Source organism: Cetorhinus maximus, chromosome 4 (genome assembly GCF_964194155.1).
Source record: "Cetorhinus maximus chromosome 4, sCetMax3.hap1.1, whole genome shotgun sequence".
In the NCBI taxonomy this organism is placed as follows: domain Eukaryota; kingdom Metazoa; phylum Chordata; class Chondrichthyes; order Lamniformes; family Cetorhinidae; genus Cetorhinus; species Cetorhinus maximus.
Genome location: NC_135882.1, coordinates 120,628,164 through 120,700,252, shown reverse-complemented (window position 1 = coordinate 120,700,252; position 72,089 = coordinate 120,628,164). Strand labels below are relative to the sequence as shown.

General features: G+C 46.5%; 1 long non-coding RNA gene across 1 annotated transcript; it reads left to right on the top strand.

Moving 5' to 3' along the window:
* Nucleotides 1–22,715: 22,715 nt before the first annotated feature.
* On the top strand, nt 22,716–66,476 carry LOC144679355 (uncharacterized). The gene is made up of 2 exons (XR_013576328.1): nt 22,716–22,879; nt 66,253–66,476. It is a non-coding gene; the product is annotated as an uncharacterized LOC144679355 (long non-coding RNA).
* Nucleotides 66,477–72,089: the final 5,613 nt, after the last annotated feature.

The following is a 72,089-nucleotide window of genomic DNA, read 5'->3' as shown; positions in this document are numbered from 1 at the left end:
ATTGGAAGCTCGGTAGTGGACAACAAACTCATTAAAGTCAGGAACATGGAGGCCTTTCCAATCTTAATGGCAAGGTCTCATTTGAGTCACTGTTTGCAGAGTCCTGCCCGATATCCAGCTTCATTGACTACCTGGATTTTCGATCCCAAGGCGAGTGTGCAGGGTTGGGAAATTTTCCAGCTCACTGCAGCCGCCTTGGGAAAAAAATCTCCGGAATAATGGGGTTGGGGGGAGGCACCCAATGGGGGTGGGGGGAGGCACCCCTCCCCCCCACCCCCCATGCTCGATCCATGTCAACATGCCAACCCATGCTGCCACCCACCCCCAATGGCACTTCATACCCTCCATGTCAACCTATGCCCTCCCACTTATCCCCATGGCCCCTTATAGCCCCATGCCAACTTAGTGCCAACTCATGCTAACACATGGTCACCTTCTAGTCCTCATGGCCCCTTATGGCCCCTAGAAGAACACAAGAATTGGGAGCAGAAGTAAGCAACTCATCCCTTCGAGCCTGCTCTACCATTAAATAAGCTAATTGCTGATCTGATTGTGGCCTCCACTTTCCTGTCTGCCCACATAATCCTTGACTCCCTTGCTGATCAAAAATCTATCTACAAGGTATCCCCTGTGTCAGCTTAGTTCCAACTCATGCCAACACATGGCCCCCACCAACCATCCTTTGCCCTTGTACCTCCATGCCTGCTCACCCAGTGTCCACCATGGGCAGACCTCAGGAGCCAAGCAGGGATGAAATAAAATAAAGTTCCACTTATCTATTACAGACTTCACTACATAAAAAAACAATCTCATTGATAAAAGCCCGTTCAATACATTTAAATTCCTTCAAGTACTTAATCCTTGATAAAACAAACATTTCCTTTGAGTACATATTCCCTTATAAAAACAATTATTTGTATTCATAGCCCCATATCAAAGACAGCTAATCCCTTTATGACCACTTGGATCTGTCAATCAAATTGTGAACTTGCAGGCTCATCACATTGATAATGATAGGCTGTGGGAGCAGTCACGCAGCACTAATCCTATGATGATAACACTCGGGCTAATGTCAAGAAACATCTATTGAAATTGCAAACATCAATTTGTTTTCAACTTCGAGCCACTGTTTTTTATTTCAAAATGTAAAGGACAAGGAATTTAAATGATTTGACAGCTTAACAGTTCCACAGGGCTTATCTACCATTTGCGCACATTAATGCCTACCCATCCCAAAGGGGTGCCTGGAGCTCCCCAAAAAGGCATCTGAGCTCCAAAGAATTTTGGTAGGTTTATACATTTCCTTCAGTGTCTAAAGCCCACAAGTCCAGTTTCAGAAACCTGGGTGACGAAAATTGCTCCTGAGTCCATGCTGCTGCACTTTTAAATATGCTTCTGGCTCCGTGAACTGTGGATGCTTGAAATACGCCCAACCCCCATTCCCCTCCCCCCACCCTGGTGAAAATGGTGGGTGCCAGGTTCAGAATTAGGGCTCCAATGCCATTTTGGCTAAGGCGCGGAGCCCTTCCAATATGGCAAAAATTCAGGCCATTGGGTCAGATTATTATCCAGTAACAAATATGAGGCAAAGTTTTTCAGATTGTGGGGTTTCCCAGCCTGCCACCTGAAGAGGTTGCGGGGACGCATCCCCGCTGAATACAGAAGCTATGCAGCTATTCTGGAGACAGTACTTCTGCCCCTCGTTTTGGAGGAAGGCCCACCTCAGAAAGTTGCTGGAAGCTCTGTATTCCCAGCAGTGCCAGTGGCAGCATTGGCCAGGGCTGGGTCGGACTAGAAAGTCCCCAGATTCTATGTACTGAAATCCAGAACCAGGTAAGTCCAGGTTGTCTCATGGCAGGGACAGGAGGTTAAGCCCAGGTTGGGTGCAGAGAGGAGTTGGGGTCTTGATGGAGAGTGATTGAGTCTGGGAAGAGTGTCCTGCAGTCAGCATCACTGTGAAGCAGCCTGGGAAGAGAGTCCTGCTGTCAGCATCACTGTGAAGCAGCCTGGGAAGAGAGTCCTGCAGTCAGCATCACTGTGAAGCAGCCTGGGAAGAGAGTCCTGCAGTCAGCATCACTGTGAAGCAGCCTGGGAAGAGTGGTCTGCAGTCAGTTCTTGTTGAAGGTAACAAGAGTAACTTCACAAGACAGCGTGAGAGAGCGGCGGAGAGATCAGAACCAGCGCGAGTGCTGGGAAGCTTCAAAAAGTGACATCAGCACAAAGAGAGAGCTGATTGGTGAGTAGTGGGTAAATGTTTTCCTCCAGTTTTTTTCTCCAGTTTAAAATAGATTAAGCTAAGGAAAGGTAAGGGTTCTAGTTTTTATTTAAAGTACATAATTAATTTAACTTTTTTTACTGTATTTAACTTAATGTAAGGGGTTTCTTTTCAACCAGAGGCATGGCTGGGCAGCTCAGTCCCATGTTATTTACTACCTGCAACATGTGGGAAGTCCAAGACGCTCCTTGCGCTCTGGCTGACCACATGTGCAGGAAGTGCCATCAGCTGCAGTTACTTGAGCTCTGAGTTTCAGAGCTTGAGCAGCAACTGGAGGCATTGAGGTGCATCCACGAGACTGAGAGTTTTGTGGATACCACATTTTTAGACGTGGTCACCCCACAGCTTATAGAAGTACAGAGAGAGAGGGAATGGGTGGCCATCAGTCAGAAGAAAGGTGTCAGGCAGGTAGTCAAGAAATCCCTAGGGTGCCTCTCGCTCGAGAACCGTTTTTCTGTGTTGGAAAATGGTGAGAGTGACGGTTCCTCTGGGGAGTGCAGCTACACTCATGGCACTGTGAGTGGCTCAGCTGCACAGTGGGGGAGGAAAAAGAGGGGAAGAGCAATGGTGGTGGGAGACTCAATAATAAGGGGAACAGACAGACATTTCTGCAGCCGTAGATGTGACTCCAGGATGGTATGTTGCCTCCCTGGTGCCAGGTTCAAGATGTCACTGAATGCCTGCAGGGCATTCTAAAGGGGGAGGGAAAACAGACTGAGATCATGGTACATATTGGCTCCAGCGACATAGGTAGATAGACGGATGGGGTCCGGCAAGCAGAATTTAGGGAGCTAGGAAACAGACGAAAAAACAAGACCTCAAAGGTAGTAATCTCCGGATTACTTCCAGTGCCATGCGCTAGTGAGTATAAAAATAGGAGGTTAGCCCAGATGAATGCGTGACTGGAGAGATGGTGCAGGAGGGAGGGCTTTAGATTTCTGGGACATTGGGACTGTTTATGGGGGTGGTGGGACCTGTACAAGGTGGACGGGTTGCACCTGAACCAGAATGGGACCAACATCCTTGCGGGGAGGTTTGCTAGTGGAGAGGGTTTAAACTAACTCGGCAGGGGAATGGGATCCTGAGAGGAGGTTCAGCAGGGGGACATGCACAGCCAAAATTCAAAGAGAGAGCATGTGAGTCTGGAAGGCATAGAAATTATAGGCCACTTAAGGCACAGGGGAGTTTGGCAAGGTTGGATGGTATTTATTTTAATGCAAGGAGTCTGACGAATAAGGCAGATAAGTTGAGGGCACAATTTAACACATGGAAGTATGATGTCCCTGCTGTCACAGAGACATGGTTGAGAGAGGGACAGGATTGGCAGCTCAATATTCCAGGATATAGGGTCTTCAGGCAAGACAGGGAAGGAGGTAAAAGAGGAGGGCGTATCGCAATATTGATCAAGGAATAATAATTACAGCAGTAAGGAAGGATGACATCTTAGAAGGCTCTTCGAATGAAGCCATACGGGTAGAGCTGAAAAACAAAAAAGGAGCAATCACATTGTTGGGAGTGTACTATAGATCCCCAAACAGTCAGAGAGAAATAGAAGAGCAGGTATGTAGGCAAATTTCAGAGAAGTGTAAAAATAATAGGGTAGTAATAGTGGGGGATTTCAACTTCCCCAACATTAACTGGGTTAGTCATAGTGTGATAGGTTTAGAGGGAGCAGAATTCTTAAAATGCATCCAGGAGAGCTTTTTAAGCCAGTGTGTAGAAGGTCCTACAAGTGGTCCTGGACTTAATTTTAGGGAATGAAGCCAGGCAAGTGGGAGAGGTAACAGTGGGAAAGCATTTTGCAGATAGTGATCATAAATCCATTAGACTCAAGGTTGTTATGGAAAAGGACAAGAATGGGCCAGAAATTAGAGTTCTAAATTGGGGGAAGGCCAGATTTAATAAGATCAGATATGATTTGACCAGAGCGGACTGGGAGCAGCTACTTTTAGGTAAGTCTGCATCAGAGCAGTGGGACTCATTCAAGAAGGAAATAGGGAGAGTACAGGGCCAACATATTCCAGTAAAGACAAAGGGTGGGACCAACAAATCCAGGGAACCCTGAATGTTGAGGGATATACAGGATTGGATAAAGAGAAAAAGGGAGGCTTATGGCAGACACCGAGGACTCAAAACGGTGGAAGCCCTGGAAGAGTATAGAATGTTTAGGGGGGAACTTAAAATGGAAATTAGGAGAGCAAAAAGGGAGCATGAAAAAACATTAGCAGGTAAAATAAAGGAAAATCCAAAGTTATTTTACGAGTACATTAAGAATAAGAGGATAACTAGGGAAAGAGTAGGGCCCATTAAGGACCATAGTGGTAATTTGTGTCTGGAGCTGGAAGACGTAGGTAGGATTCTAAATGAATACTTTGTGTCGGTGTTCACAAGTGTGGGGGATGACATGGGTGTGGAAATCAGGCAGAAGGACTGTGATATAATTAAAGAAATTAGCATAGAAAGGGAGGAGGTTCTAAGTGGTCTGGCAGGCTTAAAAGTAGATAAATCTCCAGGCTCGGATGAAATGTATCCCAGGATGTTGAGTGAGGCAAGGGAGGAGATAGCGGGGGCGCTGGCAATCATTTTCAATAGCTCTCTGGCCACAGGAGAGGTACCAGAGGGCTGGAGGACAGCCAATGTGGTACCTTTATTCAAGAAGAGAGGAAGTGATAAACCAGGGAACTACAGGCCAGTCAGTCTAACCTCAGTGGTGGAGATACTATTGGAAGCAATTCTGAGGGACAGAACTAATCTACACTCGGAGAGGCAGGGATTAATCAAGGACAGTCAGCATGGTTTTGTTAACGGGAGGTCATGTCTGACCAAGTTGATTGCATTTTTCAAAGAGGTGGCCAGGTGTGTAGATGAGGGCAATGCATTTGACGTAGTCTGCTTGGACTTCAGCAAAGCTTTTGATAATATCCCGCATGGGCGACTGATAACAAAGGTAAGAGCCCATGGGATCCAAGATAATTTAGTAAAATGGATCCAGAATTGGCTGAGTGGCAGGAAGCAGAGGGTGATGGTTGATGGGTGTTTTTGTGACTGGATGCCTGTGTCCAGTGGGGTTCCACAGGGATCGGTGTTGGGTCCCTTGCTGTTTGTGGTATATATAAATGATTTAGACTTGAATGTAGGAGGGGTGATGAGCAAGTTCATGGATGAGACGAAAATTGGTGGGGTGGTTAATAGTGAGGAGGACAGCCTTAGATTGCAGGAGGGTATAGACGGGCTGGTCAGATGGGCTGATCAGTGGCAAATGGAATTTAATCCTGATAAATGTGAGGTGATGCACTTGGGCAGGACAAACAAGGCACAGGAATACACGATAAATGGTAGGACCTGGGAAATATTGAGGATCAGAGGTACCTTGGTGTCCACCGGTCCCTTAAGGTAGTGGGACAGGTAGATAAGGTGGTTAGGAAGGCATATGGCATACTTGCCTTTATTAGCCGAGTCATAGAAAATAAGAGCAGGGAGGTTATGCTGGAACTGTATAAAATGCTGTTTAGGCCACAGCTAGAGTATTGCGTGCAGCTCTGGAATCCACATTATAGGAAGAATGTGATTGCACTAGAGAGAGTGCAGAGGAGATTTACCAGGATGTTGCCTGGGCTGGAGAGTTTTAGTTATGAGGAGAGATTGGATAGACTGAGGTTATTTTCCCTGGGGCAGAGGAGATTGAGGGGGGACATGATTAAGGTGTATAAAGTTATGAGGGGCACAGATAGGGTAGACAGGAAGGAATATTTCCCCTTGGTGGAGTGATCAATAATGAGGGGGCATAAACTTAAGGTAAGGGGCACGAGGTTTAGAGGGGATGTGAGGAAGAATTTTTTCACCCAGAGGGTGGTGGGAATCTGCAACTCACTGCTTGAAAGGGTGGTAGAGGCAGAAACCCTCATACCATTTAAGAAATACTTGGATGAGCACTTGCGATGCCATGGCATACAAGGCTTTGGGCCTAATGCTGGAAAATGGGGTTAGAATAGTTAGGTGCTTGTTTGACCGGCACAGACTTAATGGGCCGAAGGGCCTTTCTCTGTGCTGTAGACCGCTATGATTCTATGACTCTATGGCAGGGGAAGAGGGAGCACCCGTAGGGAGCAGACCTTGGGTGGGGGGGGCCACCAATGTGGAAAGAGGTTCCCGGAGGAAGACGCCCCCTAGGGGCCAAAGCATGGTGACCTGCCAGACTTCGTCTCATCCCTTAAACTCCTCCATTCAGCCTCAAAATTGAGGCTGGGTGGGAAGCGGCTATTTTCGGCCAATAATTGGCTATTTAAGGTCTTCAGTTGGTTCTTGACCTCACGTAAAATTGTGGACAGGTCGGGGGCAGATTGGAGGGCAGTGAGAAGGCCACCTGGAGAATTTTACAGACCCCGTGCCTGCAATTCCATCAGCAGGGATGGTAAAATTCTGTCTCATGATAGCAATTTTGAGCTATATAAAATTTAAAGATTAATAGCAATCTGTATATCCATGATACTTCAGGACATACTTGTACCTTGGAGTGAACTAGTTTAAATCTCCTGTCAGTTATTCCCAGTCTTCAATATTTGTTAAGCGTTTCCAGACTGCCACTAAACTTTGCATAGCGCTCAAATGTATTTTCCCTTATCAAGCATAGCATGTAAGAACAAAGTAATCAATGTGGTTTCCATTTCTCTTTTCAATAGTTATTGTATATTACAGATTTTGGATAATTGTTCAGTGGCCCTATTTGCAGACACGTTAATAATGCAAAAAATAACTACTACTTGGTAGCTAGGGAAATATACATGAAGCATGGCAGCACAATTGAGAACATCTGAAACTATATCAAGCGACTACATTATTTGTAATTCACCTTTGGGGACAAATTATCTCAATTTGAATTGTATTTACTACTTTGGTCTTGGGCTCACTTGTATATTTTCCTCAATAATGAAAACATCTGAAGATTTTTTTTGATTAACCTGGAAACCTAAGTGTTTCAAAATGAAAGTCCTCGGGTATCTTTGTGTATTGGACAAGTGATTTAGAGAACACAAGGTCAATAAAATCCCATGATGACAGTTTGAGATTATTATTTCTTAAAACTGGAAACGTGAGTACAAAGTGGTCATGAAGCTGTTGGATTGCTATAAAAAATCCAATTGATTCATTAGTGATTTTTAGGGAAGAAAACCTGATATTGTTACCTGGCCTGCCATATATATGATTTCAGTCCTATATGGTTAACTCTTACTCCCTCTAAAGTGGCCTAGTAAGATATTCAGTTGTATCAAACTGTTTGTGATTATGAAGCAAGCCCATCACCACCATCTCAGGGCAATTAGGAATTTGCAATCAATGCTGGCCTTACCCATGACATCCACAAATTGAAAAAGAATACTAGAATATTCACTATGCAGAAACTTTGCACATCTGTTAAGCAGCATTGACCAGCACTCTCCGCAACATGTGTATGTGCTTTGCAGACAGAAAAGAACATTAACGCACATGGGCCTGTTTCAGTTAAACAAAATAAGTGACAGCCATTCGCTGACTCATTCCTCAGGGCAATGCCTTGACCAATCAGTGTCAAGCTGCCTGGTTTAAATTTAAAACGATGCTTGGCAGTCACCAACATTGATGCATTCTCCATGACGACGCCTCTACCAAAGTCCACTTGCCAACCGATCAGCACTCTCTTCACATACAGTATAAATTGTTGTTTTCCCCTTATAATGGTATTCTTGTGAAGTGTCCTGATGAGTGCAAGAAGAAAAGCTTCAACATGTAGCTTTTTTCAGCAACACCTCATCACTCTCAACTCACCCACTCAGAAGCCCATCACACATTCACTGGCATCTCACTCACTGCCAGCTCACGGGACATCACTACTCTCTCACACACACCCTCACAACCCCATCTGGCCTCGCCTCCTCTGGAGATCGCCTCTTCATCCTGTCCATGGTCCACTCAACATACATGCACTCCTGGCATCCTTCTCATTTGGTCTGGCATGTGCCTTGCTCACAGTCTCCCCATCTGTCTTTATGCAGGATAAGATCGCGCACAATCACCAGGAGAGGCCCCAGGCTGGGTTCAGACTGCCGGACATCAAGGTCCTTACTCCACTGGAGAACCACGTGTTGGAGCTGGCCGGAGAGGATGTGAAACACTCCTTCAGTGACAGCGAGGTTGGCGGCAAGCATCTACGTGAGGATCCTACAGCAGATCATCCTTCTGTCAACGCTACCCTGAGTCCACTGTTCTGTGTTCAATACGGCTGCCAAGCACTAATAATCTCCAATTTTTCTCCTAGGCACATCTGCCACATCGCCCTCAGGCAACTTTGACCCCGACTCCAGCACCGAGAGCACCTTGGACGAGGACCCTGAGGGCAGCACAGTTGAAGACTCATGGCGCTCACCCACATCATCCACCAGTGACTACACTTCAAAAATACTTCATTGGCTGTAAAATGCTTTGCAATTCATCGGAGATGCTAGATAAACGAGTCATTTGTTTTTATGCAAACATCTCACAACAGCACTGGTTTAATCAGAAATAAAGTTTTCCTTTTTCCTTATCTGGAGATCTCTCTACAAACTATTTTAACCCAGTGCAGACCAACTATTCATAAAGGCATTGATAGTTTAATTGAAAGTTCTTCCTTCACCTTGTAGGTTCAACCCTCAGGCTAGGGCATGATCTATTGATGTTCCTTCGCTTAGGAAGTTCAAAACTTAGCTGTTGGCAGTTGAATGGATGGCCCCATATATGTCCCAGTTATTTATTAGACAGCTTTTCCAGTATGCCACTCTTATCTGTTGTTCTTCAGAGCAGATAATTATGTGCTCATTTTCACCGTTCCAACAATGGCACTCAGTTTAACTTGGACATTGTTATCAGTCTTTCTCAAGATTCCTTTTTAATTGAATTCCATGTTAATTAGTTTCTCCTTCAACATTATTTCTAAAAAGCTTTTGTTCATTAGGGTTGCCCATGTCATGCATTATTGCAGTTCACAACTAGTTTTACAACTAGGTAAGAAAATAATATTAATCCAATACAAAACACAACAATATGAAATGATAAAGAAGCATGATACCGAATACACATATAAATCACAATAATACCCTGGACTCTAAAAACAAATTACTCAAAATACTCAGCAAGTCAGCCAGAATCTGTGGAGTGAGGAATAGAGTGCAAAATTCAATCGCACCGTTTTTCAGGTACGGCGGCCACGATTCGTGGCATTCCTCTGCCCATTGGAAATGGGGTTGGTAGGGCAGAAAATCAGTCTACCCACCTCACTTCCATGATTGTGGCAAGGAAAGGTGAGGTCCCCAAGCAACCACAGTGTCCCCTATGCACATTGAGTAACCTTCATTAGAAAGCATATGCTCTACGCAGCCTCCCCTTATTTAAAGGAGCTGTCCCTGTACAAAGAAAATTGCAGGCTGCTAGGTAGTTGGTTTTGGACACTCAAAGAGAAGCCGCATCACTGCATGTTAAGGTGAGGGCTTCTAGAATCAACAATGCCAACCGCCTTGGATGCTTTCTGTTGGAAAGTTGAAGACAGGAGCGAGGGCATAATTTGGTTGTTATTGAATTCTGTTAGGGCTTCCGAAAACAGCTGTGTTGGAGCTGCTGCAGGCTTTTGGTCAGTGGATGGGCCACCTCCACTGCCAATAAATTCAGCCCCAGTGAGTCACCGGCCATTAGTGGGATACAGGCAAGACAGGGTGATAGGTCAGTTCATGTATAAACTGCCTGGTGGGCAAGGCTCTACACCAGTTGTGCTGCAGGGGACTCAAGTGAGGATTTCATTGGGGTGGACTATAGGAAACATTGATGAACATGCACACCAAGATAGTTGGTGCCTTGGCAGAGGGCTGCCTGATAGACTCCAGTCACTGGCCGAGAACATGGAGGAGTCAAGCTTCACCACAACATCAGGTAGAGCTTGGAACCCAGCCTTTCCACTGTGGAAGTGCAGGGAACCTCCATGGCAGCACTGCCAGACCAACTGATGATGGAACTTCTGATGACCATTGTCTCAGCTTCCACTGTTGCACAGGCAAAGTCCTGTCGATGTATCAGTGCTTCAGCAGGAGCTCAGACAGAGGTCCTGAGATTACTGACTGCTGGCATACAGGCTCAGACTGCCACTATGCAGACACAGACAGCTGCCGGCATGGATGTGGGTCTCAGTGCTTACCAGGGATTTCAGCCTGTCACTGCAGTCCAACATTCTGTCAATCCAACAAATAATGAGGAATGCTGGGGTGCCTTTTTTTATTTATTCATGGGATGTGGGCGTCACTGTCTAGGCCAGCATTTATTTACCCATCCCTAATTGCCCTTGAGAAGGTGGTGGTGAGCTGCCTTCTTGAACCGCTGCAGTCCCTGTGGTGTAGGTACACCCACAGTGCTGCTGGGAAGGGAGTTCTCAGTGGGAGTGGCAATGGTACCACACACTACCAACATCTTCAGGATGACAGCATTGGTGCTTGTGGTAACTATGGTTTTATCTAATGTGTAGTATACCTTTAAGAATTATGTTATAATGGAAGATCATGTGACCTTATGTAACCAATAGAGGAGTAGCATGAGCTAACTCTAGTTAGTTAGTAGCTAGTTGGAAGTCAGTCGTCTGCAAGTGAGCAGCATAAATATGTAGATAAAGTTTGGTGTAGAAACACACATGTGTAGGTGCTGAGTAAACAGAATGTGTTCCACCTAAGAAGTGTCTGCAGAACTAATCTATCTAAAGTACCAACTCGGTCACCACACAACAAGCATGCAAGTGTGATTCACAAGTCACCATAAACTGGCGTTGGAGTCACAACAGTTCTCCAACCACTGCCACTCTGCCAGCCAGCCCAGACCTTTACTAACCCATGGCAAGGTGGTGCAGTCCAAAGCCAGACCCTCAAGGCCCAGAGCTAATCAAAAGGGTCCTCCAAGGCTATCTGCAGTCTCCACCAGGGTAAGTCAGCAGCCTTCCACCAGCCATGCTGCAACCACTGATGTAACACTGCGAAGGAGTGCTAAACCAGGTCAGGGCACCCATGAGACACCTACTATGACAGGAGTTCCAAAATTGTGTCATGATTCCCAGTGGGGTAACAGGAAAAATTCTCCATGGGAGGGGTCTGAGGCAGTGTGGGAGGAGCCCACAGCAGCATTCAGGGGCCACTTCAGGGAGCACCTTCATACTTATTAGATTCTCAATGTGGAGATGAAGGCTCAGCTGATGGAATTCATGAACACTTTATTGAGAAGTTAGAGCTGGAACCACTAACAAATGGTGTGCTTTGACCTGAGACTGCAATAGTCATTGAGGTCACATTAAAGGTAGTCAGTCTGAGCATTTAAATGTGAGGGGAATGTGTGAAGGGAAACTCTTTCGAGTTATCAACAGTCACAGATTGCAACTCTTTCGAGTACAATCACAGTTCTTGGTTTCCAGGAGTGGGACATGAACCCACAACCCTCTGATTCAAAGGCGAGGGTGCTATGAACTGAGCCACAGCTACACCAGATGCAGCCAACCATTAAGGCAGCGCAGCTGCTGGCTATCTGCAGATGTCCAATGATACTCTGTAAAGTGTCCAATTTTGTCAGCAATTGTGAAGTTTATATAATGATGAGCCTTAATGTGGAGGGTACCTGTCACCTCCCTTATATCTACGTGTGGAGGACTGACAAGTAACATGAGCTATGGGCCAAAAGGCATCTAGCCATTGCAAAAGTGCAAGGTAGGCTTAATCTCTAAACCAAATTAGGCATTGTATGAGTGCCTTTAGTGAGGGTGAGCATAGCATGGCTGTGCTAGAGCCCCTTCCAATCTCAATTGGATTGAGGCATCATTTGGCTGGGGTGGCTTCTTAGGCATCTAAGATCTGTGAGGGAGCACTTCAGCTACAAGGCTGGGACAGGGAAAGGTGAGTAGTGCAGACACAGCACTAGGGCTTGACAGTGGATTTCTGGCTATGAATTGGAGGTCCACTATAGTTGGTCATTCTACGTTAAGCCCTTAGATCAATCTGTCCTCAGGAAGAAGGAGGATTGCAGGGTGGAGGCTGCACTCAATGCTGCCTTCTTGATGGCAGTATTTTGATTGAGGAGGAGAAGAAGGGCCTGGCACTGTCTAGCACAGCTTTGAAGGGAGCCCCAGCCTGAGGTGCATGGTCCAGTGTATCCCCAAGAAGACTCAGAGGCTGAAGAGGTCAGATCCATTCAACAGAGGCAACTGGCACAACCAAGGGTACACGCAAGATGCCTTTCCTATTTGGAGATGAGCGAGAGACAGTGACACGCATGCCTATGATTGTTAAAAGATGTGGTGGCTCACACCTGCCACATTCTACAGGATGATCTAACACCGCATGGACTGTGAGACCATCCTTTGCCAGTGTCCCTGAAGACCACTGCTGCACTCAATTTTTTTGCAAGCGGCTCATTCCAGGGATCCACAGGGGACCTATGCGGCATCTCTCAGTCCTCCAAACATAAATATAAAGGAGGTGACGGATGCCCACCACACTAAGGCTCATCATTATATAAACTTCACAATGGATAAAGCAAGCCAGGCTGCTAGATTTCTGGGATTTGCAGCAAACTCAGACTTCCCTAGAGTGCAGGGAACAATCAATTGGACACATGTTGATGTGACATCTCCATGGCAGCAGCTCCTGATGTTCATTAACAGGAAAGGATTCCACTCCCTCAATGTTCAGCTGGTGCCCATTCAGCAGAAGCACATCATGCACGTTTGTACCAGGTACCACAGGCAGAGAGAATTGGGAGAGACCAGAAACTCTGAGTCTCCTGGGTAGATAGATGGCCCTGGGATGTCCAGCTGATGGTCATCCTCCCTATGACCAAAAGACCATAAGACCATAAGATGTAGGAGCAGAAGTAGGCCATTTGGACAATCAAGTCTGCTCCACAATTTAATGAGATCATGGCTGATCTGATAATTCTCAACTCCACTTTCCTGCCTTTTCCCCATAGCCCTTGGTTTCCTGACTGATTAAAATTCTGTCTATCTCTGCCTTGAATACACTTAACGACCCAGTTTCTAAAGCCCTCTGCGGTACAGAATTCCACAGATTGACTACTCTCTGAGAGAAGAAGTTCCTCTGTTTTAAATGAGCAACCTCTTACTCTGAGATTATGCCCTCTGGTGCTAGACTCTCCCACAAGGGGAAACAACCTCTCAGCACCTACCCCATCAAGCCCCCTAAGAATCTTATATGTTTCAATAAGGTTGCCTCTCATTCTTCCCTCCATACCCGGAATCAAACTGGTGAACTTTCTCTGGACTGCCTCCAATGCCAATATATCTTTCCTTCGATAGGGGGGCCAAAACTGTTCACAATATTCTAGGTGTGGTCTAACTAGTGCCTTGTATAGTTGTAGCAAGACTTCCCAATTTTTATACTCACAGAATCACAGAATCACATTGCAGAAGAGGCTCTTTGGCCATCGAGTCTGCACCAACACGTGAGAAACACCTGCCCTACCTACTTAATCCCATTTACCAGCACTTGGCCCATAGCCTTGAATGTTGTGACGTGCCAAGTGCTCATCCAGGTACTTTTTAAAGGATGTGAGGCAACCCGCCTCCACCACCCTCCCAGGCAGCGCATTCCAGGCCATCACCACCCTCTGGGTAAAAAAGTTTTTCCTCACATCCCCCCTAAACCTCCTTCCCCTCACCTTGAACTTATGTGCCCTCGTGACTGACCCTTCAACTAAGGGGGACAGCCGCTCCCTATCCACCCTGTCCATGCCCATAATAATCTTGTACACCTCGGTCAGGTTGCCCCTCAATCTTCCCTGCTCCAACTAAAACAACCTTAGTCTATCCAACCTCTCTTCATAACTCAAATGTTTCATCCCAGGCAACATCCTGGTGAATCTCCTCTGCACCCCCTCCAGTGCAATCACATCCTTCCTATAATGTGGCAATCAGAACTGCACACAGTACTCCAGCTGTGGCCTCACCAAGGTTCTATACAACTCCAATGTGACCTCCCTACTTTTGTAACCTATGCCTCGATTGATAAAGGCAAGTGTCCCATATGCCTTTTTCACCACCCCACTAACATGCCCCTCCGCCTTCAGAGATCTATGGATACACACACCAAGGTCCCTTTGTTCCTCAGAACGTCCTAGTGTCATGCCGTTCATTGAATACTTCCTTGTCAAATTACTCCTTCCAAAGTGTATCACCTCACACTTTTCAGGGTTAAATTCCATCTGCCACTTATCTGCCCATTTGGCCATTCCGTCTATATCTTCCTGTAGCCCAAGACACTCAACCTCACTGTTAACCACCCGGACAATCTTTGTGTCATCCGCAAACTTACTAATCCTACCCTCCACATAGTCATCTATGTTGTTTATATAAATGACAAATAATAGGGGACCGAGCACAGATCCCTGTGGACACTGGCTTCCAGTCACTAAAGCATCCTTCTGTCATCACCCTCTGTCTCCTACAACAAAGCTAATTTTGAATCCACCTTATCAAATTACCCTGTATCCCATGTGCATTTTTTTATAAGTCTCCCATGTGGGAGCTTGTCAAGGGATTTGCCGAAATCCATATAAACTACATCAACTACACTACCCTCATCTACACACCTGGTCACCTCCTCAAAAATGTCAATCAAATTTGTTAGGCATGACCTCCCTCTGACAAAGCCATGCTGACTATCCCTGATCAAACCTTGCCTCTCTAAGTGGAGATAGATTCTCTCCTTCAGAATTTTTTCCAATAGTTTCCCTTTGAAATAAAGGCCAACATTCCATTTGCCTTAATATAAAAGCAAAATACTGCGGATGTTGGAAATCTGAAACAAAATCAGAAAATGCTGGAAAACTCAACAGGTCTAACAGCATCATCTGTGGAGAGAAAGACGGAGTTAACGTTTTGAGTCCGTATGACTGTTCTTCAGAGCTAAAGAGAAGTAAAACTGTGATGAAATTTATACAATATAAGGGGGGTAGATCAGGTGAAGCTGGATAGAATTCCACAATAGGTGGAGGCAAAGGAGAGATTGGCAAAGATGTCATGAACAAAAGGACAAAGGGGTGTTAATGGTAGTGATACTGGCTAAAGGAGGTGTTGATGGTGGCATTAAGGTCAGGAAGCAAAATGTGGTAAGCACCCTCCACAGATGATGTTAGAGCTGCTGAGTTTTTCCAGCATTTTCTGTTTTTATTCCATTTGCCATCCCTATTATCTGTTGAACTTGTATGTTAGCTTTTTGGGATTCATGTACAAGAAGTCCCAAATTCCTCTGTGTTGCAGCCTTCTGCAGTCTTTCTCCATTTAAATAATATTCAGTTCCTCTATTCTTCCTGCCAAGTGCAGAACCCCACATTTTCCCACATTATGTTCCTTGTGCCACTTTTTTGCCCTTTCGCTTAACCTGTCTATATCCCTCTGTAGACTCCTTGTGTCATGCTCACCACTTGCCTTCCCACTTATTTTTGTATCATCTGCAAATTTGCCGATAGTACATTCACTTCCCTCATCTAAGTCATTAATATATATTATAAATAATTGAGGCCCCAGCACTGATCCCCACTCCACTAGTTACAGGTTGCCATCTTGAAAATGCCCCCCCCCCCTTATCCCAACTCCCTGTCTTCTATTAGTTAGCCAATCCTCTATCCACCCTAATATACCACCCACAACATCATGGGCTCATATCTTATTAAGTAGTCTTACGTACAGTAGCTTATTGAGTGCCTTTTGGAAATCCAAATATATTACATCTACTGGTTCCCCTTTATCTATCCTGCTTCTTACCTCCTCAAAGAATTCTAATAAATTTGTTCGGCATGATTTCCCCTTCATGAAGCCATGCTGACTCTACTTGATTAGATTATGTAATTCTAAATACTCTACTATAACATCCTTTATAATGGACTCTAACATTTTCCCAATGACAGATGTTAAGCTAACTGGCCTATAGTTACCTGTTTTTTGTCTTCCTCCCTTTTTGAATAAGGTTTTTACGTTGGCAGTTTTCCAATCCCCTGGGTCTTTTCCAGAATCTAAAGATTCTTGGAAAATTACCAGCAGTGCATCCACTATCTCTGTAGCTATTTCCTTTAATATCCTAGGATGCAACCCATCAGATCCAGGGGACTTATCGGCCTTTATCCCCATTAGTTTCGCTTGTATTTTTCTCTAGTGATAGTTATTGTATTTATTTCCTCCCCCTCTTTTGTTCCTTGATTATTTAATATTGGAATGCTATTTGTATCTTCTAACATGAAGACTGAAGCAAATAATTTTTTCAACTCCTCTGCCATTTCCTGGTTCCCCAGTATTATTTCCCCAGCCTCATTCTGTAAGGGGCTTATGTTCACTTTGGTCTCTCTCTTCCTTTTTATATATTTAAATAATCTCTTACTGTCCATTTTTATATTACTAGCTACTTTACCCTCAAAGTTTATTTTCTCCCTCTTTATTTTTTTTTGGGCATCTTTTGTTGGTTTTTTAAACTTTTTCAATCCTCTGGCTTACCACTAATCTTTGCCACATTGTATGTCTTTTCATTTAATTTGATACTATCCTTAACTTCCTTGGTTAAAAATGGTTGTTTTATCCCTTTACTTGAATCCTTCTTCCTCACTGGGATATATCTGTGTTGTGAGTCATGAACTATTTTCTTAAACATCTGCCATTGTTCATCAACCGTTTTTTCTACTAAAATCCTACCCTAGCCAGCTCTGCCCTCATTCCTTTGTAACTACCCTTATTTAAGTTTAGCACAGTTGTTTCCAACCCAAGTTTCTCACTCTCAAACTGAATGCTAACTTCTACCATACTATGGTCACTGTTTCCTAGGGTATCTTTTACTCTGAGATCATTTATTAAACCTGCCTCATTACACATTATCAGATTCAAAATAGCCTGATCGCTGGTTGGATCCACAACATATTGTTTTAGGAAACTGCCCCAAATACACTCTATGAATTCTTGCTCATGGCTACCTCTGCCACTTTGATTTTCCCAATTTACATGAAGATTAAAGTCACCCATGATTAATGTACCTCCTTTTTTTTACATGCCCTCATTATCTCTTGATTTATTCTCTGTCCTACAGTGTAGCTGCTGTTCAGGGGCCTGTAGACTACTCCCACCAATGTCTTCTTCCCCTTGTTATTTCTTACCTCCACTCATATGGATTCTATATCTTCTGATCCAAGATCCTTTCTTGCTATCATACTTATTCCATCTTGTACTAACAAAGCTACCCCATGGACCCTTTCCTTCTTGCCTGTCCTATTGAAAAGTCACATGCCCCTGAATATTTAGTTCCCAGCTTTGACCTTGGTGTTTGTACACTCTGTCTCTTCCTGTCATACTCTGGGAATCATTACCTAAATAGCTGCCCTGTAAGGCTGCCAAATGCTTTTGCTTTGTAAGGCTACATATCCCCTTTCCAGAACACCCCTCCTCCTCCCTCTATCTAGTTTAAAGCCCTCTCTACAGTCCTAGTTATTTGGTTTGCCGGGACACTGGTCCCAGCATGGTTCAAGTGAAGCCTGTCTCACCGGAACAGCTCCCTTCTACCCCAGTACTGATGCCAGTGCCCCATGAACTGAAGTCCATTCCTCCCACACCAATCTTGCTCAAGAGCTCCTGCCCGACCCCTTGAGAAGAAGCAGTACCTGGAGGGAGGTCGAGGTGCCCCACTCCATTCTCGCCTTACCACTAACAGATCCCACCAATGCCTAGAGCGATGAAGCGCAGGTCTGAGTGCAAATTCTGCAGAACCTGCTAGACCAAGGTCTCCAAGGCCGCTGCCATCCTTCGCTCTAGTCTGTTGACTGTCTCTTGCAACTCTGCCTGATGTTCTGCCGCCTGTCTTAGCATCACCAGCATGTTTGTGAGAGCCACTTCCAGAGGCTCATCATCTGACTCAGACTCAGCAGGTGCCTGATCGCCAGCAGTCTTCAGAATGCTGGAGACCTGGGCTGTTATTGCCTCTGACTGCAATGGAGACATGTCTGTGAGGTGTTCCCCAAAATGTGACCCCCAAGCCTAATCTAAATCTGTTACCCACCAGGGTATGTGTCTCTGTGCAGGTGGAGGGTGCAGGTGGATACAATGACGGGTCTTCATCGAATGGTTCCTCAGCATCCTTCTGAGGTGGCCTGGGGGCTGGGGCTTAAGTTAGCTCTTGTGGTCTCTCTGGGCCTGCTGTTAGCTGTAAGAGTGAGAAGATAGATTTAGTTCATGAGCAGGTTGAGTACAACATTTCATGTCACTCACTGTGAACGTCAGGATGTGATCAACTCATGGAAAGCGTATCCCTACTGGCTTGCTGGGAGAGGTTGATCTCGCCCTTGCCACAGGAGCAATCTCTGTCCTCCCCTTCCAACTCAGCTGCATCTTCCTCGACTTTGGTCAGCTCAAGTAGGTTGGCCATCCCTCATCTGGTCTGAAATCTCTCCCTCCTATAGTGGGCAAGCTTGGCCTGCATGAAGACAAATGGATGGGATGTGATGAGAAGGATGGAGCAGATTTAGGGAAGCCTGCATGCCTCCTGTGTGTGCTGAGCCCTCCCTAGTATGCAACATGATAGATGAGGTGCTGGTAATGAGCCATTCAAAGCTGATATCTCTCCTGCTTATATTGTGTGAGACCCCTAAGCCATGTGATGCTTTGAGTGTACAATGAGAGTGTGAGTTTGAAGTGAGCAGAAGGTTGACTTACCCTAGTGGTGTGGATGAGATTGTTCATCCTTTTCCTGCAATGGATCATATTTCTTTGACGGTTGCCCACGGAGCTGACCTCCTTTGCGACCACCTCCCAGGCTGGCAAGGTGAGGTTGGTGGAACTCCTGGTTCCATCCTTCGATATAGTACACCCCTGTGCTGGCAGATACCTCTGATTAAAGCCTCCACAATGCTCTTTTTGTTTCTTGGGGCCATCACAGCATCCCTCGCCCACACAGCTGGGCTGCGGAGAGTGTACGTGTGTGTTCAAGTGGCATTTAATTATGGCACCAGGTGATGGCTGGGTGGACAAATCAGTGACCTTGCTTTAATATCTTATTTGAAAGGCAGCACATTCATTAATAAAGCACAAAAATATGTGTACAACTGCTGAGGAGCCTTGAACACTCGGATCATTGACAGATTAGGAGATCTACTATTGAGCCAAGCTAACATAAATAGCACTGTTAGTTAAAGCGTCAAGTTTCCGTGCACTCGCCAGGCTAGTGTAAATCACCTGGACATTCTCACTCCATTGTAATGTAACAAGTTTGGGGAAAATTATAGGAATGCAACTTGACTGAACAATGGTCCTGTCATCATAAATTGCAATACTTTCAGGCAAAGCTGAAACAACAGCATTAAACTCCTTCCCAACATGTTCGTTTGTGTCTTACACGTTTGTTTTTTAAGATTAGTTTTGAAGACAATGCTGTTTTTACTTGTTGCTATATCTTCCAACACCAAGCTTTTCCAGCCGGCAGCACAAATCGGGAGGTCAGGAACCTGATGAAAATAGAACAAAGCCACACAATTTGCCAATTACTACTTTCTATCAAGTCAGATTTAGATGAAGTCACTTCAGGACGGTATCAACAGCCTTCATATTGACAGTGTTGATAAGAGAGATATCAGAGGTGATTCACTTTTCAAAACAAAAAGTTATTTGTGTGATGTAGTTGTACCATCATTTTTGGGTTTGGGAGTGTGGTAGAGGAAATCTAAAGAAGCTGAAGGAAAAACTGGGCTCTGTAAATCCTGCGTTTTAGACACTACACAACCTCCTAATGGTGAAAAATGGCGCCAGATGCTATCTTGCTAAAGGGTTTGCACGTGCACCTAATTATTGCTGGCAGCTCACTGGGGATTGGCAGATTATGATAACAAATAGTGTGCAATCCTCACTTGATGCCTGTGCTGCCATTTTCAAATCTCATGCTCCAGCCAATGCCCTGTCTTAACTTCAGAGAGTTAAATGGCATGAATGACCACCACACCCCATTCCCATGGCTGCGCACGGCACCGCTCCCACCTCAACCAAGCAGCGCTATTTAAAGGGATCATGAAGTGTTTACAGGTTAGTTGCTGGGTTATTTCCTCTGGCTGCAGATGCAACTAATGCATATTTGGAGCTTTGCCATACTTGTCTAAGGTTTGAATAGTACACAGGAGTAGCCTGGCTGGTGCCAAAGTATCTTTCTGTAGATTTAAAAGCTTGTGCTGAAACCAGTTGCTTCCAGACATGTTGGCCTGGTAGGCGTTCCTCGTAGATTTGAGCATGACTGAGGGAACAAAGAGTGGGTCAAGCTGCTGGAAGAGGAAAGAGGAGGAGAGGGTGAAGAGCACTCAGCAGGAGGTCATATCCACCAAGAGTCTTTAGGGAGCCTCAACTCTCATTGACAATTGCTGGAGTCACAACTACAATCTCAAAACAGGGCAAGAACATCATTCCTAAGCCTGGCACTATTGTGCACTTGGCTCCTTCCAGGCTGCTGCTGAAGATAGAATTTTTACCTTGGCGGGCAGGCACGCACCTGACCCGCTCAAGCGTGAAATGACGCTCGTTGACGTCGGGCGAGCGTCCCAATGTCAATGCGCAGCCACGTAATATTTCAGTCGGCGGGCGCCTGCCAGAGTCGGCAGTCTGTCCACCAACAATTAAAAGGCCTATTAAGGCCATTAATAAGGTAATTGAAACAAAATTTTCACTGCCCGTCCAACCTTACGGTTGGCGGGCAGGCGAAAAGGCCCAGTGTTTTGAAAGCCTCATCCACGGGCGGGATGATGTTTCCAACATCAAATAAAAATAAAATGTTATAAATTTCATTTCTAACATGTCCCTACTCATGTGGCAGAGTAACAAGAGGGGACATGTTTTATAACATTTTTAAAATCTTTATTTCCAATTTTTAAAACTGTTTATTTCCCTGAGGCAGCTCTGTGCCTCAGGGACATTTTCAAGCGCACACTCACACGCATGTGCGAACTTCCCTGGTCGCCCTCCTCCCCCACCCACACAGGCAGTGCTGAGTGCTGCCGCATGTGTTTCACACTGGGCGGGCCTTAATTGGCTCGCCAGTGTGAAATCATGGTCCGGCCCCAATCGCGGGTGGCGGCTGGCTTCCCGACTGCCCCCGCCGACAAAATTATGCCCATAAACAACATCCCTCAGTGTGCAGTACGGTGCTGCGTTTTGGAAGGTCAAGTGAGGCTGTCTATACACAGACAGTGTCATCGCATTCCTTCTTACCAGAGCATGAGATTTTGCTTGGAGCGCAGTCTTCTCTATGATGCAGGGTGCCATTAACTGCAACCACATTGCCTTGTGTGCGCCTCATCCGAATTCATCCATTTTTATGAGCCAAAAGATTTTGCACTCCTTCCATATACTGATGCCTTATGACCGCAGGCACTGCAACATGAAGCTGGATGCCCGTTGTCTTGACAGGAGTCACAATTTCTTCATTCTGTGGGAGGCCTCGATGCCAGCTGTATTTGACACACCATGGCTAGTCAAAGGCTGATTACTGTGTGACAAGGGTTATCCATCATGAGATGACTGATGACTCTGGTTTGGAACCAACCATTACAATGATGGAATGCCTTCAATGAGAGCTTTGCTGTCATAAGGAGCATTACACCCTCAGAAGTCACCTAGCGACACTTCAGTTGACTGGATCATGCTGGGGAAAGCCTGCAGTACTCTGCTGAGCAGATTTGAAGATTTGTAGTAGTATGCTGCACAATCTTGACAATAGGATGGTAAAGCCTATCAACCGCCAATCAGGAGAGAAGTAGAAGAGCAGGAACATGAGAAAGAGGATAAGGTGGAACTGGAGAAAGTGTAGGAGGAGAAAGTGCAACAGGAGTCCCTCCCAGCCTGTGCTCTATATGATTAAATAATCCATGGATGATATCAGTAGCATCAACCATACTTTCCCATTAACCAACTCCGTTCCTGCCTTTTACCATCATCCAACAAAACAAAAATAGCTCCTCCAGCACCCCCAGAAAATGCACACTAAAATCTAAATTTATAGATTTGAATCATTATGTAATGAATGTTCTCCCTCTGCATTCCCTTAACGCCTGTTTCTCATGTGCCTTTACCTTTCCTAGTGCCCCTGTTACAATTATGAGGCTTATAGGATTATTATGTTTTGGGCTATAGCTTTAAAGTTAGTGTAAATGAAAGGGGTCATATGAGTAAGCCTGGGTAGTTTGTTGTTAGAGATCAAAGGAAGTCTTACTGCGAAGAAGATGCGAGACATTTACGCTTTGAAACAATGGCAGCAGCCTCTGGCCTGGAGTTTTCCACCCCACCAGCAGACGGGGGCGGAGAATACGACGTGAGTAAAAAAATTGGTTTCCCGAACATCATGGCAGGTCGCTATTCACATCAAAGGCTGTCGGGAAGCCAGTTAGCATATTATTAAGGCAGTTCAAATGTGCATCGGATCGGAATTCTCCCCCCTCCCTGGCCTATCATCTGGCCCGCCGGTGGGCGCTCACGCCGGTCCGAAACTTGACCAGAGCACGTGCAGATGTTGAGGACCTACCGGGATGGCAGGCTGGTCGACTCGGTGGAAGGTGTGTGGCAATGGGGGTGGTTGAGCATTTGCTGGAGCACAGGGAGGGCAGACAACGGTTGTTGTGGGGTAAGCTGGGGTAAGGTAGGTGGGAATGCCGGGGGTGGGGATGTAACTGTACAGCCTTGTGGGGGTGTGGCGTTGTGGGTGGTGGGGGGAGGAGGAGGAGAGAGTGGCAGGGGTAGTGAGGGATGGGGGAAGGTGGCAGGGGTAGTGGGGGATGGGGGAGGGTGGCAGGGGTAGTGGGGGATGGGGGAGGGTGGCAGGGGTAGTGGGGGATGGGGTGGAGGGAAAGGACCAGGGGTTGGTGCATGAAAGGCCATGGCAGGATAAGGGTGGGCATGGGTAACGTAATTGAGCTGAGCTGACCAGGGAAGGGAGGCATGTGAATGGTGACGGTCATGGGCTGCAGGGTGGTTGGAGGGGGGGATGTTCAAGGGTGACAGTTGGGAGGTTAAAGTTAACGCCGTGGGCCGGGTGGGGTCAATGCTGCTGAGGGGGGAGATGTGGGTTACAAGCGGAGGGTAGAATGTGTTTGAAACTGCCTCAAAAGAAACATGCACTATCCTGATTTTGAGGCGTTGCCCACACTCTCGACCTCCAGCTGAAGAAATGCTGGTTGGGAGGAGGATCATTGGGTGGGCGGATCTGAACGTCAACTCAACTGGACAACTGAAGGTGAACCCTAATATTCTGTCCCGACAATGGAGAGTTATTTCTATAGACTAGGCAGTGGAGGGCAAGAGAACAGTGTGTGTGGGGGGCTTCTCACACACGCCTCGCAAGGGCCCTGGCAAAGATCGGTGCCTCCATGGGCAGGCATGATTCAGAGGGACAGGCGCAGTCTGGGTCGGCCCCTTGAAATGGAGAGAGTGGGGAAGTGCACAGGCATTAGCACAAATAGAAACGATTAAAAACCTCTGAAAAGTGCAATTGAATATATATTTACAACTATTTACAATGTTTGTACACCTGTGCCACCAGAGTGAGCTTAGAGCTTCTTAATTTTCCATACCCTACCACCATGGCTAGGCGCTTCCTCGACATCCACAGCAGAGGTGGAGGCAGCTTACTCCCCATTTTTCTTCTTGGCAGCCAATTTCTGGAGGACCGAGGCCTGGAGAGCTCTGGCCTTCTTTGGGTCTCCTGCTCTGAGGCAGGTGCACTTTCAGCGGTCCCAGAGGCTGGAGCTGATGGGGTCACAGATAGAGGAGACTCAGAACGTCTGGACACCCTTGGAGAGTCCTGGGTGGAAGCCCAAGGGGTGTCTGCCTGATGCCCCTCCTCCCTCCCAGGGCCCCTCCCTTACTCTTTGAGGGAAAGGGGCACCTGGAGGGAGGTCAAGGTGTCCTGTCCCTCTCTCGTGTAGCCACTGCAAAAGCTCACCCATGGCTACAGCGATCGAGTGCAGGTCCCAGCACACCTCTGGCAGAAACTGGGTGTTCTGTGGGCCAGGTTCTCCATGGTGTCTGCCACCCTCCCCAAGGAGACCACATGTTGGTGCCAATACATCAGCGAGCAAGCAGATGGTCTCCTCCAGCTCAAGAGCCACTCTATTGAGGCCCTCTGCCACCTCTGTCAGATGTTCCCCCGCCTCTTGCTGCATTTCCAACATCTTGTCCATGACCAACCCCAGAGCCTTGTCATTAGACTTGGACTTAGCAGAGGCCTCTTCCTTGGCCGTCCTCTGAGTGTTGGGGGCCATAGCTGTCCTTCCTCCTCGTGCTGGGAACACGTGTCCGTAAGGTGACGACCAGAATGTGAAGCCAGGCCTAAACTAGATCTATGACCCATCGAGGTGAGTGTCTCTGGGCTGATGGAGCATGCAGGTGGACGCTGTGACGGCCCTACAGGTGAGAATTCATCGTCATCATCCTCGATCCTCTGCGGTCTGGGCTGGGGCTGGACTCAGGTTTGGGGCCTGGCTTCACCCTCTTCCTGCTGACACCTGTAATGAAAAAAGGAGAGGATGAGTAAGTTCATGGGCTGCCTCCTACATTGCACCGAGCATCAGCCTCAGGTTTCAATGTGCAGAGGTTAAGCTTCTTCACCAGCTGCTCGAGGGAGGCCGACCTCGCCATTGGCACATGCACAGTCACAGTCCTCCCTGCCAGCTCAGCAGCCAGTCTTCATACTGTGTGAGGGGGTGGACATCGGGCATGCCCCCTCCCGCTTTCTCCCTTTTGCGCCTGTTGTGCACTATCTCCTCCTGCGTGAAGATGGAAGATGGTTTCTGAGCACTTCTGATGCAGGTGCTGCTCACAGCCTGCCAACCTCCACCACCCACCCATTGGCAACTGTGTGCGCCATATGAAAGGTGCACTGCTGCTAGTGCCTAAGGGTACTTTGCAGCACCACCCAGACCCGCGAGCTCTAGCAGCTGGAAGGGCAAGGACAACAAAGGCATGGCAGCAGCATCTGCAGTTTCCCTCTATGCCTCTACCTCTCCCCCTTACCAAGATTTGTACCTTCCGTGTGGCTAGTTCAGCGATCTGTGGTTGCCTACTTACCAGCAGACCGCCTGTACTGCAGTGGGGCTCAGTGGCAGCATGGCAGCACCTTGCAAAGGGCTTTTTTGCATTGGCAGCACAGATGGTGGCCTTGTCATTGAGGCCCATGTCCCAGTTCCCATTCAGTGAGGTGAGTATGGCAAACAAAGGGTTCACTTACCCTGGCGGCGCGAGTTAGGTCATTCATTATTTTCCTGCACTGCAGGGCGGTTCTCCTCTGAATGGAATTGGCATAGACCATCCTGGCAACCTCCTCCCATGCAGCTGTGGTGAGATGGGTGGTCCTCCTCCTCCCATCCGTCCTTGAGAAAAGGATGTCTCTCCTCTCCTCAACAGCTTGTAGTAGTGTGTCCAGTGAGCATTGCTGAACGTTGGGGCAGGTACTTGCTGCTTCCTGGCAGACATTTCAGGTCCAAACTCCTGTCTTGATGAATGAGTAGCTGTCCGGGCATCTTTAAAATACAGCGCCCAGATATGATGTGGGGCACAAGACTTTCTGGCTGCCCCACCCCGCAATTCAGCAGGAAACACTCGGCTGCAAAATTAATCAAGATCTAGAGCAGGCTCGGGTTCACAATTTGGTGGTCACCACATGGACGCATGTCCACAGCAGCAGGAGGCAGGTTAATGCGAACTCCCCGGCATTTGGAGGACTGCTGGGGATCAGGTATCTGTGTGGTCCATGTGGTGACCACCAAATTGTGAACCCGAGCCTGCTCTAGATCTCGATTCTACCGAGGTGCCTGTCTCTACGCTGTTGCAGGGTGTGGGTAAGCGCTGTGACGGGTTGTCCAGGCTGCTTATTTCCAGCTGTTCAGTGGAGGTGGAGTCCTCTTGGCTGGAGGTGAGGACATGGATGGGGCTGAGGGACTGGCTGGCTGAGGGTGTCGGTCACTTGGCAGGGCTTCCTGTGAACTAAAGTAGAGATAATTAGTGCATGGCAGCAGAGTCTAAAGGAGGAGAGAGAGCACTCATATTTGCATTAGGAGAGGGATGATTTGGTGCAGGATCCTCACTAGGGCGTTCACTGCTGACCTCACCATCGCCACAGGCACGGTCCATATAGATGACCATCCTCTACATTTGGCTTTCAAACTCATCATAGGGAGTCAGCAGAAGCCATGGGATCATCACACAGAGCTGTTGGAAGCCCTCAACAGTGTGGCACTTGAGTCAGAGGAGTGATTCTCCCTGCTTTCTGATGAAGTGGTGCTGACATGTGTATGTATGGAGGTCTCCATGGGGAGGATGGTGGATGTCATGGAAACCCTAGTCCAGCAGAACGTGGAGATGTGTACAGGCCTGCAGTCCAATGTGGAAATCACGAGTGAGTTCCTGCAGTGGCAACGCGAGAGGGAAAAGGGGCACCTCAACGTCCCTCCAGGTGCTCCTTCCCCTCAAGGAGTCAGGCTGGGGCCCCTGGGCACCCGAAGGGAGGAGGAGCAGCAGCTGGACACCACTGGGTCATCCACTCAGGAATCACAGAGGCTGTCCTCTCCCTCCGAGTCCCCTTTGCCTGTGAGCCCCTCAACCTTACCCTCTGTCAGCACAGAGGGAACAGCCAGCCAATGAGTGGTTCTGGAGGGAGAAGTGCGTGTGTGGCAGGGCCTTTCGGAGCCTCATGCAAGCACTCTCCACACACACGGTTCCTTCAAGTATCATACTCACCCCAATTCCTGAGTATTTTCAATGCTACCTGCTTGGGTTCACTTTCAGTTGTCCATCTGAGTTGACCTGCATCTCTGCCCACCCAATGATCATGCTCCTATGCAGCACCTGATCTCACCCACCATGACTGTTGTTTCACTTTCAATTTAGACTGCATGGTCTGGATTCGCTTTTTCGTCAGCTCCCCCAACTTTTCCCCTCCCCCAGTCACCCACTTCCTTTCCCGCATCATAGTTGACCCCCTGGGCATCACCTTCCACCTCCCCTCCGTGACTTACCAGCCACAACCCTTTCGGGGATGTCCAGGTGAACGTGCACGTTCCCTTCCTTCCCAAAAATCTGACCCCCATCCACGTTCACCTCCCTGACCTCCTCCTTCCCACCCCCAGGGTCCGTGTCTGCGTCCGAGTCACCACCGACCACCCTTGCCGTCCCTTCTACCGCTACTGTCGAACCCGTTGTGAAAGCAATTTTTGGCCTTCTCGTCATATTGTCGGCTCGCGCCACCAAACACAGCCAACGCCAGCGGGCACGAAAAATCCCAGCCATTACTGTCTCAGCTAACTGCTGGAAAATTATTAATTTGGTCAGGAACCTGGAGGTTTTTAATTGCTTGTAGAATCGACAAGAGAGAAGAGAGAAATGGGCAGAAATTTAACAAACAATGCAGGGTTTGAAATAGTTAACTGTGTGTATTTATATTCCTGTAGGGAAACAAAAAGAGAATTCGTGTTTTGAGAGAGCAAGCACAACAAAGTGTGTGATATATTTGACTGTACAGAATAGGCTCAAGGGCTTTACTAAAAATAGTCTCTAGTGTAGTGCGGCAGCAAGTTAAAGGCAGCACTGACAGCAGACCATATGCCTGCCCTCTTGGTTGCTGACATCAGATGACGTAAACAAAAATAAATGATTTAAGATATAAAATAGGAGTAAATTTACTGAAATATCCCATAAAAATAAACTTTAAAAATTCCAAAACAGAGAGAATGACAATAAACTTGTATTCATGTCATCGCCAAAGAAGCAGGCAGGACATCAACAACAATACGTCATATAGCAAAGCTAATATTCTACACCTATTCATTGCGATCAAAACTGCTGAATACTAATTCTAATTCCATCAGGGGAGAAATTGGCTAAGTCCCTGAAACTGATGTGAGGATTGTGGTACGCAATTAACCCACATCTGTTCATTACGTTGCAGGCAGCGTGTTATATTTTGGCTGCCTGCTCTTCTACATGATTTCTGTGTGCAGCCAGTGCTACACTCACCATTCATTGGTTGCACACATCCATAGAGCGTTCAACATCGCGAGTGGCTGGTGCTACTTAAAGGCAGCCTACACCTTTTAAATGGAAGGTGTATTGTGTCTGCATGAAGTGCTGGAATTTTTTTGAAAAGGCATTCTGGCTGTAACACCTTGAGCAATGGCTGAACACGCGAGAGACAAATGAGCACCAAGGCTTTCCGACAATGCACTGGAGATCTTGGTGGAAGAGATGGGAAAAAGGAGAGACATCCTGGCTGGAATTTTCCAGCCCCTCACACTGGTGGGATCTTTTGGGTGTGAATGGACATTTCAGTGGCTTGCCGGCCCCACCACAGGGGAACCCGCCACAACGGAGGGGTTGGAAAATTCCAGCGCCTATGTCTGCAGAGGGACAATAGACCCTGTAGATATGTGCTCAAGAAGCTACAGAAACAAGTAGTAGTCAGTGGCTCCAAGAACATGGGTGCATTGCAGAAAGAAGTTGAAGAATCTCACATGAGTTGTTAACATAAGTTCATTTTCAAATGGAATATCCTAGAAAATGCACCAGTAGCCTCATCCACTGCTCAATCGATATCCCTTCAGTCATCCACTGACAATCTCTCTCAATCAGTACTCAACCCTAAAATTCATATGTTTTGTTTCAGTGCGTGGTGGGACAGGACCAAGGGCTGGGGGAAAGGGCAGCACAGGTGCCAGCTGGTTGGAGGACAAGGTCGCTACCTCACTTAGTGCAAATCTGGGACGATTCCACTGAATGTCTCAATTTTAACCCCACTTGTCAAGCATAAATAGTGCATTCTATTATGAATGTAAGAATTTATAAGATGATTATGTTTCGGAACTGTCTCTTTAATTCAAGGTAAAATGGAGGTATGAAGAGGGTCACATGATCTGCTTCGAATTCTGCCTGACAGCAAGCCTGCCTGGCTTGGTCACCATGAGGATAGGGGGAACCCAGGTTGAGACTTGGAGCAAGGTGCAAAGTGTTTGCACCTGAAAACAAAAGCAGAAGCAGTTGGACTAACTATGGACAGACATTTGGTCTCCATGTATTTGGATAGAAAAAAAAGAGGAGCTGGGATTTTCCAGCCCTCCATGGCGGGCCCTGCCAAGGGGGTTGCAGCGGGCCAACCAAATGTCCTTTGACTTTCGGTGGGATCGGAAGATCCTGGCGCCAGGCGGGGCTGGTAAATCCAGCCATGGAGACAGAGAGGTCTCAGAGAGTCAGAGGCCGCAGCTGGTGTGCTCAGCAGAGAGAAGCAGGCTGCGAGTTCTCTGCGAGCTACTGGGCAAAACGCTGGAGGGAGGAGTGTCTCTGGTCAAAGAGATACACCCCATGGCAATCTAAAGACTCTGGAAAATTTGCCCTGGCTGCTGGTAGTCGATTTGGAAATTCTCCAAAAACTAAGGGGAGCACCTTTCGATGGTCACTCGACATTAGGACTCAGCGAAATGGGGAGACGTGAATCCATTGGAAGCTGGGAGTGGCTGCAATGGACCATTTCCTTTAAAGACTCTAACCCTGTGGAGAGCAGGTTGTAATGTATATGTTTGTGGTGTGGGTTTATCAGTTGCTTTAAAGCATTAATAAGGGTTAACTTTTCTGAAATTTAGAGTATTAGTTGCTTAGTAGGTGATGCTATTGATGCTGCTTTTAATTGGTTTGTTGCAGTAAAAGTCTTAAAACTTGAAATGTTGTCATGCAATTCTTTTAAATTGGTCACTGGAAATTCAAATCTCTTGTTTAACGTTATTGGTCCCTATGTGAATAGTAACAATTGGGGGGATTAAAATTAGGGTGAGTCGTCTTCCTGGCCTGAAGTCACTCGGTTCACACCCAGTGCCCATTAACCATCTTTGACTGTCAAGCTACAAGCATGAGGGGCTTACTTCACATTCAAAATTATCGGCCTGATGATGTAACTGGTGCACAATATCATCCTAACCAAAAGTAGCAGAGACCTGAACTGTCTGCAGCTCGCTAGCCGAGTCATGGTGGGAGATGTGGACTTGTTAAAAGAGATTAAGGTAATTACTTCTGACAGAATCCCTTGCGAATCAGGAGGAGTAGGAATGCTTCCCTAGGCCAAGCCTCCAGTTGCAGTGGAGTTCCTCCCCCTACTCCCCTCGATCCCAGCGCCCTTTACTCACTGACTGCCAGGTGTTGGATGGGACACAGGGAACTTGTGTGTTAATGAGACCCTGCCTTTAAGATTGGCTGTTCCTCCAAGATCCTGGACCCTCTGGGTGTACCTCTCACTTTGGGGATAGGCCAATGTTCTTGCCACCCCTTTTTAAAATTGAGGCCCAAATATCTTCAAGCAGCTCCATGCTGGAGGACATCACAGCTGCCCCTGGTTCTGTTTTCATCTGATATTCGTACCTCTGCACGTTCCAGCTGGGATTATTGGGGAGGAGGTGTGGGGAAACCTGTCAAATTCTCCTCTTCTCTAGCTGAGGGCACTGAGACTAATTGCACCCTAGCTGCTGAGATCAGTTAATTTATACCCAATCCTGGAAGAGAAGGTGAGCAGTGAGAGTTAGTGAAACAGATAACTTGGTCAATTTCCTTTCCCTACCTGCTCCAAATCCACCTGGAATCAGAATGGAAGATCCCTGCTCTATGGTCCATGCATCACAGCATCTGATCACCCTTTGACCATCTCTAGAACATCTGCCACTAACTACCCTACCTGAGAAAGCATTTCAGGAATTGAATGTTCCTTGTGTGAAAAAAGACATCAGTTCGAAACTTTCTTTTTGTCAGTTTAAAGCTATGTCCAGATTAATTTGTAAATTCTCCAGGGCCCTTGACTAACATTCTTCCCTCAACCAATGCCATCAAAAACAGATTATCTGTCAATCACCCATTTACTGTTATGGGACCTTGCTGTGGCTGCTGCATTTACCGACAGAAGAACGATGGCTCTACTTCAAAAGTAATCCATTGGTCGTAAATTGCTATTGATTGCTCTGAGGACAGGAAAGTTGGCATATAAAAACAACCTAGCTTTTCTTTCCAGAATATCGTTCTGGATTATCCCGATACAGCTTTAGTATGTTACATGGCTCTTTGAGTTATTTCAGCATTCACTCCCCTAAAAAGCTGATGGGTCTAAATTTTTCAAGCATTCTCTCACAACTCAGCTCTTAGATACTAGGAATGAGCCTTTTCACCTTTTTCTCCATCTTTTCCCAGAGAACCAGGATAGTTCACTTGTCTCTTAGTGACAAAATTGAATGCAATGCTTAAGATGTAGCTTGCCAGAGCATTGTAAAGATTTATTTTGACAATTTCAGACTTGTATTCTATTGATTTGACAGACCACAGCAACTTTTCTCGAAGAGCATCCACCAGGTGCAGTGCTTTTTAGTGTATTGCTCCTTTGCTAACAAAAAGTTTATGATTTTCCTGTGCAGGCCATGTACATGACCTGGGTGTCCTTCAGTTACAGGCAGCACCTTGTTATGTTGTATGATTCCATGTGTTAGAAATAATCACAGATTAGACTCAAAATGCTGGAGTTTCATCAAGTGTATTTCTTGCAACTTCCATGTGGACTGATAGACTGTTACTCGGCTTATGGCTCCAGCGCCACAGTGAATGTGACCCGATATATTCACATAACAATTAGTTCCTAGCTCTTTATGAATAATGTAACAATGCAACAGCATACATGGCTGTGCCTTGCACATAAACATCAGGATGAAAATTAGAGCAGCAGGCAGAATGTTCTGAGGCATTTTGGCCACCTTGAAGGGTTTAAAAACTTTAAAATTGCCTTAAACGTCTTTGGCTTCCCCATGACCACTTCAACATAGAGATACTCCAATCTACAGGGATCCTGGGATCAACCTGTAAACCAGCTTTCTTCAGGTGCCTCTATGAGGCATATACTAAGGTCAGGGATGCCTCCTCCTGTCTCTTTGTCATGGCACCTCTGGGTTTGCACCCTCTGCAGGCCCAATTATACCGAAAGACAAATGGGCAAGAAATCCTCATGGAGCAGATGGGACAATGAGTCATAACTTAGCAGGTCTCTATTCTTTAGTCTTCTTCTCTGTGTTTGGGAAGGTGAAAATCTGTTCTTTTGCCTCAGCATTCTGTTAACTTTATTGATTGCTGCTTTGCATTGACTGGACATGCTAAGTGTTGTACATTCTATCACTCCCAGATTTCATTAAACCTAGCTTATTCAATACAAGATCATTGAATGAGCAGGTCTCCTTTTCTCCTTCTTGCATTGTCCAAATTGAATTACAACAGCCATACTTCTGCACAATTATAAATTTTGTGTAGATCCTTTTAAAATTCTGTAGCTGCCTTCTAACCTAATACCATTTGTTATTCTGACCAAATTGAATTTTGTTTCTGAATCTAGATCATCTATGTGGATTAAGAACAATATGGAGCCCAAGACTGACCCCTGAGGCACTCATTCAGGATGATTTTAAATCAATGTAAAATAAAATAGGTGAGCTGTAAACGGGCTGCTGATTCGCAATCACCTATTTGTTGCCCGATGATAAAATTTAAAATTACATCCTCATCTCTCCAACCTGACATTACTTCCCAGATCAGCCATTCTCCTCTCCTTAAACATTCATGCAAATCACAATCAGATCCACTTTGATTGAACAGAGACCTAAATAAACCTTTCAGCAGCTTTCCCTGCTACATTTACGACATTTATCACCAAAAGGACTATTGTCTGGCATTCCTACCCAACATTATTTTAACGTGAGCATTAACTCATTTCTTTCTGACAGCTTAACACTACATTAAAATAGCGCCACATGGAAAATTTGGAGATTTTCTTCTGGCATGTAAATTTGGAATCTATTCCTTGTACAAGAAATCCAAACCTGTCTGAATACAAAGTAAGTAAAGTGTGATTCAACAACAGCAAACCCTTTGTTTATATAACACCTTTAACTAATAAAACATCCCAAGGCACTTCACAGGAGTTTTATAAAGCAAATTTTAAAACTGAACCTAAAGAGATCTTAGAGCTGGTGACTAAAAGCTTGGTCAAAGAGATAGTTTCTATGGAGCGTCTTAAAGGAGAAAAGAGAGATGGAGAAGCAGAAAGGTTTAGGGAGGGAATTCCAGAGTTCAAGACCTTGGCTACTAAAGGCATGGCCATCAATGGTGAAGCAATTAAAGTTGGGAATGCTTAAAAGGCTGAGTTTATAGGAGTGCACTCATCTCTTGTCATCTGGAAGGGATTACAGAGATAGGGAAGACTGAAGCCTTGGAGGGATTTGAAAATAAGGATGACAATTTTGGAATAGAAGCTTCACTTAACTGAAAGCCAATATAATTCAGGGAGCACATGGCTGATAGCTGAACAGGACCTGATACTTGTAAGGACATGGGCAGCAGAGTTTGGGATGACATAAAATTTATGTAGGGTTGAACTTGGGAGGTTGGCCAGGAGTGCATTGGTGTAGACAAGGCTAGAGGTAACAAAGGCAAGGATAAGGGCTTCAGCTGAGGAATGGAAGGGAATGGGGTGATGCTATGGAGGTGGAAATAGATGGTTTTAGTGGTGTGGATATGTGGTTGGAAGCTCATCTCAGAGGTATCAACATTGTGAAAAGCCTGGTTCAGCCTTAGATAGTTGTTGGGAGAGGAATGGATTTAGTAGGTATGGAGTTTGTAGCGGGCCCAAAGATAATTGCTTCAGTATTTCCAATGTTTAATTGGAGGAAATTTCTGTTCATCCAACAATGGATGTTAGACAAGCAGCCTGACAATCTAGAGACAGTGGACTGATCGAGAAAGGTGGTGGTTAGGTAAAGCTGGGTGTCGTCAGCATAAATGTGGAACCTGATGCTGTGTTTTCAGATGATGTCTCCAAAGGGCAGCAGGTAGAACAGAAATAGGAGCAGGCCAAGGATAGAGGTAACAATGTGGGAGTAGGAAGAAAAGCCATTGCACATGATTCTCTGGTAACGATTTGGATCTTGGCACATTTAGATTTTTGCAAAACTTCTTGGCCGACACCTATGGGGCTGGTTTTTGTTTTGCTACTGCCCATTAATGTAAGTGAAAGAGGTGATAGTGAGATGAGAATCAAATCAAAACTGTCAACTTGCTGTTGGTTCCAACTTAATTTCATTAAGATTGTGTTCCAACTTAATGAAAATAATCAAATTGCGATCAATTCAAGTTTTCAGGCCTTCCAATGTCAATAGCCATTGCTACATATCCTTAACCCACACACCAACTACTGGCAGTACACATTAGGAGGTAGCCATTACAGAAGTATTTAAAGGGATTCTCAGCTGAAGTTGAGGAAAGCTGGTGTCTGTTTTAGCACTCATTTTTTTCATCAGTCTCATGAGGGAATGAGGCTAAAAGACTTGTATAAGATTGTTCCCTTGTTGCTGAGTGTGCTTGTAAAATTTTCTTGCTTCTTGCCATGTGTAAGGTGGCAATAATGTTGCATCATAGAAATAATTCAGATCAATTAATATGCAGTTGAAATGTGCTGCGTCATTTTAGCAATGAGGAGTAGCAGATTTTCCACCTTCCTAAATGGTGAAATTCTCATAAGCAGCGTGATTAATGATGGCAACAACTTTCATTTATATTGCCGCTTTAACACCATAAACTGTCCCAAGGCCTGCTGTTCATAAATAGGGCTTGATGAGCAAAATCATTCGAGCTCCCACTTAACATCATTGGCTGGTGGATCACCTATCTGCGCTCCATACCAGTCAATCTAGATTTCCATGCACGTGGAGTAAAATTGATGTTCTTTCCAATTTTTTTTTTTAAGCGCCAGGTCATAGCTTGACAGAGATTGTGGCCTCGATTTTAACCTGGAAGGGATTTCTGTACAGGAGGGCTGTTTTGAGGTTGGGAAGCCCAGGAAAATGGGTTCCCTGAATATCTGCAGAATTTAACTGCAGGGTGCCATTAAGCAGGATTCCCATGCATAAGCAGCCTGAAGCTAGAGACTCCTTCAGAAGGGCCAGAGAAGGGTGTTTTGGATCATGGGGACAAGGGTCCAGATCACAGGGTGGAGCCAGCCAGATTGCTGAGGGGAATGAGTCCAATGGTGATCTGGGCCCTCCCAATTTGAGAGGGGTCTGATGGTAGTAGTTAATGCCGGGGGAGGGTCTGTTCAGATGGTGGATTGAGCAGACAGTTTGCAATAGAGGGACGAGGAGGTCTCCTGGGTAGCTTGTTGGGCCTGCAGGAAACACTCTTACTCTCCCTGGCCCACAAATTTTGTACAGGCACCTACCATTCAGCCTCTCTCTCCTCCTTTAAATTGTCATGTTTCCTGAGGCCCGGGAAGCTTGGCTGCCTTTGGTTAAAAACAGAAAAGAAGGCACACGGCCTCATTATAATATTGAAATGACCAACCGAATTCCTGCAAGTGGGTTGGTCACCCTCACCTCGTTCTGCCTCCATTAAAACTGGAAGTGAACAGGTTTGAGACCGATTGGTCCCTCTTCCAGTTTTCCTGCATTTTAACATCTGGTGTGACCCCAATCCATCCATTTTTGGGAGTTAAAACTCAGCCATGTGTAAGGTGGCAATAATGTTGCATCATAGAAATAAATCAGATCAATTAATATGCATTGATCCTTCTAAAAATGGGATAGGGCTCTCAGTTACACTTCCCAGATGACCTTTTATTTATTCACTTAAATGTTAAAAACTAGTATTATGTCATAGAGAGAAAATCTAGTGGCAGATTTACAGTATTTAATAAAATATACGCAACAGCATATATGAGAGTTATTTTATCACACAGCAGCATTTGATCATCGAATTGTGTTGAAATGGTGGATTGACAGAACAATACTTGTCTGTGTGATGCTCTATGGTTACGAGGTTATTTCCCCTATATCATTACCGAGTGATTTGGAAATATCACCAGCGAGCAGTTCAAATCACCCTCAAAGCTACCCACACTTTGAATACTCCAAGAAATAATGCTAGCTGCAAAATACCATTTGAATCAATTTTTCAACAAATAGAGTAAAGCCATCAGTGATCAGTCAAATATGATCAGAATACTTTTATCGTCTTGCATACATCCAGAACAAAATTGCAAGAAGCATTTGCTATTATGTAGAAGAAGGTAAGAAAATGCATTTTGAAGAAAAAACAAAACAATTGTCCCAACACAGTTTCACTAGCTGACAGCAGCAAGTCTAACCTTTGTGGCTAAACTCCATTTATGGCTGAATGTAGTTGTTTGTATATGTAACCTGAGGCAGTCTGCCAGATAGCAAGAGAGTGAGGCAGATTAGATTTACTTACTGAGTTAGGAAAAGGTCACACATTGTCATTACGTACTAAGGCCAATAATTTCATATGGATAACTATACATAGTCTGGCACACAATACAGCAGATTCCATAATTTGTCCAGAACACAAATGTTTGCTGTTCATGCTTAAAGTGATAGTGAAGAGTCCTCATCATGTTAGCTATCAAAGTCGAAGACCATGGAAAGGACTGATAGAAAAGCAAAATACTGCAGATGCTGGAAACCTGAAATAAAACCAAATCCTGCCATGGCCTCGTCCCTCCCTCTTTCTCTATACTCACCCAGTCCCACAACCCTCCAGATACCAGAACTCTGCTAAATCTGGCTTCTTAAGTATCCTCATTTTTAATCATTCCACCATTGGTGGCTGTCCCTTCAGCTGCTGCGGCCCTAAGCTCTGCCCCCCACCGAAACATCTCTGCCTTGTGACCTCTCTTTCCTCCTTTAAGATTATCTTTAAAACCTACCTCTTTGGGCAAATTTTTGGTCATCTTCCCTAAGATCTTTATGGGCAGAATTTTCCTATTGGTGTGCGGGAGCGGGCCCAGCATGCCAAGGTATAAAATGACACACGGTGACGTCGGGCGAGCGTCCCGACGTCACCGCGCGCCATCGCGATATTTCGGTGGGTGGGCACGCAATGTTCTCGGATGCGCGCCCACCATTAATTAATGGGCTACTTAAGGCCCTTGAAGCACCAACTGACGGCAATTTTTCAGGGCCCATGCGATCTTAAGGTCGTCGCACAGGCGCAACGGGCAGGTGGGTAGGACACATTTGTATAAACCTCATCCATGGGTGGGATAAGAGGGCTCAGTGGGGTCGCGAATGTGCTCAGTCAGATACTTATTTTTGAAAGTTAATGACACTTGCCTGTGTGAGCAAAAATACTTCAAAACTCATACCAGCTGCTTGGGCAGGACTCACAACCTTCAGGTCAGCAGTCTACAGTGAAGATCCTTTTTGGGGCCTGCAGTTTTCCGGAAGCCTTCCCTTGGCCTGGGAATGGGAGTCATGCTCTCCACTGGAGGTACCTCCTCTGAGGAGGAAGGGAGGGCCAGAAGGGGGAGGAGGCCAGGAGTGCACATTCAGCCTCTAGGGAAGCCACCTTTGGGAGGAGAGGCGCAGGCACAAGGGGCGCAGGGCCAACAGGAAGTCCAAGGTGGAAGGGGCCGCAGAAGACGCCACTATCCTGCTGCCAGGGTTTACAGACGATGAAGCAGCTACCTCAACATATCTGAGGTGCAGTGCCAAAGGAGACTCCGTCTCTCAAGGGAGACAGTCAACTCTCTGTCAGATGATAGGCCCTGAGATCTCCACTAACGGTGTGGGTGGGCACCCCATGCCAGTGGCTCTAAAGGTCACAGCTGCCCTCAAATTCTATGCATCTGGCTCTTTCCAGGGGTCAGTGGGTGATCTTTGCGGTGTCTCCCAATCAGCTGTGCACACTTGTGTCAAGCAGGTTACAAACACTCTGTCCAGGCATGCATTGACATTCATCCTCTACCGTTGGGACCAGGCCAGCCAGACACAGTGAGCCAGAGGCTTTGCAGCCATTGCTGGCTTCCCCCGCATCCAGGGTGCAATAGACTGTACACATATGACCATCAAGGCGCCAGCAGGTGAGCCCGGTGCCTTCATCAACAGGAAGGGTTTCCACTCCATGAATGTGCAGATAGTGTGTGATCACAGGATGCTGATTCTACAAGTCTGTGCAAGGTACCCAGGCAGCTCCCATGATGCCTACATCCTCAGACACTCCCAGGTGCCGAGGCTCTTCAGCGCTCCAGCCCGGCTGGTTGGATGGCTGCTGGGTGACAAGGGCTATCCCCTGAGAAGGTGGCTCATGACGCCTCTCCACCATCCAAGAACAGAAGCTGAGCAGCGGTACAATAGGAGCCACGCCTCCACAAGGGCTGTGGTGGAGAGAACCATCGGTCTTCTCAAGATGCACTTCCGATGCCTGAATTGTTCAGGGGGCGCACTCCAATACCCCCCAGATCGTGTGTCGCTGATAATGGTTGCATGCTGCGCTCTCCACAATCTTGCGCTGGAAAGGGGCGACGCAGTGGACGAGGAAGATGTATACCGAGTTGCTGCGGCTACACATGATGAGTCAAGAAGTGAATCCAAGGATGAGCATGCACAGAGAAATGCTGAGGGGGTAGACGCTGACCCAGGCATACTCCAGGGAGGCAGGGATACCCGGGAGGCTTTAATCCAACGACACCACAGATGGACCTCCAAGAAAAGCCTGTGCTGCAGGCTCCATACTCGATGCCTGAGTGCTACATCTGCCCGGATAGGGACATTAACTAAGGGCCAAGTCAATAAAGCTTAATATAACACAACCCACTCATGACATCATGGGTAACCATCCATCTGCGGAGGAAAAGAAACACCCTCAGCCATGGTCACATGTCTAACTTTAATGATATAACAAAATGTTCTTAAGTAAACAAAATGATAAAGGTGTTGAAGAACATACCAACTAATCGTGACTTCATTGCGGGGCAACACAAAAGCACCAGTGAGAAACCTGTGGTGTGCCTAACGTGCCTTAAATTTATGCTTTTGGGGACAACATCTAGGTGCTGTCCCCTCACTGGCACTGGTATCTGAGACAGCCTGCTCACTCTGCTGTCCTGTTGGCCTCGATGACCTTGGGGAACGTCCTCTGGCCCCATGGAGCCTGTGCTGGCCCTGCCTGGGAGGGAGCGGCCAGTTCCACAGCTGGCATCTCCACAGTCGTCACAACCTCATCGGATGCAATGGTCACTGGCAGAGGGACGGAGGAGCTGCTGCCCTCATCCGGAGCACCCTGAGAGGAGCCTGCAGAGATGACAGGCAGCTGCTGCACCGATGTGAGGTCGCTTCGGACCTCCCTGCTCACCGCAGATGGATGGACACTGAGCTGGGAAACTTGGTGCCCAGACCATCTCCCACACTGGCACTGACCAGCTGAGGTCAATGCCGGTGTGAGGGCTTGCTGGTCCACGCGCATCCCCAAGAAGGCCTGATTGGTCTCCTGGAGGAGTCTCTCCACGAGAGTCACTACTCTCTCCATGGAGGAAGCATGGCACTCGGCCATGAGGCTCATTGCTTCGGTGATGATCCATGTGGGCTTTGCCATCATGGAGACCAAACCAAGCAGAGCCTCCCGCACACCCTGCTGCACTTCCAGCATTAGCTGCCTCATGGACGACTCCAAAGGCCCAACATCAGCCACCGACCGAGCATGTGCCTGGCCTCCTGCAGTCCTCCAACTGCTGGCGCCATGAGCACTTTCTGTCTCCACCAGCTCCTCCAGCGACACTAGCCGATGATCTAATTCCCACCATCAGATGCCAGTATCTGCACTGATGTCTGCCTGGCAGAGATGGCGTGATGTTGGTTTGTCAGTGACTTCAGGACCCTCAGGTGTGAGAGGCCTCCTCCTGTGCCTACTCCTCCCGGCCCTGCTCCGCTGATGCTGAAAGGAAGAACAAGGACCTTTGATTAGTTAACATGGAGACAATGTCAATGTACATCCCTGTCCCCCGGATCATTATACGCTCATCCTTCCATAAGCAATGGTCAAGCCACGTTGCAAACTTCAATCACTGAATATTCAGCACTGCCATGCCTGTTGGGGCACTAATGGTGACCTCACTGCTGGGCAAACCTACCTGCCCCTGGCACCCCAGCCTCACCAACACCGGTGGACCTGGGCGCATGGCGCCTCTCCAGATCAAGGGCCTCCTGCTCGAAACTGAAAATGATGGCCAACTGGGCCGGCCCTCTGCCAGTCCTCAGGCGCTCGGCGACATTATGAGCATTCTTCTCCTGAGAAGGAGAAAAGAGCATTGATTAGTGCTACTTGTACCTGGAATCTCTTCACTGCCGTCCCACCCCAACCAGAGTGGGACATTGCAGGGCTCCAGTGCCTCCTCACCCTGCAGCTGCCACACATTCACACAAAGATGCCAGGCCTGTCCCTCCACCTTGGCCAAATGCAGCCTACATCACATTTGGCACCACATGGTCTAACCTTACAAAGTAAGGAGGCGCAAGTACATGGAGCGCAAAAGGCAGCAGATGGATCGGTGCCCCACCACCTGGAAGCTCCCCTCCCAGCATGTCAGCACCCTGACTTTGACATGTTTTGCAGTTCCAGCACTGCGCCTAGGTGCAGATTCTCCAGGTTTCCCCCAAAACAGTAATGTGGGTCTCAGTGTATCACATGCTGCGGGTGCAGAACCCATCTCATCACCACCCTCTCAGGGTGACCTCAGCATGGCCAATATCTGCTGGCCCACCCAGTGAAGGACATACGCCGTCAATGATTCAATGCGGTCACTACACTCAGACTTGGTGGGGTGGGGGTGGGGTGGGGGGTTGGCAGGGGGGAAAGCCTACCTGCTGGTTTCATTAACCAATGGCAACATGGTACTCACTCTTCCTGAGCACAAAAGGTCGTTAAAGCACTTGCGGCACTGGATCCAGGTGCGCCGCACCACGTCGCGGGAGCTCACCACCTCCGCCACCTCCTCCCAGGCACGTTTGTTCATGTGGGGGGGCTTCCTCCTCCCATCCCTCAGAACGAGGACCTTCTCAAGGAGGGCAGCAAGGCAATCATCTGAGAAACGAGGGGCACAGTGCCCCCCTGCCCTACTCTCCTGCCTGGCCTGCTCACCAACTCTGTTTCAACCGGATAAGACCTTGGGCTTCATAACTTTTCCAGTACTTAGCCTTCTCTATTCTGGCCTCTAATCCAGACTGCTTCAGTTGGTTGGAGTTCTGGTAACTCAAGCACTCTATGGCGTTGATTGTAATTCTTTGCCTGATTTCAACAATACTCATCCCCCTCCTCCTTTACTTTCTTGGTGTCAGAGGTTTTTGGGTATGGTATGAGCATATGTGGAAGAACAGGAAATTGAGTGCGTAATGTTCTTCCCATCAGTAGTTCTGAAGGAGCTAACCCATTCTTTAGTGGCCTGGAATGGTAGCTCAACAATGCTAAGTTGAGATCATCATTTTTCAATAAAGTTTTGATTGTTTTTATTCTTCTCTCGGACTCAACATTTGCTTGTTGGTATCTGGGCAAGCTAGCTGCGTGGACAAATCCATAGTCCCCTGTAAATTTCTTGAACCATTCATTCACAAACCGTGGGCCATTGTCTGAAATGATAAGGTCTGGGATGCCATGTGAATTGATGACCACTTCCGAGGTTGTTCCATGAAGACATTTAACCTCAATCCATCTGGATGTAATTGTTAACAACTGTGAGGAATACCTTCCCCTTGAGCTCGAATAGGTCCATTCCATGATGTTTCCAGGGGCTGGATGGAAATGATGATACCGTCAACAGTTCCTTCTGCTCTTGGCGATGGATTGCACAGGTGATGCAGCCACCAATTTGAATTTTGTGCCCTAGCACAACATCTGTAATGCCTAGGGGACACTGGTATATTCTTCGAAGAATTTTGCAGCTGAGGACTCTTGGTATGACCAACCTCTCACTGTAGATTAATAAGTCATCACAATACTGAGCTGTCTGCATAATTGCCCAAAATACTGTTTTAGGATGATATTGTCAGGAAAATATTCTGGCCATCCATTTTCACAATATTCTGAAAACACTTAGCACATTCTTCAACTGTTTTCTGTGCTTGGCATATTTTGTTCAGCTTCCGTGTGGTTGCAGGTAAGAATTTTGTTATGACTGAGCTGTACAACTCTACATGCTCAACAAAATTTCTGTCCTCCTGTATAGGCTTCCTTACAGCAATGCATGACAATACATCTGCTGTTATTTGCTGCTTGCCTTGTTCATATGTGGTCTTAGCATCCAACCTCATGAGCCTCAGCCGGAACCTTTGGACTCTAGGTGGCATCTTTGCTAACTCCTTGGTATTTAATAAGGTGACCAATGAGTGTGTTCCGGTGAATAATGGCAGCTACCATGCCTTCTTTGCTTTTTATCTGTTTGGGGTTAGGTGCGTTGCAATATTTTTGTGCTGTAAGCTGGACTATATCATTTAGTTTTCTCTATGAGATTTCTTTGTCGCCTTGAATAAAACTTCTGTTTTGCTTTCTCTCTTCTGATTGCCTCATTCTCTGCGCTGCTTTCAATAGGGTCAAGTCTTGCTGCAATGGCAAAAAATCAGAGAGTGTCTCTTCTAAGACTCCCATGACAATACAATCTCTAATTAATTTGTCTTTCAGGGCTTCATGTTCACAATCTTCTACTAATCAATATTAAAAAAAGGAATCTTTGCTCTCTCCCAGTCTTTGGGTGAGCCTATTAAGATTTGCTCATTCTATAATGGTGTTTTTCAGAAGATTAAAGTGAGTATTTAGGGTTTTAATAACTTCTTTACACAATGTCATGCCTTCGTATATGCCATGTCTGACAATAATGTCATCTGCACTGCTGCTTATGGCATATAGTAAGGTACTGACCTACCCCTTGTTAATCTTTTCTGCTAGCCCCAATGCTGTTCTATACCTGGCAAACCTTCTATGCCAATTCTGTCACTGCTTGGCTTAATCCAGGCCCTCCACATGGTCAAAGCACTCTGGTAAAGGTAGGACTTTTTCCATCTCTTCCTTTTACTGTAGCTTCTCCTGGAGTATAGTTGAAGATTTTCCCATGCTGTCCTTGCCTTGCAGTAATTTATTTTGCTGGTCCTTCAAGTTGCTGGGCTTTTCACTTGTTGCTACTTTCCTCATGTTTAACCGTTGTCAACATTTGTCATTGTTGTTTTTGGCCTTGTATGCGGTAGTCGTTGTCCTGGACTTACAGATAAGGCTGGAGGTGATACTGTGAGCAAACTCTATCTTTTATTTAACATTATGCAAACAAGGTAGCCTTTACATGAGGCTCTACATGGAACTGTCTCTCTTCATACTCTGTTATCATGTGATCTTTCATTGCTGATGATGTAGACAATGGGCAGGATTTTCCAGTCCTGCCTGATGCAGGACCAGAAATTCCAGCCCAAAGTCAATGGACATTTTGCTGCTCTGTCAACTTATCCATCCCACCCATTATGATTCCTACGATTTACATATTTAAAATTAACTCTTTATACTACAAATACAAAAGCAGGAAAGCTTTGCTGAATCTTTAAAGGCTCTAGTTAGGCCACAACTAGAGTACTGGATCCATTTCTGGTCACCACACTTTAGGAAAAGAGAGGATTTACCAGAATGAATTCAGGGATGAGGGAGTTTAGTTACAAGGTTAAGTTGGAGAAGCAGGGATTGTTCTCCTTGGAGCAAAGGAGATTGAGGGGAGATTAAATAGAGGTGTACAAAATTATGACAGTTTAGATAAAGTAGACGAAGAAAAGCTGTTCCCATTAGATGATGGTACAAGGACTAAAGGACATAGATTTAAGATTTTTGCCAAGACGGCATATGTGATGAAGAAATTTTTTATGCAGCAAGTGGTAATGACCTGGAACTTACCACCCACAAGGTGGCAGAGGTGGAGATGATCAATTGTTTCAAAAGGAAAGTGGATAGGGAAATAAATTTGCGGGGCTACAGGGATAGAGCAAGGGAATGAGACTGTTGGATTGCTGTACAGAGAGCCAGCACAGACTCAATGGGCCTAATGGCTCATTCTCAGTTGTGGCCTGAATTTTATCATGGGAGTCAGGATCCAATCTCTGGATCAAATGTTAGTCCACAGCCCATACTTGCTGGCAGCTGAACCGCTTTGGCAATCTTACTATGGGTAATTGGCACCAGTCAATTAAGGATGGTGGGCAGGTTCCTGATGTTGCCAGCGCAATCAGGTGACTGGCAGTTCTGAAGCATCGGCAGCGCCATTGGCTGAGCATCCGGACCCCCAAAGGCAAAAATGACCCGGTGACAGGACCACGTGGGGGCATGGCCCAAAGAGACAAGAACTAAAAAGTGCAAAGGAAAATTGCCAAAAAGAGACTGTTTGATTAAATACTGCCTTGATGTCTAGGGCAGTCACTCTCACCACACCCCTGGGATTCAGCTCTTTTTTCCATGTTTGGGCCATGGGTAATGAAACCTGGGGCAGAATTTTGCCATTGGCGTGCGGCGGTGGGCCCGACACATAAAATGATGGGCGATGATGTCGGGACTCCATCGCACGTCATTTCGATATTCCATTCAACAGGCGCGTGCCGGAGTCAGCTCTGTGCCCACCAAACTGTCAATGGCCTATTAAGGCCATTAAAAAAGTAATTAAATTTGTTAAGAACGCTGCCTGTCCAACCTTGAAGTTCACGGGCAAGTGAAGAGCCGAAGCGGCCTTCGCGTTTTCCAGGAAATCTCATCCACGGGCGGGATGAAGTTTCCTGAAGGTTTTACAAAATAAAAAAATAACTCTTCCTAACTTCACAAACATGTTCCAGCTCATGTGACACTGTCACATGAGGGGACATGTTTAAATAAATTTTTACTTTATTTATTTAAAAGTTTTCAAATCCATTCAATCTCCACGGGGCAGCTCTGTGCCTCAGGGAGATCGCTACGCTCTTTTGTGCCCATGTGCTACCGGCCGCACATACTAGGCGGGTCTTAATTGGCCCGCCTGCGTAAAATGGCAGCACGCAGCCGATCATGGGCAGCGATCGGCTTCGCGCCCGGCCCTGCCCACTCCCAACCAGCACCCCCCCGCCATGGGAAAAATTCTCCCCCTGGTGTAGAGAAGTTCTAGCAGAAACAAAACTGAATATCAGCGGACAGTTTGTTAGTGAGTTGGTGCTGCTTGAAAGCATTGTTAATGACATGCTCCATCCCTTTGCTGACGATTGAGAGTAAAATGATGGGACATTAATGGCTGGTTTGGATTTGCCCCGCTTTTTAAGGATGGAACATATCTGGGCAATTTTTCACTTAGTTAGGATTATGCCAGCATTGTAACTATATTGTAACAGCTTAGATAATGCTGGAGCACAAGTCTTCAGCACTTCCGCCGAGATTCTGTCAGGCCCATAGCCTTTCCTATATCCAGTGCCATCAACCATTTCTTGATACCACGTGGAGTGAACTGAATTGGCTGAACACTGTTTTTTGTGATGATGGGGGCATCAGGAGGACGCTGAAATGGATCGTCCACTAAGCACTTTTAGCTGAAGATGATTGTAAGTGCTTCAGCCTTTCTTTTTTTTAACACACATGCTGGGCTCCAAATCATCCATGATGTGGATGTTCATGGAGTCTCCTCTTCCCATTATTTGTTTAATTATCTAACACCATTCACGACTGGATGAGGCAGGATTGCAGAGCTTTAATGCTGATCTGTGATTGTGAGATTGCTTAGCTCTGTCTATAGCATGCTGCCTCCACTGTTTAGCATTCATGTTGCCCTGTGTTATTGTTTCGACAGGATAGTATCTCATTTTTAGGTATGCCTGGTTGCTTCTGGCATGCTACCCTCCAGGAATCATTTAACTTGTGTTGTTTCCCAATCTTGATGATAGTGGCAGAGAGAGGGATAAGTTGGGCAATATGTTGTGGTTAAATATAATTCTGTTTCTGCTGATGCCCCACAGTGCCCAGTGGTTGCTCAGTTTTCAACTTCTACAATCTATTCCATTTAGTATGGTGGTTGTGTTATGGAGTGTGTCACCAGCGTGAAAATGAGACTTTGCCTCCACATGGACTATATGGTAGTCACAGCTATCAATACAGTCATGGAAAGATTCATCTGCGACAGGTACGTTGGCGAGGATGAGGTCAAGTAGGTTTCTCCCACATGTTGGTGCTCTCATCACCTGCCACAGGCCCAGTCTGGCAGACATGTCCTTTAGTACTCAGCCAGCTTGGTGAGTAGTGTTGCTATTGAATTACTCTTGGTGATGGATATTGAAGCCCACCACAGAGAGTACATTGTATGCCATTACCACCCTTAGTGCTTCTTCCAATTGGTTTCAACATGAAAGAATACTAAGTTATCAGCTGAGGGAGGCTAGTAGGTTATAATCAGCCAGAGGTTTCTTTGCCCATGTTTTACCTGGTACCATGAAATTTCAAAGGACTCAGAGTCAATGTTGATGACTACCAGGGCCATTCCTTCCTGACTGTATACCACTGTGCTGCCACCTCTGGTGGGTCTGTCCTGCCAGTGGGATAGGTAATACCCAGGAATGGTGATGGAGGAGTCTGAGACATTGGCTATAAGGTATGATTCAGTAAGCATGACTATGTCAGGCTGTTGCTTCACTAGTCTTAGGGACGGCTCTCCCAATTTTGTCACAATTCCCCAGATATTAGTAAGGAGGAGCTTGCAGGGTCTATTGGCCTAGGTGTGTCTTTGTCGTGGTCGATTACTGGGTCGATGTCATCTGGTCCATCTGGTTTTATTCTTATTTTACTTTCTCATAGCCTGAGGCTAAGTGCTTTTAGTCTTTTAGTTTTTTGTGAACTGTTCTTGGTCTAATTCGATAAACACCCTTCTGTGAGTTCTTACCTGCTTATGCACTACTCACAATCAAGGGCTGTTCAAACCCTTCACTCTGATCTGCGTCAGCTACATTAATCATGAGATGATTGATGATGTTATAAGAGGGCCCTAAACTGCCAAAGGATTTCATTCAGAGGTTGAAAATTGCACTTTGGAAGCTGGGTCTTTCAGTAACTCAATTATCTTACATTAACATCAATGGAAAAATGTTTTTAAAAAAGCTGTTTTAATCATATTTCTATTTTTTTTAATGCGCCTGGATAGTTACCTCACAATCCTCTAGATATCAATAGGCTAATTAGGTGGGTGGAAAAGTGGCAGCGTTGTTTTCTTCAGAACAGAGGGGGCTGAGGAGTCTAGACAGAGTGGATAGGAAGGCTCTATTCTCCTTGGCTGAGGAGTCCATAACTAGAGGCATAGATTTAGGGTAAGAGGTAAGAAGTTTCGTAGGGATCTGAGGGGAAATCTTCTTACCCAGAGGGTTGTGGGGATCTGAAACTCACTGACTGAAAGGGTGGCCATGGCAAAAACACTCAGAACATTTTAAAAGTATTTGGATATGCACTTGAAGTACGTCAGGCTACAGACCAAGTGCTGGAAAGTGGGATCAGGTTGGATGGCTACATGTAGACCAGTGTGGACATGACAGGCTCAATGGCCGTTCTATGATTCTAAGATATTTGCTGTCGTCTAATTCTGGCCTCTTGAGCATCCCCGATTTTAATCACTATTCCATTAGCAGCCTTGCCTTCAATTGCCTAGGCCATTAGGTTTGGAACTCCTTCCCTCTACCTCTCCAGCCGGGATTTTCTGGCCCCGTCATGGGTGAGACCCGCTGCGGGCGAGGTGGTGCCCCAGCCCGAGTCCATTGACCTGTGGTGGGTGCAGAAAGTCCCAACGTCCGCCTCTCTATCTCACTTTCCTCCTTTAAGACACTTTTATGATCTATCACTTTGGCCAAGCTTTTGGTCATCTGGCCCAATATCTCCTATGTGGCTTGGCGTTATATTTTGTTTTATAATACCCCTGTGAAGTGCCATGAGATATTTTATTACATTAAACCACTCTATAAATATAAATTGTCCTTGTTACAGAAGTATATGTTACAATTTTATTCACTATCTACTGTAGTAGAAATTATGGGTAACTTATGTTCTTCATTTAATCTGATATTTCAGCCATTACACATGTGCTTACATCACTAATAATCCTTTTAGGCATGAGAATATTAAAGCAAAATTTAGCAGAATCTCTTAATTGTTCTGTTAAATAATCAGCTGAGGTTGACTTTTACAAGTTTATTCAGAGATTATTCAAATTCAGCATGAAGTCAATCTGCTGATGAGAACTGAGTATCCAGTTTACCTTTAAACTTGTGTCACTGTTCTAACTGTTGCTTCTCCACTCACTATTTTGATTTTCTCCCGAATTTTTCCTGCCTCTAAACCCACCTGTGAGCAACTGTAAAGAGTGTTCAATCACATTTGCATTGCATGAAGAGTTCTCTAATCCCTACTTTTTGAAGCTAAGCTAATTAAACATACAGACAGCAAACCCCCAATAGATCATAATACCTGTCATTCTTAATAACTAGTGACAGCTGGCCCAGTAGCACAGCATTTCAGTACTTAACTCCTAACCAACAGGTCACAAGTTTGAGTCCCATGATTGCATGCAACTCAAGCTCATTTATCTCTGCTCAGCTTCACTACTTATCAGCTATGCTGCAAAACCATGTAGAAATGAAATGGTCCAATTCTATTTCAAGGAAATTGACATAATCCAGGCCACGTTTATCCCTGTATCTATCAGTCATGGGATGGAATTGGCTGCGATGATGGAGAAGCCTGCAGCATATGTCTTCTTGTCAGAACAACACAAGGGAAGGATGCAAGCTGTCATGGCCCTAAATCTGTAATTCCCTTCCTAAACCTCTCTGCCACTCTTTCCTCCATTAAGTCACTCCTTAAAACCTACTTCTTAGACCAAGATTTCGCTCACCTGTCCTAATATTTCCTTATGTGGCACGATATCACCTTTGTTCTGTAATACCTCTCTGAAGCACCTTGGGATATTTTATGACATTAAACCTGCTCTAAAAATAAAAGCTGTTGTTGATGCTGATAAATGGCAGTGAAAATATGGGAGAAAATGGGTTATAAGCATATATAAAAAAACAACTTGTATTGCTCTTTATTGATCTTAGTCATATCTCCTACATATGTCTGCATTATTTCAGTAGACTTCCATTTGTAGTCATAGAATCACTTGGACAGATTTTCATGCTAGAGCTGATTCGATGAAGTGAGAAAATTTCCCAGCTCGGCATGCCCACTCAGGAAAAAAGTGCATGTAAGGTGCAATTTTCATTCCGCTGGGTGTATGCTGGAGTCGGCCTGCCACCCACAGAGTTCAGAGGGAGCCACAGAGCTTGGCCAGTGATGAAGTGAGCTGATTAAAAGGCCCCATCTCAGTTCTCTGGGACTTCATGCCAGTTGTTTTGTCCGATATTAGGCCCTCTAGCCCTCACACCTCACACCCCCTCACCTCACCCCACACACCCCCCCATGCCCCATCCATGCCAACTCATGCCAAGTCCTGATGAGCTACATCCCAGAGTATTGAAGGAGGTTGCTACAGAGATAACAGATGCATTGGTGGTTATCTTTCAAAATCCCAAAGACCAAAGAAAGGTTCCTGCAGACTGGAAAGTAGCAAGTGTAACCCCACTATTTAAGAAGGGAGAGAGACAGACAACAGAGAACTACAGACCTGTTAGCTTTACGTTAGTAGTAAGGAAAATGATAGAATGTATTATAAAGGATGTGATAAATAGATATTTATAAAATATTGATCTGATTGGGCAGAGCCAACATGGATTTATGAATGGGGAATCATGTTTGACAAATCAGTTGGATTCTTTGAGGATGTTACTTGATGCATAGATAAAGGAGAACCAGTGGATGTGGCATATTTGGATTTTCAGTGGGCTTTTGATAAGGTCCCACACAGCAGGTTAGTAAACAAAATTTGGAATTGGGAGTAATATAATAAGAGATGGTTAATAGGCAGAAAACAGAGAGTAGGAATAAATGGGTTATTCTCAGGGTGGCAGGCTGTCACTAGTCACCGCAAGGACCAGTGCTGGGCCCACAGCTATTTACAGCCTATATAAATGATTTGGATGTGGGGGTCAAATGTAATATTTCCAAATTTGTTGATGACACAAAAATAGGTAGAAATATAAACTGTGAGGAGGATGCAAGGAGGCTCCTAGAGGATTGGACAGACTAAGTGAATGGGCAAGAACATGGCAGATGGAATATAATGTAATTAAGTGTGAAGTTATCCACTTTGGTAGAAAAACTAGAAAGGCCGAGTATTTCTTAAATGGTGAGATCTTGGGAAACGTTGATATCCAAAGAGACTGGGTGTCCTTGTTCATGAGTCACTGAAAGATAGCATGCAGGTGCATCAAGCAATTAGGAAGGCAAATGGTATTTTGACCTTCATCACAAGGGGATTTGAGTGCATGAGTAAAGATGTCTTGCTGCAATTGCATAGAGCCTTGGTGAGACCGTACCTGGAGTATTGTGTAGATTTTTGGTCCCCTTATCTAAGTAAGGATATACTTGCCATAGAGGGAATACAACAGAGGCTCACCAGACTAATCCCTGGGATGGCAGGATTACTTTATGAGGAGAGATTGAGGAAACTGGGCCTGTATTCTCTAGAGTTTCAAAGAATGAGAGGTGATCTCATTGAAACTTACAAAATTCTTACAGGGCATGACATCGTAGATGTGGATAGGATGTTTTCCCTGGCTGGTGAGTCTAGAACCAGAGGGCACAGTCTCAGAATAAGGGGAAGGCCAGTTAGTGCTGAGAAGAGGAGGAATTTTTTCACTCAGAGGATGGTGAATTTATGGAATTCTCTACCCCAGAGGGCTGTGGAAACTTAATCATTGAGCATGTTCAAGACAGGAATCAATGCATTTCTGGATGCTAATGACATCAAGGGATATGGGGCTAGCACAGAAAGTGCCATTGAAGTAGATGATCAGCCATGATCTAATTGAATGGCGGAATAGGCCCAACGGGCTGAGTAGTTTACACCTGCTTCTATGTTCCTGTGTTTCCTATGTTCCTATATATCGATAGCAGAAATTATAAGTGCTTGAAACCTCTTAACCTTGTGGAAATGAACATTGAGTTATTGACAAGTTAGATCTAAGAAAATAAAAAAATCTGTCCATCAAGCGATGTTTTCCCTTGTGTGCAGCTGCTTCAGCTAACGAATGGAAGGCCGGGCTCTCGGGATGAGAGCTCAGACTTCAATTAGTTTGCTGAAACACACCCCCAGCCACCCCCTGACCCTTGCCACTCACCCCCACCCTCCCTCCCCTGCCCCCTGTCTCCCACACCAGTGAAAATTAAAATGAGGGTGGGAATCTCAAAATTGGGTCCTATCTGCTATTTTTGAAGGCCTGCAGAGTCTCCCCGCATCCATAAAAATTTAGCCCATTGAATTATTATGGAACAGAAGGAAGCCATTCAGCCCATTGAGTCCATGCCAGCTTTCTTCAGAATAATCCAGTCATTACCCTGCTCTATCCGTGTAAGTTTATTTCTTTACAATATCTGTCTAATTCCCTTTGTAATCGTTGATCAGCTCCACTTCCACCACCCTTGTGGGCAGCGAGTTCCAAATCATTACTCCTTGCTGCATAACAAAGCTCTTCCTCACATTCTCCTATATCACTTTCCCAAACCTTAAATGTGTAACCCCTAGTCAATTTTATCATTAATGAATTGGAACAGCTTATCTTTGTTTATCTAACCAAAACTTGTACGCCTCTATCAAATGTCCCCTCAATGTCCTATGCTCTAAGGAGAAAAATGTCAACGTCTCCAACCTAAAAGCTAAATTCCCTCATCCCAAGAATCATTCTGGTAAATCTCCTCTGCAACCTCACAAGGGCCTTCGCATCCTTCTTAAAGTCTGGTGACCAAAACTGGGTGCAATACTCTAGTTGTGGGTTACCCAGAGCTTAATAAATGTTCATCATAATTTCCCTGCTTTTGTATTCAATGCATCTATTGTGAAGCCCAACACCCTGTGTGCTTGGCTAACCTCTCTCAATATACCCTGTCACCTTCAAAGATCTGTGCACATGTTTCCCCAGGTCACTCTGTCCCTGCACGCCCTTTAGAACTGTGCCGTTAAGTCTATGGGCAGAATTTTCTGCCTGTCAGGTGGGCGGTGCGGGAACAGGCGCGGGAGTGCGTGGACCCAATCGCTGCCCGCGATCAGGTCCGCGCCGCCATTTTACATGGGCGGGCCAATTAAGGTCCACCCAGCCTGAATCGCAGCTCCCGAGGACAGCGGGAGTGGGCGGGCAGCGGTGGGGCTGCAGTGATCGCTGGGTCCAATGGTGACCCCGGCCGCCTGTTTCAAAAAGCTGCTGCAGCCTTTCAAAGGCTGTGAATCATGGCCACTGGAAGGGATCCCCAGAGAGCTGCTGGTGAGCAGGCCAGGCAGGAGGGTAGGGCAGGGGACCACTGTACCCCTTGATATTCTGATGATTGCCTTGCTGTCCTCCTCGAGGAGGTGGCAGCACGGTGGGAGGTGCTCATACCCCAGGATGGGAGGAGGAGGCCCCCCCACATGGCCAAACGTGCCTGGGAAGAGGTGGCGGAGGTGGTTAGCTCCCGCGACGTGGCTCGGCGCACCTGGATCCAGAGCTGCAAGTGCTTCAACAACCTGTGGTGCCTAATGTGATGTAGGCAACATTTAGTCAAGGAGGTGGGGGGCGCGGGGGACAAGCCTAGCATCTTTGTGTGAGTGTTCGGCAGCAGCGGGGTGAGGAGGCACTGGAGCCCTGCAATGTCCCACTCTGGTTGGGGTGGGCCGTCTGTGAAAAGAATCCAGGTACAATTAGCACTAATCAATGCTCTTCTCTCCTTTTTAGGAGATGAATGCACATAATGCAGCTGAGCGGGTGAGGACTGGCGGCGGGCCGGCACAGTTAGCGATTCTCAGCCGCTTCGAGCAGGAGGCCCTAGATTTGGAGAGGTGCCATGCACCCAGGTCCACCGGTGTCAGTGAGGCTGGGGTGCCACGGGCAGGTATGTTTGTCCAGCAGTGAGGTCACCATTGTTCTCCCAACAGCCATGGCACTGCTGAATGTTCAGTGATTGAAGTTTGCAACATGGCTTCACCATTGCATATGGAAGGATGAGCGCATAATGATCCGGGGGACAGGGTTTCCCATTGACATTGTCTCCACATTAACTCTCCAACGTCCTTGTTCTTCCTTTCAGCATCAATGGATCAGGGCCGGGAGGAAGAGCAGCAGGGACCCCCTCTCACACCTGAGGGCCCTGAAGTCACGGACTCACCAGCGTCACGCCATCTCTGCCAGGCAGGCACCAGCGCTGATACTAGCACCTCAGTGGGAATTAGAACATAGGCTAGTGTCCCGGAGCACAGGGGTGAGGGCACTTCACAGTCACTGGAGGAGCTGGCAGGGACAGAGAGTGCCCATGACGCCAGGAGTCAGAGGACTGCAGGGAACCAGGTACATGCGCAGTCGGTGCCTGATGTTGTGCCTCTGGAGTCGTCCGCGACGCAGCAAATGCAGGAAATGCGGCCAGGTGTGTGGGAGCATCTGGTGGAGATACATGAGGCTATGCTTGGCTTGGTGTCCATGGTGGAGGAATCTACACAGACTATCGCCGAAGCAATGAGCCTCATGGCCGAGCGTCAAGTGCCCTCCATGGAGAGAGTGGCAACTCTCATGGAGAGGCTCCTCCAGGAGACCAAGTTTCCCAGCTCAGTACCCATCCATCCACGGGGAGCAGGGATGTCTGAAGCAACCTCATGTCAGCGCAGCAGCTGCCTGTCATCTCTGTAGGCACTCCGGATGAGGGCGGCAGCATCTCCGCCCCTCTGCCAGTGATCGTTGCATCCAGTTAGGTTGCGATGACTGGAGAGATACCAGCTGTGGAACTGGCAGCTCCTTCCCAGGCGGGGCCAGCACAGGCTCCACAGGCCAGAGGACGGCCGCCAAGGTCATCGAGGCCAACAGGACAGCAGAATGAACAGGCTGTCTCAGATGCCACTCCCAGTGAGGTGGCAGCACCAAGATGTAGCACCTGAAAACATAAACATAAGGCACCTTAGGCACACCACGGGTTTATCACTGGTGCTTCTGTGTTGGCCCGCAATGAGGTCTTTATGAGTTGGCGTGATTTTTAACACCTTTGTCATTTTGCTTTTTTAAGTTCCTTTGGTTGTAAAATTCAGACATGTCACCATGGCTGAGTGTGCCTCTATTCTTCTGCAGGTGGATGGTTACCAATAATGTTATGAATGATTTGTGGGACATTCAGCTTTATTAACAAGGACCTTAGTTAATGTCCCTATACAGGTAGACTTTGCACTTAGGTATTGAGTATGGATCCTGCAGCCCAGGCTTGTCCTGGAGGTCCATATGTGGTGTGCTAGCTGAATGTTCGTTGGATTAAAGCCTCCGGGTGTCCCTGTCTCCCTGGAGTATGCCCGGGTCAGTGTCTACTTCCTGCATTTCCTGTGCATGCTCATCCTCGGACTCACTGCTGGACTCATCATGTGCAGCCGCAGCCAGTGCATCCACATCTTCATTGTCCACAGCAACCCCCTTTCCAGCGCAAGATTGTGGAGAGCGCAGCATGCAACCACTATCAGTAACACACGATCTGGGGGGTATTGGAGTGCGCCCCCTGAACAATTCAGGCATCAGAAGCATATCTTGAGAAGACCAATGGCTCTCTCCACTTGTGGAGGCATGGCGCCTATTGTACTGCTGCTCAGTTTCTATTCTTGGATGGCGGAGAGGCGCCATGAGCCACCTTCTGAGGGGATAGCCCTTGTCACCCAGCAGCCATCCATCCAGCCGGGCTGGAGCACTGAAGAGCCTCGGCACCTGGGAGTGTCTGAGGATGTAGGCGTTGTGGGAGCTGCCTAGGTACCTTGCACAAACTTGTAGAATCAGCATCCTTTGATCACACACTATCTGTACGTTCATGGAGTGGAAGCCCTTCCTGTTGATGAAGGCACCGGGCTCACCTGCTGGCATCTTGATGGCCACATGTGTGCAGTCTATTGCACCCTAGACACGGGGGAAGCTAGCAATGGCCGCAAAGCCTCTGGCTCGCTGTGTCTGGCTTGCCTGGTCCCAACGATAGTGGATGAAGTCAATGTACACCTGAACAGACCGTCTGTAACCTGCTTGACACAAGTGTGCACAGCTGATTGGGAGATACCGCAAAGATCACCCACTGACCTCTGGAAGAAGCCAGAGGCATAGAAGTTGAGGGCAGCTGTGGCCTTTAGAATTGCTGGCACGGGGTGTCTGCCCACACAATTCGCAGAGATCTCAGGCCCAATCATCTGGTATAGTTGACTGTCTCCCTTGAGAGATGGATCCTCCTTTGGCACAGCACTTCAGACGTATTGAGATAGCTGCTTTGCTGCCTGTATACCCTAGCAACAGGATAGTGGCATCTTCTGCGGCCCCTTCCGCCTAGGACTACCTCTTGGCCCTGCACCCCTTGTGCTTGCGCCTGTCCTCCCAAAGGTGGCTCCTCTTGAGGCTGAATGTGCACTCCTGGCCTCCTCCCCCTTCTAGCCCTCCCTTCCTCCTCAGAGGAGCTTCCTCCAGTAGACAGTTCAGTTCCCATTCCCAGGCTAAGGGAAGGCTTCCTGAAACCTGCAGGCCCGAAAAGGATTCCTCACTGCGGAGAGCTGACCTGAAGGTTGTAAGTCCAGACCAAGCAGCTGGTATGCGTTTTGAAGTAATGCAGATCACACAGGCAAGTATCAGTAACTTTGAAAGAACAATATTTGACAGAGCACACTCGCGACCCCACTGAGCCCACTTATTCCTCCCATGGTTAAGGTTTATACAAATGTGTCCTACTCGCCTGCCCATTGCGCCCGTGCGCTAACCCGAAGATCGCACAGGCGCTGAGAAATCTCCATCGATTGGCGCCTCAAGGGCCTTAAGTGGCCCGTTAATTAATGGCAGGCGCGCCATCGCGATATCATCGTGCACCCGCCCAACGAAATATCACGATGGTGCGCGGTGACGAAGGACGCTCGCCCGACGTCACCACACATGGGTGTGTGGGGCCCACCCCCACACGCCAATGGGAAAATTCTGGCCTATGTTGCCTCTCCCTATCCCTTCAGCCAAAATGCATCACCTTATACTTCACTGTATTAAATTCCACCTGTCACTTGTCTATCCAATCTGCTATCCTATCTACGTCCCATTGCAGTTGATTGGAATCATTGTCACTATTTGTCACACCTCCAAGTTTGGTATCATCAGCAAATTTTAAAATTTCACTTTGTGTTCCAATATTCAAGTTAATAATGGCCAGGATTTTACAGATATTATGGTCCCACAGAACTGAATGGAGATTTAAATGGTTTGCCGCATCCGCTGGGGGGGAGACATGCTGTGGCGGGGCTGTAAAATCCTGGCCAAGGTGTATTTGTGCACTGTGAGGAGGTCAAGGGTTGTGATAGTCATAGTTTCAGCCATGTTGATGGCAATGATTGTCAGTATGTGCTGTTGTTTTTCTCTAGTGTTGGGGATTTGCATTTCCCTGAAGAAGTGTGGCTTCCATATTACAGGTTTATTGGAGCTGCCCACCAGGGGCTGGCTAATATACTTAGTGACATTTCAAGAGCCTAGAAGAATCTACTCTAATGTAGCAGGCTTCTGATGATGAATCCTCCTGTAAAGCATCTGCCATGGCTACACGGGCCTGCCCTTCAGGTGGTCTCCCATTGCTGCCCTCTTCCTCCCCCTTCATGTCAGCTCCAAGACCCTAGACCAGGGCCTCCTCATGGCCCTCATCTACCTCATCATCCTCCTCCTCAGATGTTATATCTATAGGGCATGCTTCTGCTCCCTTTGGTTGTAGGCCCCTCCGCTGTGCCATATTGAGGTGCATGCAGGTCACAATGTCTATTCTGGAGACCCTTGCAGGGGAATACTGTCATGCTCCTCAAAAATGCTTAAGGCATTTCAAGGTGCCAATAGCCTGTCCTATTGTGTTGTGGGTCAGCACATGGCTGTTGTTCTGGTGTCTTTTGGGATACGTGTACTGGCACCCAAAGTGAGTCATCAGTCACCTCCTCAAGGGGTACGTACCCCTTATCCCCAGGAAACCAATCATGGACCTGTAGGTGCATTCGATAGCCCCCTATACTTGAGGGAAGCCTGATAATTCTGCAAACCCCCTGGCCCTCTGGGGCTGCAACACTACATACATTGGGAAGTTTATGTGCTCCCTACCTAAACAATAGGGCATGTGTAACTGCCTTGATGCACCTGCCTGGGGCTGATTATGTTATGCTGCAGAGGCCAGTTCCTGACCCCTGGAAAGAGCCACCAGAATGAAAACTCAGAGTCACTGTGACCTTAAGTGCAACTAGCAGGGCATGCGGGACTGTAGACTGAGGTGCCAGTTCTTGTTGCATCATGGCACACCTCACTGTAACCAATTTTCGGGTTCACCTGAGCCTTCTTCTGCACTGGCTTTTTGTCATATCCAGATACGATCTCCGCAGTCGGTAGACCTTAACCCTGCGGTAAAACTTGATTCTCCTCATCCCCCTCCTGCCCGCTGCGGACTGCACTGCCTCCAATTCCAGGCCTTGCCCCCCCCCCCCTCTGGTCGCATGTTTATCCTGCTTACATGCCTCTATGGCCTGAATATGCGATGGTGCCACCCGCATTTTGCAGCTTCTTTGGCTGCATAGTCGTTCCATTATCTGGCACACTCTCCTTCCTCCCATCTGGATGCCCGAGTCAGGAGGGCCGAAGAGATAGGCCGCAGGCCCCAACCTACAACTCCATTGTGTCAGCCACACACCTGTGTTTGGAATGATGAACTTCTGTGGCACTTCATCAAATGGTTTGTGATCTCCTAAGGAGCTCCTGACCTCTCCAAAGACCCCCATTATCTTTATGACTTTTGCACTAAGTCATAAGTCACGCAAGTTGGGTTCTGAAAATGCTAATACAAAATTTGCTTCAGCTTGCAATCAGCTGCACTTTTAAATGTGCCGCCACTTCTGCAAAACGCACATAAACAAAATCCGCCCCTCCCACGTCTCCCCTCTCCTCCAGTGAAAATTGTTTGTGCAGAATATGGGGGCAGGCCTTCTGGCTTCGGGGGCGCAGCACCATTTTGGATAAGGCGTTGTGACTCCATGAAAATCTGGGCCCATGCATCAGCAAAAGCCTGCTGTGTTTACACCAGCAAAAATTGCAAAAGGGATGGAGATAGAAGAAAAGTTTGCCATAATCTTCCAATCTTCCTTAGATATGGAGGGAGGTGCCAAAGGTTTGGAGAGTGGCAAATGTGACACCCTTATGCAAGAAAGGGTATAGAGGACAGTCCTAGTTACTACAGGCCAGTTAGTTTAACATCAGTAATGAGTAAGGTTTTAGAAATGATAACTGGGGAAAAAAATCCGCTTGTTGGGGTTTGAGTTAAGGAAGGATAGCGAGCACAGATTTGCAAAAGGAAGATCATGATTGACTCATCTAATTGAATTTTTTGATAAAGTAACTGAGAAGGTTGATGAAGAGCATGCAATGGATGTTGTCAATATGGATTTCAAGAAAATAGTTGACAAAGTACCACATAAAATACTGTTAAACAAAATTGTGGTTCATAGAATAGGAGGGTCAGTGTCAACTTGGATTAATAAAAAATGGCTTAGAACAGAAAACAGTGAATCATTGTAAATAAAAACAGAATATGCTGGAAAAACTCAACAGGTCTTGCAGCATCTGAGGAGAGAGACGCTGAGTTACTGTTTCAAGTCCTTATGACCCTTCTTCAGAATCATTGGAAATGGTTGTTTCAGACAGGAGGATGGGAGACAGTGGTGTTCCTCTAGGGTCAGTGTTAGGACCATTGGTTTTTGGATATATATATATATATATATATAAATTAACTGAATATTGGAAAACAGAGTAACATTTCAAAATTTGCTGATGAAATCAAACTTGGAGGTATGGCAAACAGTTACAATGCTACTCATCGATAGCAACAGGACATAGACAGGTGAGCTGAATGGTCAGACAAGTGGCAGGGTAATTTATAAGGTGATGCATTATGGTAAAAGGGTTAAGGAGAGGCAATAAACTTAATGGCATAGTTCTGAAGAGTGTGCAGGAACAGAGGGACCTAGGGGTGCCTATGCATCGATCTTTGAAAGTGGCAGGAGATATTGAGACAGTGGTTAGCATGTGGGATCTTGGGCTTTATAAATAGAGGCATTGAGTACAAAAGTAGGGAACTTATGCTGAACCTTTATAAAACACTAAGGGCAGAATATTGCGCTCATCGGATGGGCAGGCATGCGCTGACCTGAACAAGCATAAAATGATGTGCGAAGACGTTGGGCGAGCATCCAGATGTCATTGCGCGCTAGTAATAATTTGTAACATGCCTCTGCTCATGTGACAGAGGACATGTTATTAACATTTTTAAATTCATTATCTTTTATTTTCAGAAAGCTTCAGCCCCCTGAGGCAGTTCTGTGCCTCAGGGAGCTTTTACTGTGCGCACCCGCGCAGCAGGGCACCCGCTGCAGCGCACGATTCACGCTGGCTGGCTGTTAATTGGCGTGAAATGGTGGTCGCAGCCCAATCGCGGGCGGCGGCCCGATTCACAGCCCCCCCCCCCCAACTCGCCCCCACTGAGTCTGCCCGACGACTGAAAAATCCTGGCCTAAAACTAGACGATTGTACCCAGTTGTGGTCACCATACTCAAGAAGGATGTGAAAGTCTTTGAGCGGGTGCAGATAGATATACCAGAATGATTCTGGGGGATGGGCATTTTACCTACAAGGTTTGTTTGGAGAAGCTGGGGATTTTTTCCTTGGTGCAAAGGGGGTTGAGGGGAGATTTAATAGCGGTGCACAAGATTATGTGAGGTTTGGGTAAGGTAGAAAAGGAAAAATTATTCCCATTAGCTGATGATACAAGGACCAGGGGGCACAGATTTAAGGTTTTTGGCAAAAGATGGAGGGGGGATTGTGAGGAAGAACTTTTTTATGCAGCCTGTGGTAATAACCTGAAGCTTGCTGCCCATGAGGGTGGTGGAAGCAGAGATAATCAATGATTTCAAAATGAAATTGAATGGCCACTTGAAGGAAATAGACTTGCAGGGCTATAGGATTAGAGCAAGGGAAGAGGACTGACTGAATTGCTTCTGGAGAGCTGGCATAGACTCAATGGGCCAAATGACCTCCTCCTATGCAGTAAATGACTCCACGGCCTGGATTTAGGCAGACTTGTGGAGACTCCGTGGATCTATAAAAATAGTGGGTGGGAGTCTGATTCGTAAGTCCCGTCCCCATTTCTGAGAGATCCCATTTTCACCGGTAGGGGAAAGGGGATGGGGCATGATTCACACATGGGAGAAACCAAACTTACAGGGCTATCTGAACTCAGTGCTGAGTTCAAACAGACCACATTTTCTCTGTAGCAAGGGCCTTAACCCGCAGTGTGGGAGTCACAAATATTTAGTGTAGCTATAAATGCTCATGAAGGGTGGATAAAGTCAGTAGAACTGTCAAGCTGTGAAGTTATTTAAATTCTCAGCCCTTTAAAAAATGAAACAAAGAGGCTGCCAGTGTCAGTGAGATTTGAGGAAAAACTGTGTTCTAGCAGTTATGATAGCTGTTTGTTTGACATTTCTCCCAGGGTTATCATTACGTCATAAGCTCTGCAGCCCTGCCACACCCAGTCATGAATGGTGGTGGACAATTAATCAACTCACTGGAGTAGGAGGCTCCACAAATATCCCCATCTCCACCCTCAATGATGGGGGAGCCCAGCACATCAGTGCAAAAGATAAGGCTGAAGGATTTGCAACAATCTTCAGCCAGAAATGCCGAGTGGATGATTCATCTTAGCCTCCTCCGGAGGTCCCCAGCATCATAGATGCCAGTCTTCAGCCAATTCGATTCACTCCAGGTGATATCAAGAAATGGCTGAAGGCACTGGATACTGCAGAGACTATGGGGCCTGACAATATTCTGGCAATAGTACTGAAGACTTGTGCTCCAGAACTTGCCGTGCCCCTAGCCAAGCTGTTCCAGTACAGCTACAACACGGGCATCTACCTGGCTATGTGGAAAATTGCCTAGGTATGACCTATACACAAAAAGCAGGACAAATCCAACCCAGTCAATTACAGCCCCGTCAGTCTACTCTCCATCATCAGTAAAGTAATGGAAGGGGTCATCAACAGTGCTATCAAGCGACACTTGCTGAGCAATAACCTGTTCACTGACACCCAGCTTGGGTTCCACCAGGGCCACTCAGCTCCTGACCTCATTACAGCCTTGGTTAAAACATGGACAAAAGAGCTGAACTCCTGAGATGAGGTTAGAGTGGCTGCCCTTCACATCAATGCAGCATTTGACAATGTGTGGCATCAAGGAGCCCTAGCAAAACTGGAGTCATTGGGAATCAGGGGGAAAACTCTCCACTGATTGGAGTCATACCTGGCACAAAGGAAGATGGTTGTGGTTGTTGGAGGTCAGTCATCTCAGCTCCAGGACATCACTGCAGGAGTTCCTCAGGGTAGTGTCCTCGGCCCAACCAGCTTCAGCTGCTTCATCAATGACCTTCCTTCCATCATAATGTCAGAAGTGGGGGTGTTCACTGATGATTGCACAATGTTCAGCACCATTCATGACTCCTCAGAAACTGAAGCAGTCCATGTCCAAATGCAGCAAGACCTGGACAATATCCAGGTTTGGGCTGACAATTGGCAAGTAACATTCGTGCCACATGAGTGCCAGGCAATGACCATCTCCAACAAGAGAGAATCCAACCATCACCCCTTGATGTTCAATGGCATTACCATCACTGATTCCCCCACTATCAACACCTTGGAGGTTACCATTGACCAGAAACTGAACTAGGCTAGTCATATAAATACTGTAGCTGCAAGAGCAGGTCAGAGGCTAGGAATCCTGCAACAAGTAACTCACTTCTTGACTCCCCAAAGCCTGTCCACCATGTGAATAGTTCAGTTTTGTATGTATTTTTGGATGCATTGTTCGATTAGGTTGTTATGGAAATGTCTTCTTTGTTGGTGTCTTTTATTTCAGATAGTTATTTAAATGGAGAGATAAAAACAAAAAGCTAAAAGCTACTGCGGATGCTGGAAATCCAAAACAAAACAAAAACAGAATTACCTGGAAAAACTCAGCAAGTCTGGCAGCATCGGCGGAGAAGAAATCAGTCAACGTTTCGAGCCTCCATGGCCCTTCGGCAGAACTGCAGCATAGTTTCAACAAGGGAGAAATATAAATTGGTTTAAGGTGGGTGGGGGGCGGGGGGGAAGAGACACATTGAGGGTGTGGTGTGAGCAGATAATCAAAAGATGTCAGAGACAAAAGGGTCAAAGAGGTGTTGAAGGTGGTGGTCTTTGTCTGAGAAAAGTGCTAATTAAGAATGGAATACAGGATATTCAAAGTACAGCTCTAGTGGGGGTGGGGTGGAAAGACTAAAGGTTTTAGTTTTAGATTTAAAAATAATGGAAATAGGTGGGGAAAGAAGAATCTATATAAATTATTGAAAAAAAAGGGGGGTGGGGGTGGGAAAAGAAACGGGGTGGGGATGGGGGGAGGGGGAGTTTAAGATCTAAAGTTGTTGAATTCAATATTCAGCCCGGAGGGCTGTAAAGTGCCTAGTCGGAAGATGAGGTGCTGTTCCTCCAGTTTGCGTTGGGCTTCACTGGAACAATGCAGCAAGCCAAGGACAGACATGTTGGCAAGAGAACAGGGTGGAGTGTTAAAATGGCAAGCGACAGGGAGGTTTGGGTCTTTCTTGCGGACAGACCGCAGGTGTTCCGCAAAACGGTCGCCCAGTTTGCGTTTGGTCTCTCCAATGTAGAGGAGACCGCATTGGGAGCAACGAATGCAGTAGACTAAGTTAGGGGAAATGCAAGTGAAATGCTGCTTCACTTGAAAGGAGTGTTTGGGCCCTTGGACGGTGAGGAGAGAGGAAGTGAAGGGGCAGGTGTTGCATCTTCTGCGTGGGCATGGGGAGGTGCCATAAGTGGTTGTTGAGGAGTAGGGGGTGATGGAGGAGTGGACCAGGGTGTCCCGGAGGGAACGATCCCTACGGAATGCCGTCAAGGGGGGTGAAGGGAAGATGTGTTTGGTGGTGGCATCATGCTGGAGTTGGCGGAAATGGCGGAGGATGATCCTTTGAATGCGGAGGCTGGTGGGGTGATGAGTGAGGACAAGGGGGACCCTATCATGTTTCTGGGAAGGAGGAGAAGGCGTGAGGGAGGATGCGCGGGATATGGGCCGGACACGGTTGAGGGCCCTGTCAACGACCGTGGATGGAAAACCTCGGTTAAGGAAGAAGGAGGACATGTCAGAGGAGCTGTTTTTGAAGGTAGCGTCATCAGAACAGATGCGACGGAAGCGAAGGAACTGAGAGAATGGGATGGAGTCTTTACAGGAAGCGGGGTGTGAGGAGCTGTAGTCGAGGTAGCTGTGGGAGTCGGTAGGCTTGTAATGGATATTGGTGGACAGTCTATCATCAGAAATTGAGACAGAGAGGTCAAGGAAGGGAAGAGAAGTGTCAGAGATGGACCATGTGAAGATGATGGAGGGGTGGAGATTGGAAGCAAAATTAATAAATTTTTCCAGGTCCCGACGAGAGCATGAAGCAGCACCGAAGTAATCATCGATGTACCGGAGAAAGAGTTGTGGGAGGGGGCCGGAGTAGGACCCCTCCCACAACTCTTTCTCCGGTACATCGATGATTACTTCGGTGCTGCTTCATGCTCTCGTCGGGACCTGGAAAAATTTATTAATTTTGCTTCCAATCTCCACCCCTCCATCATCTTCACATGGTCCATCTCTGACACTTCTCTTCCCTTCCTTGACCTCTCTGTCTCAATTTCTGATGATAGACTGTCCACCAATATCCATTACAAGCCTACCGACTCCCACAGCTACCTCGACTACAGCTCCTCACACCCCGCTTCCTGTAAAGACTCCATCCCATTCTCTCAGTTCCTTCGCTTCCGTCGCATCTGTTCTGATGACGCTACCTTCAAAAACAGCTCCTCTGACATGTCCTCCTTCTTCCTTAACCGAGGTTTTCCATCCACGGTCGTTGACAGGGCCCTCAACCGTGTCCGGCCCATATCCCGCGCATCCTCCCTCACGCCTTCTCCTCCTTCCCAGAAACATGATAGGGTCCCCCTTGTCCTCACTCATCACCCCACCAGCCTCCGCATTCAAAGGATCATCCTCCGCCATTTCCGCCAACTCCAGCATGATGCCACCACCAAACACATCTTCCCTTCACCCCCCTTGACGGCATTCCGTAGGGATCGTTCCCTCCGGGACACCCTGGTCCACTCCTCCATCACCCCCTACTCCTCAACAACCACTTATGGCACCTCCCCATGCCCACGCAGAAGATGCAACACCTGCCCCTTCACTTCCTCTCTCCTCACCGTCCAAGGGCCCAAACACTCCTTTCAAGTGAAGCAGCATTTCACTTGCATTTCCCCTAACTTAGTCTACTGCATTCGTTGCTCCCAATGCGGTCTCCTCTACATTGGAGAGACCAAACGCAAACTGGGCGACCGTTTTGCGGAACACCTGCGGTCTGTCCGCAAGAAAGACCCAAACCTCCCTGTCGCTTGCCATTTTAACACTCCACCCTGTTCTCTTGCCAACATGTCTGTCCTTGGCTTGCTGCATTGTTCCAGTGAAGCCCAACGCAAACTGGAGGAACAGCACCTCATCTTCCGACTAGGCACTTTACAGCCCTCCGGGCTGAATATTGAATTCAACAACTTTAGATCTTAAACTCCCCCTCCCCCCATCCCCACCCCGTTTCTTTTCCCACCCCCACCCCCCTTTTTTTTCAATAATTTATATAGATTCTTCTTTCCCCACCTATTTCCATTATTTTTAAATCTAAAACTAAAACCTTTAGTCTTTCCACCCCACCCCCACTAGAGCTGTACTTTGAATATCCTGTATTCCATTCTTAATTAGCACTTTTCTCAGACAAAGACCACCACCTTCAACACCTCTTTGACCCTTTTGTCTCTGACATCTTTTGATTATCTGCTCACACCACACCCTCAATGTGTCTCTTCCCCCCCGCCCCCCACCCACCTTAAACCAATTTATATTTCTCCCTTGTTGAAACTATGCTGCAGTTCTGCCGAAGGGCCATGGAGGCTCGAAACGTTGACTGATTTCTTCTCCACCGATGCTGCCAGACTTGCTGAGTTTTTCCAGGTAATTCTGTTTTTGAGTTATTTAAATGGCCCTGCCTCAGAAAGTTGGGACTAGGCCAGTGGCATCATTGCAAATGACCGGGGGTTCTGCTCCACCACACTTACACCAGCTGAGCAAACCCTCATTAATATCAAGGACATACAAATACCAATGTCTGTTTATGTAAAATTCTTATCTCAATTATTTTAGCAGGCTTGTTAAGCTATTTATTATAAACAGTGTAAAGCCTCTGCTAAAGTAATGGAAGGAAACTCTTCAGCCACCAGCATTCAGGATTAAATGGGCATATGGGTCTGATGGAGCATTTAAAATAAAGGGATAATATTCCTTAAAAACAGTAAACATATAATTACTGCTCCCTTTACTACCTAAACACTAGGAGGTTTTATTGAGGAATTACAGTGATGAGAACTAAATCAAATTTTAAGTGTTTAGGAGCTGCCATCAATTACTGCTAGAATTTTATCTTCATGGTCCTCTGACAGCATGACATCAGGCTTGTGGTTGCTTTGGGTGTGGACTATTGTGAATATATTGAAAAGCATTGTCAGATCATTATTGTACTGTCATAAATGTTAAGATCAGTCCTTTCCTTTGACCAATATATGGCGCTGATTTTGTGTAGTTCCTCAGGTTAAATTGTCAGTGCTTGAACAAAGTTCATGAGAAATGTTAACTGTGACTAAAAGTGCTTAGCTGCCTGCAGCCAAAGCAGCTTCTAGTTCTGTACTTAATCTGGCAGCTGCTGAATCAGTTTAATAATATCTTTAGTCATTTGTCTATATTTCTTTCTAATGCAGTCCCTTTCCATTTTTCAGATCATCCTTTGCCACACTTGACTGAGAGGCAGCCATGCAACTTCTGATCAGCAAATTGCCTCTGGGAAGATTCATAAGGGAAGATGAAGGGATTTGGAATAAAACAACATAACAAAGCAGAATAAGAAAATTTAACCACAGCACGCAACATTATTAGATAGTGCAGTATCATAAATAAGAATCTTCCCTGATGGCTTACTGAATAAATTCCAAAAGATGCTGTATTTAATTCTTGATCTGGGCAAAGAAAGGACAAATCAATGAGAGTTTCCCCTGCTGATTTCCACCACTGTTGAGTGAGCAGACGTGTTGAGTGAGCAGATCTCAATCTTCCCCTAATGTTTCCCCCCCCCCATCCCATCCTAGATCTGAACTCAATTTTTTCCAGTTTCTCTCCTATTTCCCCTCATACCCTCTCTGAACTCATCTTGCCCCCACGGCCCACTTTCTGCTCCCTCAAATATATTCCCACTAAATTACTGACCACCAACTTCCCTCCCTGGCTCCCGGGATAATAAATATAATGCACTGTTCTCTTGCTTCATCTAATGTTCCTCCAACTCTGCCGTCATCATCCCTCTCATTGAAAAAAACCTTGACCCTCAATCCTTGCCATCTACCACCCCCTCTACAACTTCCCTTTCCTCTCAAATTCCTTGAATGTGTTGTTGCCTCCCAAATCCATTCCCATCTTTCCCAGAACTCCATGGCCAGAATATTGTGCTCAATGGGTCGGCCAAACGAGCGTAAAATGACGTACGATGACGTCAGGTGAGTATCCCGACGTCATCGCGCACTCACATGATATTTCAGTCGGCGGGTGCGTGGAGTCTGCAGCGCATCTGCTGACAATTAAACAGACCTATTAAGGCCACTAAAGATCTAATCAAATAAAATTTTTCACTGCCTGTCCAACTTTGCAGTTGGCCAACAGGCAAAAACGCCAAGTGGCCTTTGGATTTTTTGCAAAGCCTCATCCACAGGCGGATTGAGGTTTCGATCCACCATTAAAAAAATGTTAAATTTTCATACTGATTTCTAACATGTCCCTGCTCATGTGACAGAGTCACATGAGGGGACATGTTGTTAACATTTTTAAAATCATTTTTTATCTTCATAAGCCTTCATCTCCCTGAGGCAGTTCTGTGCCTCAAGGAGCTTTTCCTGCGCTCACCCGCATGTATGCATGAACTTGCATGTTCACCCTCTTCTCCCCCCCCACCCCGCCACAGGCAGCACTGCAGTGCGCATTTCACACTGAGTGGGCCTTAATTGGCCCGCCAATATGGAATCGCGGCCGCGGTCCGGTCACGGGTGGCAGTCGGCTTCCCGACCACTCGCACTCGCCCCTGCCAAGCCCGCCCGACGAGAGCAAATTCTTCCCCATGTGTTCGAATCCCTCCAATCAGATCACAGAACTGAAATGGCTTTCACTGAAGTCACAAATGGCTTCCTATGTGACTGTGACAATGATAAGCTTTCCCTCATTGTCCTTCTTGACCTACCTGCAGCCTTTGACATGGCTGATCACACCACCCCCCTCCAATACCTCTCCACTCCAGTTGGGTGGGACTACACCTGCCTGGTTCGAAACTTTTCTACCTAACTGTAACCAAAAAATCATCTGCAATGGTTTCTCTTCCTACCTCCACAGTTACCTCTGATTGTCGTCCAAGAATCTACCCTTGGCTCTCTCACACTTTTCATTAACACGCTGTCCCTTGGTGACATCATTTGAGAGCACAGTGTCAGTTTCCACATGTACACTGTTGACACTCAGCTCTACCTCACAACCCTCTCTCTCAATTCCTCCACTAAATTGCCAGACTGCTTGTCCAACATCGAGTATTAGATGAGAAGAAATTCCCTCCAATTGAATATTGGGAAAACCAGATCAAAACCAATGTTTCTGATTCTCACTACAAAACTCTGTTCCCTAGCTACTGACTGTATGCTTCTCCTGGTAACTGTCTGAAGCTGAACCAGGCTGTTCCAAAGCTTTGCATCACTTGGCCCCAATATGAACTTCGAACCACAAATCTGCACTATCACTATTTCCACTTCTGTAGCATTGTCTAAGTCTGCCCCTGCCTCAGCTCACCTGCTGCTGAAATTTTCATTCATGTCATTGTTGCCTCTAAACCTAACTATTCCAATGCACTCCTGGTCAGTCTCTCACATTCTACCATCTGTAAACTTGAGGTCATCCAAAACTTTACTGCCTGTGTCCAGATTTGCACCAAGTCCTTTTTACCCAGCACCTCTGTGCTCGCTAACCTACATTGATTCCCAGTTAAGCAATGCTTCAATTTTAACATTCTCATCCTTGTTTTCAAATTCCTCCATGACCGGCCCTTCCTCCAGCCCTACAACACTCTGAGGTATCTATGCCCCTCAAATGCTGGCCTTTAGAACTTCCCTGATTTTAATTACTCCATCATTAGTAGCATGCCTTCAGTTGGGATAGATGTAAGCTCTGGAACTTCCTCCTCAAACATTTCTATCTACGTACCTCTCTTTTCTTTTTTCTGATACTCCTTAAAACCCATTTCTTTGACCGAAGATTTGGATATCTGCCCAAATATCTTCTTCCATGACACAATCCAAATCTTGTTTTCTAACAATCTGGTAAAGTGCCTTGGGATGTTTTATCCTGCTAAATGCAATATATAAATACATGTTGTTATTCATTTGGGGCAGCAATAGGATTGCTACAATTGGACTATATGTACTGGGCAAAGAAAGGGCAAATCAACCAGAGTTTCTCCTGCCAATTTCAACCCACTGACCACTCCTGAAAGTGTAGCTGTGTGGAGATTCAAAGTGAATAGAATTGGCAGCCCTCCACTGCCAAATGCAGTATTTGGCAAAATTCATTGTCTTGATTTATAATGAAGAATGGGCACCTGGCCGAAGTACTGGAGGCTTCCTGATGTCTGCTTGGATCATGCCTCAGTAGCGGCGGACTCAGTGCTTTTTAATTTCTACAGTAAGTTACTCAGCTGTACTTATAAAGTAGGGTCCAATACAATGTGGAGGCTAACACTTACTGCTCATTTCGTAAATTGCCTGAGAATATGGTAATGGGCCTTACTCTTGTCATATAGCAATTGCTGCTGCTACTGAGAGGCTCACTAGATCCCTTCAGATCAATGCGGATTTTCTCCTGGGTTTCTAATATTATGGAGGCTGATAGGAAAACCCCCAAGAAAATCCTGGTGTAAGAATCAACCATGTAGTCAACGATGAAAGTTTTGTGTAGATCAGGCATTATGAGGCTGACAGATTACCTTCCCTGAAGGGTATTAATTAACCCTTTTGGTAATTGTTTTCCTTACAAATTACTAGATTTATTGGATTCAATTTCACAATTTGCTATGCTGGGATTAGAGTTAACGACCTCTGGTTGTTAGTCCACCGGTGTCAGCTGTGGCTCAGTTCATAGCACCCTCGCCTTTGAATCAGAGGGTTGTGGGTTCATGTCCCACTCCCGGAAACCAAGAACTGTGATTGTACTCGAAAAGAGTTGCAATCTGTGACTGTTGATAACTCGAAAGAGTATCCACTGTGGTGGATTATAATCCTGCACTAGTGAACAGACCCATTTAGTGAACTCATTCATACTTCTAGTCAGGTGGTTTGGATAACCTCAGTTTGACAATTACACTAAGATTTCAATCAGGAACAACCAATGCCATCCTAACATCCAGCACCACTCCCTGCAAACTTTACCAACTTTGCTGAACACTTGCAACACACCAGTACTTCCACAAACTCTGCAAGAACCAGTAGATAGTATTAAGCAATTAATGCGTTCTGACAAGGCCGCTCAGCTCCTGACCTCAGTACAGTCTTGATTAAAATATGGACAAAAGAGCTGAATTCTAGAGGTTAGGTGAGAAAGCTGCTCTTGACATCAAGGCAGCATTTTAAGTGTGGCATTAAGGAGCATTAGTAAAATGGAAATCAAGGGGGAAACTCTCCACTGGTTGGAATCATACCTTGCGCAAGGGAAGATAGCTGTGGTTGTTTGAGGCCAATCATCTCAGCCCCGGGGGGTCATTGCAAGACAAACTTGAATTCTGCAGATGCTGGAAATCTGAAACAAAAACATAAATTGCTGGAAATACTCAGAGGCCATGTAGCATCTGTGGAAAGAGCAAGAGAGTTAACGTTTCAGATCAATGAGTCTGATGAGAAGCATCAAACCTAATTGTTAACTCTATTTCTCTCTTCAGAGATGCTGCCTGACCTGCAGAGTATTTCCAGCATTCTATGTTTTTATTTCAAATCACAGCAGGAGTTCCTCAGGATAGTGCCCTAGGTCCAACCATCTTCAGCTGCTTCATCATGACCTCCCCCCCACAGAAATGGGATGACAAAAATGGATGCACAGTGTTCAGTAACGGTCACTATTCCTTGGATACTGAATCAGCTCATGCCCACATGCAGCAAGGCCTGGATAGCATTCAGGCTTCGACTGATAAATGGAAAGTAACATTTGTGCCACACAAGTGTTAGGCATGAGAGATTCCAACCATCTATCCCTGATGTTCAATGGCATTACCATCACTGAATCCCTCACCATCAACATCCTGGAGGTCACCATTGATCAGAAACTTAACTGGACTAGCCATATAAATACTGTGGCTATAACAGCAGGTCAGAACTGTGAGTCAAGATTGTGATGGAATGCTCCTCGTTTGCCTGGATGAGTGCTGCTCTGCTTAACATTATCCAGGACAAAGCAGCCCACTTGATTGGCACCCCATCCACAAACATTCACTCCCTCCACACTGGTGAACAGTGGCAGCAGTGTGTACCATAAAAGATGTATGTCAGCAACTCATCAAGGCTCCTTCGACAGCACCTTCCAAACCTGCAACTTCTACCACTGTGAAGAACAAGGCCAGCATGGGAACACCATTAGCTGCAAGTTTTACTCCAAGCCATCAGCACCATCCTGACTTGGAAATATATCGCAATTCCTCCACTGTCACTGGGTCAAAATCCTGGAGCTTCCTTTCTATCAGCACTGTGGGTGTACCTACACCACCACCATCTCAAGGGCAATTAGAACAGGCAATGAATGCTGACTTAGCCAGTGATACCCACATCCCATGAATGAATAAAAAAAAATAAAAGTCTGCAAGCTGGATGGATTCCTTTAAGTGGCACTGCTTGGGGTGGTGGCGGAGGGGATAGTGCGGTAGGTTTCCCTCGTGCTGGAGGAGGAAAAGAACGGAAGGGGCAGCTGGCACATCCGTGTTCCGGATGGCTGTGGTGAACATATCATCAGCCTCGGTTCCCCTGAAAGAAGCCCCAGACCCCTTGGGCTGAATCTTCCGATCGGTGCGCGGGGGCGGGCCCGACACACTGAAGCGTAAAATCACACGCCATGATGTTGGGCATGCGCCCTGATGTCATCGTACGTCATTTTGACATTTCGTTCAGCGGGTGCATGCAGGAGGCAGCTGTTCACCCACCAAAATGTCAATAGCCTATTAAGGCCATTAAAAACGTAATTAAACTAGTTTAGAATGCTGCCCATCCAACCTTAAGGTTGACAGGCAGGCTAAGAGCCCAAGCGGCCTTTGTGTTTTTCAGGAAACCTCATCTACGGGCATGATGAGATTTCCTGAAGGCTTTATAAAATAAATAAATAAATTTTCCATACTTCACAAACATGTCCCAGCTCATGAGACACTGTCATATGAGGGGACATGTTTAAATAAATTTTTACTTTATTTATTAAAAAGTTTTATAATCCATTCAATCTCCCTGAAGCAGCTCCGTGCCTCAGGGAGATTGCTGCACACTTTTGCACGCATGCACAA